Here is a 72,089-nt window from a genome sequence, read left to right on the forward strand (position 1 = left end):
TCAGGGCTGAGGGGTAGCTCAGGACTGAAGGGTAGCTCCTGGCTGGCTGACGGCTCTGGCAGCTCCTGGCTGGCTGACGGCTCTGGCAGATCCTGGCTGGCTGACAGCTCTGGCAGCTCCTAGCTGGCTGAGGGCTCTGGCAGCTCCTAGCTGGCTGATGGCTCTGGCAGGTCCTGGCTGACTGACGGCTCTGGCAGGTCCTGGCTAACTGACGGCGCTGGCAGGTCCTGGCTGACTGACTGCTCTGGCAGGTCCTGGCTGACTGACGGCTCTGGCAGCTCCTTGCTGGCTGACGGCTCTGGCAGGTCCTGGCTGACTGACGGCTCTGGCAGGTCCTGGCTGACTGGCGGCTCTGACGGCTCAGGATAGATAGGAGACTCTAGCAGCTCAGGACAGACGGGAGACTCTAGCAGCTCAGGACAGACGAGGCGCACTGTAGGCCTGGTGCGTGGTGCCGGCACTGGTGGTACTGGGCCGAGGAAACGCACCTCAGGGCGAGTGCGGAGAGGAGAAACAGGGAGAACTGGGCTCTGGCGATGAACAGGAAGCCCGGTGTGGGGGGCTGCCACCTCAGGGCTGGTGCGTGGAGATGGCACCGGATAGACCAGACCGAGAATGCGCACTGGAGATCTGGAGCATCGAGCCTGCCCAACCTTACCTGGTTGAATGCTCCCCGTAGCCAGGCCAGTGCGGCGTGGTGGAATAGCCCGCACTGGGCTGTGCAGGCGAACCGGGGACACCATGCGTAAGGCTGGTGCCATGTATGCCCGAGGAGACGCACTGGAGACCAGATGCGTAGAGCCGGCTTCATGGCACCTGGCTCAATGCCCACTCTAGCCCGGCCGATACGAGGAGCTGGAATGTACCGCACCAGGCTATGCACACGCACCGGGGACACCGTGCGCTCCACCGCATAACACGGTGCCTGCCCGGTACAACGCCCTCTCTCTCCACGGTAAGCACGGGGAGCTGGCGCAGGACTCCTACCTGACTTCGCCACACTCCCCGTGTGCCCTCCCCCAATACATTTTTGGGGCTGACCCTCGGGCTTCCAGCTGCGCCGCCATGCTGCCTCCTCATACCGGCGCCTCTCTGCTTTCGCTGCCTACAGCTCTGCTTTGGGACGGCGAAATTCCCCTGGCTGTGCCCAGGGTCCATTGCCGTCCAGAATCTCCTCCCAGAAATCCTTTGATTGCTGCTGCTGTCCGTTACCACACTGCTTGGTCCATTGTTGGTGGGTTATTCTGTCACGATCGTCGAATAGACTGGACCAATGCGCAGCGTGGTTATAATACATTCTTCTTATTTTAATGAAGAACATGAAGAACACGAAGAACAAAAACAACAAAACAAATAAGACAAACGTGACCGCTATCTAAACAATGCGCTAACGTATAACATAACATAGACAATAACCCACAAAATACCCAAAGAGGATGGCTGCCTAAATATGGTTCCCAATCAGAGACAACGATAGACACCTGCCTCTAATTGAGAACCAATCTAAGCAACCATAGACCAAAATAAACACTTAGATGAAAACAACCCCATAAATCTACAAAAAACCCTAGACAGTACAAACACCCTAGAATAGGACAAGAACACACATATCACCCATGTCACACCCTGACCTAACCAAAATAATAAAGAAAACAAAGAATACTCAGGTCAGGGTGTGACAGTATCTGAAAATCTACCCTTAAACTTTCTTTCAACATGTCAAAATACATATTATATATATTTCTATTTACTCCTCAGATACCCTAAAATGTAATCAAACTATAATATTTCTTACTGAAAGAAGAATGTTCAATAGGAAACCGATTTTAGCAGGTGCGTCCTGTCTTCATAGCGCCCAAAAACGATTTTCCAAGACTGTGTCCCTGTACTTAAACTGATATTTCATATTTGTTTTTGAGGGTACAAGCCTGAAACCTTGAACATAGACTGCTGGCACCCTGTGGAAGCCATGGGAATTGCATCCAGGGATCACATTTTCAATATGACCTTATTCTTACCATTCTAAGAGGATGGTCTCTCTCAAAAACAAAATTCTGTTTTGTTTTTCTTTGGATCTTCTCCTACCATATCTATTGTGTTATATATTCTCCTACATTATTTTAACATTTCTACAAACGTCAATGTGTTTTCTTTCCAATGGTACCAATTATATGCATATCCTGGCTTCAGGGCCTGAGCAACAGGCAGTTTACTTTGGGTACGTCATTCAGGCAGAAATTAAGAAAAAATGGGCCGTTAAAGGGTTAAGTAGAAAAACCTGTGTGAGTAGTTGCAAAGTTGCTAATTAGCATGAGGTATGAGGTATGAGGCATGTGGAATGTGTGTCTAAGGCTTGTGTGATTGCATGTGTTTGTAAGTGAATGTTTTGTTATTGCATGTCTATGTTTGTCTGTGTGTATGAATGTCCATTTGATTGCAGCGTGTGTGTGTGTGTGTGTGTGTGTGTGTGTGTGTGTGTGTGTGTGTGTGTGTGTGTATGTGTGTGTGTGTGTGTGTGTGTGTGTGTGTGTGTGTGTGTGTGTGTGTGTGTGTGTGAATGTCCGTGTGATTGCACCATGTGTGTGTCAGTGGCATGTATTCATGAGTGCCAAAGGAAGCCAGACTTCCCTCAAAATGTCCCAATAAAAAACACAATATATCTTTCCTCACTCTGTGTTTCATAATTTTCCTTCAATTCGCAAGAGGCTGAATGCATCTCACCGGAGAAAGCATCTGAGCGAGTGAAACAGCGCCCCTCTGTCTCTGTATGTGCAGGCCATCTACAGTATCTGATGCTGGACAAAAAGATGACATTTTTGCCACCTGAAGCATTGAATGCAAGGGAAGCCAGCAAGCATTTGGCCTCCCTTGATAAGAAAAAGTATAAAACATTTGCCAATCAGCGTTGAGCTAAACTGAGCGAGCTCTGTGAATAGTCCTGGTGCACCAAAAGTGTCAAGGGAAGCCAGCTTGGATTTGGCGTCAATCCTATCAAATCCCATTGAGAGCATACGTTATTGACAGAAACAACTTGAATTGTTGCATCTCGTTGTGTTGTCCTCCGGTGGCTAGCTAGCCAGCTAAAATTGTCCCTTTCCTAAATTAGCCATTGATAGAAGTAGGGATTTGGACTTGTGGTTTTACTTACTTCTCCGTACTGGCCAATGATTATAACGGTGATTCTGATCCAACCATAAATTCATACATTGTTGTTCCCCTGGCCTGAGAGGATGGAAGTTCAATATGTAGCTAGATGTAGAAGGCTAATGTTAACATTTTAGCCAGGTAGCCTAGGACAGCAAAAAAAATAAGAGTGTATTGTAGGACAGTCATAGACCGTTTTCGCCAACATGAAAGAGAGGAGGATGGCATTGGCGTTTGTCTACAATAGGGTGAGTCAACATGTTTTTTCTACTTGCATGAATGCATGCACGCACACACACGAACACACACACACAGAGAAATCAGAACCATAGACAGCCAAATTATATTTAGCTTACTTTGATTGGACAACATTTTTTGGTATCTTTTAGTTGTCACTGTGTTAGGCTAAGCAGAGGTGATTTAATGATGTTGAAATGTTGAAGTTGAAATGGTGCTGGAAAAAGTATCAGAATTGCGATGCCTGTGTAAACGCAGCCTTAGAGGCGCGAGCACACAATCATGCACACATACACCCACGCACACTGGTGAGTAGCCTAATTATAGAAGACTGGGCTGCAACGCCACTTCCAGCAGCCAGCATCCAGACACAGGTAAACACCTCCAGTAGCCCCATCCATCCCCAGCCCAGCTCCCTCTAGCCAGGGACCTGTGTCGGAGTCCATCTGTATGGATGGAAAAACAGGGCTGAAATAGGGGAGGATAGTAGAGGAGGAGGAGTCTGGAGAGAGACAGAAGGGTGGATGGGAGATGAGAGAGGGTGTGTAGGGGTGGGGGAGAGAGACGGGGATGGACACAGAGGTAGAGAAGGAGTACATACAAGAGAGGGGTAAAAAGGGGAGAGAAACAAACGAGGGTGAGATAGAGAAAGCAGGAGAGATACAGAGGGGATGATGAGTAGAGGAGAGATGGAAGGAGACAGGGGAAGGTCATAGGAGAATAAAGAGGGACAGAAGAGGACGATGGAGGGAGAAGAGTTTGTATTGGCCTGCAGCATATTCTGAAGCTCTGAAGGTAACAGCAAAACCACACTGCAAGCATCACATTGCGTTAGAAAAACTTCTCAACCACTTCAGAGACATGCGTTTCTCCACAGGAGCTAGACTTGTAACATACTATCTGTGTTCTAGGCACACTACTTTCCTACTCAACCTGGAGCACATGAACGCAGCATGTACCACAGGACTGCACACATGCCCGAGAAGTACATATACGGACACTCATGGTCATTCATAAATAAATGATGTTCATACTACTGATTCTCAGTGTACAACTTCTTAAGGGAGTGGGCTTGCTGTAGTGCTCTCACTCATGCATCAAGGGTCATATGTTGACCTTGTAAGAAAGTTGTGCCGCAGCAAACAGCAACCAACTTGTCACAGCATTTAATTCATAAACAAGTTCAGAACGCAATAGTTACGTGACTGAATCACACAATATATACATGACTATAACTATTGGTAGGTGCATTATAGTCTCGCTTGACACTAACAGTATTTATATACATACTCTACCAGTCAAAAGTTTGGACAGACCTACTCATTCAAGGGTTTTTCTTTATTTTTACTATTTTCTACATGGTAGAATAATAGTGAAGACATCAAAACTATGAATTAACACATATGGAATCATGTGTCAAAAAAAATATGCTTAAATGTAGTAACCAAAAAAGTGTTAAACAAATACAAGTATATTTTATATTTGAGATTCTTCAAAGTAGGACTCAACTTCAACTACTTTGAAGAATCTCAAATATAAAATATATTTGGATTTATTTAACACCTTTTGGATACTACATTTATTTATTTTATTTTTTTTTGACACATGATTCCATGTGTGTTATTTCATAGTTTTGATGTCTTCACTATTATTCTGGTGCATTATGGTGCATTATGGGTAGGTCATGTCGAGGTCAGTGCTCAAAATTCAATACCCAGTTGGAACAGGTATGAATGCCCGGCTGTGCCTCCACATCGAGTGAGATGGACAGTCTGAGAGTAACCTCTTCATAACCGTAAACCAACCAGACCCTACCCTGAATCCCGCACTGCGCTATCATCATGCCTATTCTTAGGTTTTAGGATGTCCTTATCTAGAGCAATGCACATGGGCTCGTAACTCCGTAGTATTAATGGGATACAGTGCATCACCAATTGTACACATCCACTGACATATCACTGTGACGGAGGTGAAGGAAGGAATTAATGGGTTCCCCCCAGCGACGGATACGTAAGGCATACAGGCACATGGAGAGACATACAGGCACGATTGGGAATAAACACTTGTACACATGCATGCACTTATGCTATGCACATGTAAGCATACACCCCCCCCCCCCCCCACACCACACACACACACACACTCTTCTATGTAACCCCCAGCTCCTCACTAAAACAATATGGCCTAGAGCCTTCATTTGTATGGATTAACATGAGATGCCATATCGGGTAATAATTATTTCAAAAATATATATATAAATTAAAATGTTTATTTATTATTTCAAATTCAGTATTTTAAATGTATTTAATTTATTTAATTTTTTATTATTTTCTATTTTTGGGGGGGATATTTTTTTCCTTGTTAACATTTTTTTTAATCCAAACATATTACTTATTCATGAGCCTTTTGCAACATTCAGATTTTGAGCAAAGCAAGGAGATCTGGGCATCACCTTCCATCACACGGACAGGGCCGGAATGCAGGAACGAGACAGGTGTCTCATACTTCAACATTGCGTGTGTTTTGAATCGGTACGTGAATAAAAAGGAGAATGTCTTCCACATGAGACTGCTGACAGTTAACCCTTTAACAAATCAAAAACATACATTGGCAATGAAGTCGAAAAAATAAAAAGAGGAGAGGAGAAGAGTGATAGATGGAGGGCAGGGCAGGGCAAAGAGGATGGGTATAAACAGTTTGAGACCCCCTCCATGGCATCCCCAAAACATGGACACGGGGTAATGGAGCGATTGATGGCTACAAAAGAGAAGGAGAAGAGGGGACATGCTTTGTGTTTTCTCTCCCATTGACCCAGGACACAGAAGAGTGGGGGCTCTATCTAATGGACAGTGTACCTGTCTGAGTGGTCACTGACTGTGAAAGTATGCCTTGAAATAAAATCCAAGCAATCCAGAATTCAAAATGGCTGCCTTCTAAACTAGAGTTCTAAATCAAATTTTCACCCGTATCTGTTCCACAACTTTCAGTGACATCTGATTAGTTTCGTCTTCTTAAAGTGTTCATATTTCTAGCATGAAGCTGCTTTAAATTGTCGTAATCTCTGATGTAATTTTATTCTGATGACTTACCAAGGTCATGGCACATGTCACTTTTTGACAATCACAGTGAACCTAAAATGGCTGCTAGCTAAGGACTTCCCAGTGCCTTTGGTGCTGGATCCAAACTGCCACGAATATGGCTGTTGATACTGCACCCTGGGTTGCAGTCTTGGGCCTTTCCTTATATGGGCAGTTTTGTGTAGTCAGAATGACTGCAAACACCAAAGAGGGTTGAGCAGAGGCCTTACCAGCACAGATGATGTACACACTGGATAAGGTCACAGTGGAAATATAAAGGGGAACACTGGAGTTGAAATCTTTCATCTTCATTGAAACCAAATCTGTTATGACTGGTTGTACTGGTGGAGGGTGCTAGACTCAGATATATGGAAATTGCAATGTTGCTCTTGCGTCAGTACACTCTACCTGATTTGGATGGGCCTTCAGAACATAAGCTGTCTGTGAAGCTCTGTTGTAACCTGCATCCAAGTTTGACACTAAGCAAGAGATGATACAACATATTTCCGTCACAAGGTAAATCAATGGCCTTAGACATGTTCACTAGTTGAACCACTTGAGGTACACATCAAACGACTCCTCAGTCTTCACAGAGCCATATGGAACAACAACTTCCAAGCGGTGATTCATTTCACTCATGACACCTGCTTACAAGCGTTTCAGTTCCCTAGAAGTTACAGTGGGGAGCAGCAATGAGCGGGAGTCATACAGATGATAGCACCTTCCCATTAATAAAACAGGATAAGAGGCAGATTGGAAGGAACCGAGGATCTTGGTTAAGAGAACAAAGAGGAATGAATTGCTGGATGGGAAGCGATGGAGGGAATATGATATCCAGGTAGTGATAGACAGACGGATGGATACGGAAAAGGGATTCCATGGCTCCTCAGAGAAGAGATGTCAAGGAACATGAGATGAGGGACGTAATCCAAAAATCACAGCGAAACGGGTAGAGGGAAAGAGATGAGGAGAGGCAAGTAGAGAAAGTGAGGCGGGATGGAGAGAGGAAGGGCTATAGTAAAAAGGAGATAATGGACAGTAAAAGAGAGAGAGAGAAAGAAAACATGAGCATAGGGAGGAAGGTGCGTAACAGTGTTCCTTGTGCTTTCATTGATATTCCGATATTCCATTGAGTTGACTTTCCTTATCTTCATGAAGGGTACCACACGCAGCCCTGGCATGGGCAAGCTGGTCTTCCTGTGCTTAGCCAAACTGCCAGTGGCTGAGTGGTGATAGTAGTGATGGTGGTGCCAGGGGGATGAGGGGTGGGCATCAGATTGCAAGGAATCAGGTGTCAGTGTGGGTGCCCAGCTGTGCTGAGCCCTGGGCCCAGTGAAGAGCTGCATTGGTTGGGGAGTGGGACTCAGCCAATGCCCCAGTACCTGGGAAAACAACAACATGAAAAGAGCTGCCAGTCTTCCAGGCACCGAGGGTACTTGGGAATTGTGCAATGTGATTCGCTCTCCAGTACTGATCTCAGAGCACAACGACTATGCAAATGAACTCAGATACACACAAACACATACACATGTGAGGCTACACACACTCACACACACACGCAGGTGCACATGCATTTGCACTTGCATGCCGTGCACACACATACACGCAATCATACACGTAAATACGAACACACACACAAGACCCGCACTACACTCCTTTTTAATAATATTTTACTGATTTCAATAGCCCATCACTTTGCCGAATCAAAAGGGAAAGAGAAAGAAACCCAACCTACTCTTCAGTGTCTGTCTATATATTTTAAATAAGTTTAACACATTTTTTATTTCTATATAAAAAAATGATATCAAATTTGTTAGATAGAGCTCCCCACTAGCCCCTGCATCCACCACCACCCCCATTCCTTTCAGCAACCCCCCCCTTTCCTCTCTCTCTCTACCTTCTCTGCATTTCTCTCTCGCCCTCTCTCTCTTTCCTGCATTTGCATAATTTCCTCCGCCGTATTCTGATGTATGCTTGTGAATAATAAAGCTCATGGGCGCGCCGTGCAAGCCTGCCACTGTTCATTACTGCCGTGCCGCGCAGACCCAGGCTCCGCAGGGCTCTCATTAGACATTCCACGCAGAAGAAAGGCCTCTCCCCTCTCTCTTGCTCTGTCTCTCTCCCTTGCATTCTGTTTCTCTCGCTTTATCTCTCCCCTCTGTCTCTCTCTTACTCACTGTTTCTCATACTACCTCACTCTCTATTCCTCTCACTCTCTCTGCCTAACATTCTGTTTCTCTCACTCCATCTCTCCTTTCTCTCTTTTGCTGTCCCTCTCTTACGTTCCGTTTCTCTCTCTCACTCTGTCTCTCTCCCTAACATTTCGATTCTCTTACTTTCTCACTGTCTCTCCTTTCCCACTTTCCTTCTCTTTAACTCTCTGTCTCTCTCGCTCTGCCTCTGTCGCTGTCTCTCTCCCTTACATTTGTTTCTTTCAATTGCTCTCTTTTCTGTCTCCCTCCTTTCTCTCTTGTTCTTTCTTTTCCCTTTAATTATGTTTCTCTCACATCTCCCCTTTCTCATTCTCTGCATTTTTCTTACTCTCTGTTTCTCTCACTCTCTCATTCTATCCCTCACCCTCGCGATCTGTCTCTCTCCCTTACATTTGATTTCTCTCGCTCCCCTCCCTTACTTTAGCTCCCCCGCCTCTTCTTTCGTCTATGGTTCTCTCTCTCACTCAATGTTTCTCCCCTCTCTGTCTTGTATTTTAATAGCACTTTCCCTAATTCTCTTATTTTATCTGCGTCTTCCCCACTGCCCTATCCCTTCCTTACTGGCTCTATAGCATGCTTTCTTTCAGTCTATTTTCTTCTCTCCCACTCCTCGTTCTCTCTCTCTCCAACAGAACACAGTGGCCTGCGTCATCCTCTCAGTGTCAGGCAGAGGGAGACAGGGAGACAAGCAGGTAGGAGGGAAACACACACACACATTGTTTTTGTGACAACACTCACCACACATGAACTGATTGTTGATAGTTCATTCCTTCGGACTAATTCCAATCGAATAATTTGCTCCTTTCCCTCTGCTTGACTCCCCCCTTTTAAAAGACATTTGTCATTATCAATTTGTTATTTAGCTTCCCCTGCAGTACTCTCACCCATCCGATCTCTTCAGACGTCTAAAGGAGAGTTGACAGTAACCCAGGGCTCCAGACTAACATTTTCCCCTGCTGGCACTGGTGCCACAAACCTTTTCAGTTGGTGGCACCCCCTCAAAAAATGTGCGTCACACAATAGATTACATTTGGCTCATCATCTTATTAACACAATGCTTTATTAATAACATACTACTTAGATAGTATATATAAGTCATTACATCTGACTAACATATCCAAGAAGGAATGTGTGATTTAAAATATTTTGGTATGCTACCTAATCCAGAGAATGTCATGAATTATGCTATTTTTATTGTATTTTACTGTCAGAATAGGGCTCCAGATTTTTTTATTCAATAGAGATGAATTTGCATTCATCTTTATGTGCACTAAAATTATATATTAGCCTAATTCAATTGGTTCTAATTCACCCCCTGAGGAAGTGGAAACTCAAAACACATTAGCTAGATTAACTCTAAATATAATACATACTACTAGTAGCCATGTATTAATCTAACAGTAAATACAATGTCCTAAGAATTTTTTTTTGCAATGAGGCTTGGTGCACTAGCGATGGCCGATGCGTAATTTTGCGTGGTTCGTATTTCAGAGCCATATCAGATATCTTGAGTGTAAAACAGTTGTGAGCTCAATAATGATAATTGAGAAATTATACCAACAGAAAGCTGATACCCTCCTCTCTTTATTTGGACAGCTAGTTGCTTCCAAAGTTGTGTTTTTTTCCCACAATTGCATTTTGAAGTGTCATGATGGGCACAAGAGGGAGGGGGGGGGGTGAAAGGGTCGCTCATTACAGCAACTTTCCACGGTGAAACAGGCAGGCATAGCAACAGAGCAGACACTTTTATTACAGGAATCATAAGGATAATAAACTTTCCTGTTTAAAAACTTCTTTGGGACTGGGGGGCAGTATTGAGTAGCTTGGATGAATAAGGTGCCCAGAGTAAACTGCCTGCTACTCAGTTTCTAAAACTTGTTTGAATGTTGTCTGTGAGTATAACATAACTCATATGACAGGCAAAAACCTGAGAAACCTGGGAAATCTGAGGTTTGTAGATTTTCAACTCATTGTCTATCGAATACACATATTGCACTTCCTAATGCTTCCACTAGATGTCAACAGTCTTTAGAACCTTGATTGAGGCTTCTACTGTGAGGTGGGGGCAAATGAGAGGGGATTGAGTCAGGGCTTTGGCAGAGTGCCATGAGCTGACCACGTGCGTTCACGTGAGAGTTAGCTTGCATTCCATTGCAATTCTACAGACAAAGGAATTCTCCAGTTGGAACATTATTGAAGATTTATGATAAAAACATCCTAAAGATTGATTCTATACATCGTTTGACATATTTCTACGAACTGTAATATAACTTTTCGTCTGAACTTTCGCTTGGAATTGCCTGCGCATCGTGAGTTTGGATTGTGTACTAAACGCGCAAACAAAAAGGAAGTATTTGGACATGAATTATCAACTTTGTGGAACAAATCAAACATTTCTTGTGGAACTTGGATTCCTGGGAGTGCATTCTGATGAAGATCATCAAAGGTATGTGAATATTTATAATGCTATTTCTGACTTTGTTGACAGCACAACATGGCAGATATCTTGTTGGCTGTTTTGTTGTCTGAGCACTGTACTCAGATTATTGAATGGTGTGCTTTTTCGGTAAAGCTTTTTTGAAATCTGACACAGTGGTTGCATTAAGGAGAAGTTTATCTAAACTTCCATGTATAACACTTGTATTTTCATCAACATTTATGATGAGTATTTCTGTAAATTGATGTGGCTCTCTCAAAATCACTGGATGTTTTGGAACTTCCTGAACATAACACGCCAATGTAAACTCAGATTTTTGGATATAAATTTGAACTTTATCGAACAAAACACACATGTATTATGTAACATGAAGTCCTATGAGTGTTATCTGATGAAGATCATCAAAGGTAAGTGATTCATTTTATCTCTATTTCTGCTTTTCGTGACTCAACTCTTTGGCTGGAAAAAGGACTGTGTTTTTCTGTGACTAGGTGCTTAACTAACATAATCGTTGTGCTTTCGCTTTAAAGCCTTTTTGAAATCGGACACTGTGGCTGGATTAACGAGAAGTTTATCTTTAAAATGGTGTAAAATACTTGTATACTTGAGGAATTTTAATTATGAGATTTCAGTTTTTTTTTTATTTGGCGCCCTTCACTTTCACTGGCTGTTGTTGAGGTGGGACGCTACCGTCCCGAATATCCCAGAGAGGTTAACAAATTCATGGTTTTATCCACCCAAACAATAGGACTTTTTAATTGAGGTGACCAGGTAGAATGTGTAACTCGCACCAGTGCGACCAATTAAAAATGTAACTCACACAACTAAGTCACAGGGTCTCAAAATGTGTTTGCATGTGCATCCCTGTATATGTATGTGCATAAGAGAGAGAGACAAGGTATTTTATGGTGGGGAACGGGGATGTATATTTTGGGGGGAAATATACGAAGAGGAGAGGTGCCAACTGTAAACTAAGGGCAAAGAAAAACATGGGACCCAGTGAGACAAACAGAATGTCAGAGGAAGATCACATACTGTATCTGTAAATGGAGTCTACTCGAAAATGCAATGCAATTATGATCACCCATTTCAACCTTCTAAACAGCCAAATACGAACCCCATCTTGAACCAATAACAACCTCTCAACACATCCTGTCAGCTATCATTCAGTCACCATTCACTCGTGAACAGTATTTATGTTTGACTTTTTAGTCAAATAGCAGACGCTCTTATCCAGAGCGACTTACAGGAGCAATAGAGGTTAAGTACCTTGTTCAAGGGCACATCGGCAGATATTTCCACTTGTCGGCTGAGGAATTTGAATCAGCCACCTTTCGGTTACTGGCCTAATGCTCTTAACCGCTAGGCTACCTGCCACCGTGACATTAACTCCTCAAAAGTTTTACTTCTAGGGTGCAATAACCTTTAGGGTTAAGTTTAGGTATGAATAATGAGTGGTTAAAGTTAGGGTTTGGGTGTTAAAACAGAACAACTAAAATCAATTGAACCTGTGATGTCCGGAGCCACAGCTCACGTTTTCACCTGTTCTCAACCCCATCCACAACACTCTTGCTCACCGCGAGCCCATTAGATGTTAACAGGCAATTACTAATTGCCGTGTAAAATGCATCTACTTCCCATAACGTAATTTCCCTATTATAGAAACGTGTTGGTAGCACATAACCCATTGGAGCTTGGGCTGCAATTTTTTGTTGTTGTAATGCAGGTTAGAATTCTGCAATGTTATTTGACCACGTGAAAAATGGTATGCTACGGTATGAATACTGTAGTGGAGGTTCGTTTTAATTGAGCCAACTGATGATTATTATAAAGTCTCACTGTAGAAGACACACATACGACACGCGCACACACACACCATGGAAAACTACAACTGAGTGACAGGAAGCAGTGGAGGACTACAACAGAATGACATGAAGACTCTGAACAGCTGACACCCCAAACACCCACTTCCTCACACACACTTGACTGCTCTACCACTTGCTTACGCCACACACCTAGACACGCATCCCCCCTCTACCCTTTTGTGTACTGGCACCCTCTCCATTGACAGATGGCATTGAAGGATCATGGCACCCCCATGGTCCTATGACAATAACGCTGTTGGAGCACAACACAGCCCAGAGGGAGAAAGAGGGAGACACACACACACAGACTAAAGTAGGCAAACATACACACAGAAACAGACAGACAGACACATATGCAGGGCCGTGCACAGGGCTTTCAGTGGGGCAGGTGCTCAAAATGAAAAAGTAGCCTCCGTCATTCTTGAAGGAAAGATGTTTGGAACCACCAAGACTCTTCCTAGAACTGGACGCCCGGCCAAACTGAGCAATTGGGGGTGAAGGGCCTTGGTCAGGGAGGTGAGCAAGAACCCGATGGTCACTCTGACAGAGCTCCAGAGTTCCTCTGTGGAGATGGGAGAACCTTCCAAAAGGACAAAAGTCTCTGCAGCACTCCACCAATCAGGCCTTTATGGTAGAGGGGCCAGACGGAAGCCACTCCTCAGAAAAAGGCACATGACAGCCCGCTTGGAGTTTGTCAAAAGGCACCTAAAGACTCTCAGACCATGAGAAACAAGATTTTCTGGTCTGATGAAATAGAGGTAAAACCTGAATGACAAAAGTCACGTCTGGAGGACACCTGGCACCATCCCTATGGTGAAGCGTGGTGGCAGCATCATGCTGTAGGGATGTTTTTCAGCAACAGGGACTGGGAGACTAGTCAGGATCGAGGGAAAGATGAACGGAGCAAAGTACAGAGAGATCCTTGATGAAAACCTACTCCAGAGCACTCAGGACCTCAGACTGGGGTAAAGGTTCACCTTCCAACTGGACAATGCCCCTAGGCACACAGCCAAGACAACGCAGTAGAGGGTTCGGGACAAGTCTCTGAATTTTCTTCACTCTGTGGTCCAACTCATCGCAAACTATCTCAATTGGCTACACACCTGGGGGTCCCTTGTATTAAAAGCCAGTCCAGGATCCAGTTACAAAGGGCGATGTCCAGACCAAGGGCTCTGAGCTTGGTGCAGAGCTTGGAGGAAACAATAGTGTTGAATGTTAAACTGTAGTCAATGAACAGCATTCTCACATAGGTGATCCTCTTGTCCATATGTGTTATGGCGGTGTGAATAGTGATGGAAATGGCATCTTCCGTGGATCTGCTGGATATGTTGCAGAATCAGAAAGAACAGTCTGTGGCGTGATTTTCCAGGCCTTACTTTTCACACCATATAGACGTCCTGGATGTCAGGGATCTCGGGCCCCAGTGATGTACTGGGCTGTCCACACAAACCTCTTTAGTGCCATGTGCTCAAGGTGGGTGCTGTTGCCATACCAAGCATTGATGCAACCAGTCAAGATGCTCTCATTGGTGCAGCTGTAGAACTTCTTGAGGATTTGAGGGGACATGACAAACCTTTTCTCCCTCCGGAGGGGAAGAGGCACTGTCGTGGCATAGATAGTTACATTTCCAGCTCTCAACAGGTCCAGGCTGAGGAGGACAGAGTCACCTCCTATTCAAAGCTCCTGGTGCCGATATGGAATGTAACTTTTGATCCATCCATTACAGTCATGTCTTTCCCCAACTCAGCATTCCGAAATCATGTCTTCTTGAAGTTTTCTCACTCACAGGGAGCTGCTCGTAAAGGCTCTCAGAGATGATTGTCATTTCAGCTCCAGTGTCTTCCACAGCCTGGACTGGGAGGCCGTCGACTGTCAGAGCTATCTGCAAGCTACAGCTACTCTATACACTGCTGCTACTCTGTTTATCATATATCCTAATGCCTAGTCACGTTACCCCTATACATACACTATATATACAAAAGCATGTGGACAACGCTTCAAATGAGTGGATTCGGCTATTTCAGCCACACCCGTTGCTGACAGGTGATAGAATTGAGCACACAGCCATGCAAACTCCATAGACAAACATTGGCAGTAGAATGACCTTACTGAGGAGCTCAGGGACTTGTGCACGTGACAATAAAACTTGAAATCACCATTAGAAAATGCTTTGTGTGGTAATACTTTATTTACTGTTTTATTCAATTTTTCAAGTTTTATTGACAAATCCTACATTCTGATTATTGCATAGATTGTATTGGACACATATGACGTGTGTAAAAAACGTTTTTATAGTTCCTCGGTGTCCACATCACTAAGGGCCTATCATGGTCCAAACACACCAACACAGTCGTGAAGAGGGCACGACAAAGCCTCTTCCCCCTCTGGAGGCTGAAAGGTTTTGGCATCCTCAAAACGTTCTACAGCTGCACCATTGAGAGCATCTTGGCTGCATCACTGCTTAGTATGGCAACTGCGTGTATTCTGACCTCAAGGCACTACAGAGGGTAGAGTGTGTGGCCCGATACATCCCTGAGGCCGAGCTCCCTGCCATGCAGGCCCTCTATACCAGAGGAAGGCCCTAAAAATTGTCAAAGACTCCAGCCGTCCAAGTCATAGACTATTCTCTCTGCTACCTACGGCAAGTGGTACCGGAGTGCCAAGTCTGGGACAAAAAGGCTCCTTAACAGCTTCTACCCCAAAGCCATAAGACTGATGAACAGTTAATCAAATCGCTACCAGGACTATTTGCATTGACCACCTTTTTTTTGGAACTGACGTTCTTGCACTGACTCCATGCACACACAGACACATCTTACACTGACACTCAAAAATAAACACACACACACACAAACACTGACACACTAAATAGACACAATACATCATAGAAGGTTGGTGGCACCTTAATTGAGGAGGACAGGTGCGGAATAAGTAGAATGGTATCAAATATAGTGCATTCGGAAAGTATTCAGACCCCTTGACTTTTTCCACATTTTCTTACCTTACAGCCTTATTCTAAAATGTATTAAATTGTTATCACTAGGGTTGCACATTTTTGGGGAATATTCAGAGGTGGAAACTTTCTGTGGGAATTAACGGGAAAATATGGGAATTAACAGAAATACATTAAAATGAATATTAATACCATTTAAATGTAGATGTTTTTTGCATTGGATATATTTACCATATCATATGGAGACAGAAACATTTGACCTTATCATAAGTAGACATAATTCGCAAATGATTAAATCCTTCCAATAGAAATAAAAAAAACTATTTATTTACAAATGGAACTTTAATTAAATGAGTTGACTCTTCACATGGGATGATTTCACTGAACATCAAAAGAAAGGAAATATTGAATGATCCCCAATGATCCATCGCATCTCCCAAAAACATTTTCAACATACATCTGTAAAATGATAGTCTAGAAACTAAAGCTTTGGTTGTCTTCCTATCAAGCTTACATGTCTTCTCCATGGACCTCCTCAATGTCCACCTCTACTTCAGACTCTGAGGCCTCATCTTCACTGTCACTGTCCAACCTTGTTGAGGATGGCTCATTGTCCGGATGGCCACCAATTTTTCAACCCTTGTATTGGTCAGCCTGTTGAGTGATTCGGTATTCCCAAGCAAGGACCAGTTGAGCTCTGAGGCGGCTGATGTTGGTGGAATTTGGAGGATGATGGAGGCAACAGGGGAAAGAGCCTCAGATCCACAAAGTCCCTTCCACCAGGTGGCTGATGAGATATGTTGTCACAACTTCCATATTGCATCTCCATCCCAAAGCCCTCGCTTGGAAGTGTACTTCGCCACACTGCCAAGAACCTTGCCCTCATCCAGGCCAAGGTGGTGAGACACGGTAGTGATGACACCATAAGCCTGGTTTACCTCTGCACCAGACAGGATGCTCTTGCCAGCATACTTGGGGTCCAACATGTACGGTGCGGCGTGTGTGGGCTTCAGGCAAGAAGTATTCACGCGTTTTGATGTATTTCAGAACAGCAGTTTCCTCTGCTTGGAGCAACAGTGAAGTGGGCAGGGCAGTACAGATTTATTCTCTTACATCTGCAAGATGTCTGGACATCAGAGAGGATGGCATTGTCTCCCTCAATCCGTGCATTGGCTACTGCTATAGGTTTCAGGAGTTTCAGGCTGCTTACCACTCTCTCCCAAAATACATCATCCAGGAGGATCCACTTGATGGGGCTATCCATTTCATCGGACCATTTCTTGGAGAGACTTTTTTGGAGAGACTCTTTCCCATCTAGGAGACTGTCAAACACTATGGCAACATCACCCCAACGGGTGTTGTTGAGCAGCTTCAATGTGGGGCTCTTATTCTTCTCACTTTGCTTGGTGAGGTAGATTGATGCCATAACTTGATGATCCTTCACATACCTAACCATTTCATTGGCTCTCTTGTAGAGTGTGTCCATTGTTTTCAGTACCATGATGTCATTGAGGAGCAGATTCAATGCATGAGCAGCACAGCCAATGGGTATGATGGGAGGGTAGGACTCCTCCACTTCAACCAAGCAGCCTACATGTTCGCAGCATTGTCTGTCACCAGTGCAAATACCTTCTGTGGTCCAAGGTCATTGATGACTGCCTTCAGCTCATCAGCAATGTAGAGACCGGTGTGTCTGTTGTCCCTTGTGTCTGTGCTATTGTAGAATACTGGTTGAGGGGTGGAGGTGATGTCGTTAATTATTCCTTGCCCACGAACATTCGACCACCCATCAGAGATGATTGCAATACAGTCAATACAGGCTTTCTCTATGATTTCCTTGACCTTCACCAGCAAATGAGTAGAAAAAGCATGTCTGGTTGGAGGGGTGTATGCTGGGCAAAGAACATTCAGAAATATCTTCCAATACACATTGCCTGTGAGCATCAGAGGTGAACCAGTTGCGTACACAGCTTGAGCAAGACATTCATCAGCGTTTATCTGACTACGTTCCTCCATAGAGTAAAAAAAAACTTCTGATTCCAGGAGGACCATGAGCTGTTGCTATTTGATAAGGTGTCTGATTCATAATTTTCACATTGAAAATAAGTATAGGGACTTCTGTCAGAGGTTGCTTGTTATGAGCGCTGAGGGAACTTTATTCACTTGGCATCTTTGTTGCATTCTTCAAATATGATTTGGCACAGTATTTGCAAATGTACACAGCTTTTCCTTCTACATTAGCTGCAGTGAAATGTCTCCACACATCAGATAGTGCCTGTGGCATTTTCCTGTAAAGATTTTTTTTTTTTTTGTAAAAACAAAACTAATACAATTCCATTTACAGATAAATAGTTAAGCAGTTAGGTTAAACAGCTCCTTTGTGAAGTAAATGTTTTCAAATTAAACAAGTATGGGAGACAGGTGAAGTAACACTTCTTAGTTAGCAGGCTCAAGCAAGCTAAAACCCACATGGTCGCACAAACTAACGAGCAGAAATTGTTAACACTTTGCTGTAGGCTACTATTTACTAGTTAACAAAAAATCATGCACGTCATATAAAATATATTCACCCCACCCAGTACTGTAATCAAAACTTACAAGAAAGCATGTAGTCCTTGGCTCAGACAGTGTAGTAGTGTGGGCTCAATAGCATCTCATTATTGTGCAAGATCTGGAGAGTCCGCTGTACATATGATGGAAGAGTGCACTATGCATGCAGAGGGTTGCAATTCCATTTACTTGGGGACAGTTTAACCAAAACAAGACCTAGAGTTACCTTATGTGTATCCCACAAAAAAGGTTCACTCTTATAAGCTAACAGTTTTTTTTATGAATTTAAACAAAATTCCCCAAGACCCTTTACAACCCTATGTCACGTTCTGACCTTTATTTCCTTTGTTTTGTCTTTATTTAGTATGGTCAGGGCATGAGTTGGGGTGGGCAGTCTGTTTGTGTTTCTATGTTTTTTCTATTTCTGTGTTTGGCCTGATATGGTTCTCAATCAGAGGCAGCTGTTTATCGTTGTCCCTGATTGAGAACCATATTTAGGTAGCCTGGGTTTCACTGTTGGATTGTGGGTGTTTGTCTCCGTATCTGTGTTTGTCGCCACATGGTACTGTTTCGGTTTGGTTATTTCACCTATCCGTTTATTGTTTTTGTATTTCATAGTGTTCAGTGCTTTTCTTATTAAAATCGTCATGAACACTTACCACGCCGCATCTTGGTCCGATCCTTACTCTTCTTCAGACGAAGAGGAGGAAATCTGCCGTTACACCCTATTTATCACTCATCAATATAGACACAATTCCCCATAATGACAAAGCATTTAGACATTTTTACATAAGTATTCAGACCCTTTACTCAGTACTTTGTTGAAGCACCTTTAGCAGTGAACACAGCATCAAATCTTCTTGGGTATGATGCTACAAGCTTGGCACACCTGTATTTGGGGAGTTATCCCATTCTTCTCTGCAGATCCTCTCAAGCTCTGTCAGGTTGGAAGGGGAGCATCGCTGCACAGCTATTTTCAGGTCTCTCCGGAGATGTTCGATCTAAGTTCAAGTCCGGGCTCTGGCTGGGCCACACAGGGACATTCAGAGACTTGTCCTAAAGCCACGCCTGCGTTTTCTTGGCTGTGTGCTTAGGGTTGTTGTCCTGTTGGAAGGTGAACCTTCGCCCCAGTCTGAGGTCCTGAGCACTCTGGAGCATGTTTTCATCAAGGATCTCGCTGTACTTTGCTCCGTTCATCTTTCCGTTGATCCTGATTAGTCTCCCAGTCCTTGCAGCTGAATCACATCCCCACAGCATTTTACTGCAACCACCATACTTCACCGTAGGGATGACACCAGGTATCATCCTGACGTGACGCTTCACATTCAGGCCAAGTGGGCTGTTATGTGCCTTTTACTGATGAGTGGCTTCCATCTGCCATAAAGGGCTGATTGGTGGAGTGCTGCAGAGAGGGTTATCCTTCTGAAAGGTTCAGCCGTCTCCACAGAGGAACTCTGGAGCTCTGTCCAAGTGAACATCTGGTTCTTGGTCACCTCCCTGACCAAGGCCCTTCACCCCTGACTGCTCAGTTTGGCTGGGCGGCCAGCTCTAGTAAGGGTCTTGGTGGTTCCAAAATTTGTCCAATTAAGAATGATGGAGGCCACTGTGTTCTTGGGGACCTTAAATGCTGCAGAAATGTTTTGGTACCTTGTCCAGATCTGTGCATCGACACCATTCTGTTTTGTTATATTTAATCCATTTTAGAATAAGGCTGTAACGCAACAAAATGTGGAGAAAGTCAGGGGGTCTGAATGCTTTCCGAATGCACTGTATATTAAACATAGTTTCCATGTGTTTGTTGCCATTCCATTTGCTCCGTTCCAGCCATTATGATAAGCAGTCTTCCCCTCAGCATCCTTACTTACACAAACAAAACACACTTACACACATGCATACATTCAGAAAGTATTCAGACCCCTTCACTTTTTCCACATTTTGTTACAGAAAATTGTTTTCCCCTCATCAAACTACACTCAATATAACATAATGGCAAACATGTTGTTGTTTTTTTACCTAAATATAACATTTACATAAGTATTCAGAGCCTTCACTCGGTACATGGTTGAAGCTCTTTCAGCCGCAATTATAGCCATGAGTCTTCTTGGGTATGATGCTACAGGCTTGACACACCTGTATTTGGGGAGTTTATCCCATTCTTCTCTGCAGATCCTCTCAAGCTCTGTCAGGCTGGATGGGGAGCGTCGCTGCACAGCTCCGGGCTCCTGCTGGGCCACTCAAGGACATTCAGAGACTTGTCACGAAGCCACTCCTGCATTGCCTTGGCTGTGTGCTTAGGTTCACCCCAGTCTGAGGTCCTGAGCACTCTGGAGCAGGTTTTCATCAAGAATCTCTCTGTACTTTGCTCCGTTCGTCTTTCCGTTGATCTTGATTAGTCTCCCAGTTTAAGGAATGACACCGGACAGGAGAAGAAGGTACGTGGAGTCAAACATTTAATCAGGAAAGGACATAGAACACGACAGGAATAGCGTCAGCACAAGGGTACACAAGGACATATGACAAACATCAATCCTGAAGCAGGGAACAGAGCTAGGGAACGGACAGATATAGGGAAGGCAGTAACACAAGTAATAGATTTCAGCTGAGTCCAATGAGCGCAGATGTGAGTGACGGGGAAAGGCAGATGTGCGTACTGATGGTGGCTTAATTGCGTAATCCAGGAGAGCCTGGCGCCCTCGAGCACCAGGGGGAGGAAGAGCGGGAACAGGCATGACACCCAGTCCCTGCAGCTGAAAAACATCCTCACAGCATTATGCTGCCACCACCATACTTTACCTTAGGGATGACGCCAGGTATCATCCTGATGTGACGCTTTGCATTCAGGCCAAGCGGGCTGTTATGTGCCTTTTACTGAGGAGTGGCTTCCATCTGGTCAATCTACCATAAAGGGCTGGAGTGCTGCAGAGTGAGTCATCCTTCTGAAAGGTTCACCTATCTCCACAGAGGAAATCTGGAGCTCTGTCTGAGTGAACATCGGGTTCTTGGTCACCGCCCTAACCAAGGCCCGCAAAACACCAGTCTCAACTTCAACAGTGAAGAGGCGACTCCAGGATGCTGGCCTTCTAGTCAGAGTTCTTCTGTCCAGTGTCTGTTTTCCTTTGCCCATCTTAAACTTTTCTTTTTTTTGGCCAGTCTGAGAAAAACTTTTTCTTTGCAACTCTGCCTAGAAGGCCAGCATCCTGGAGTCGCCTCTTCACTGTTGAAGTTGAGACTGGTGTTTTGCGGGTACTATTTAATGAAGCTGCTAGTTGAGGACTTGTGAGGCGTTCGTTTCTCAAACGAGACACTGTAATGTACTTGTCCTCTTGCTCAGTTATGCGGGTCCTCCCACTCCTCTTTCTATTCTGATAAGTGCCAGTTTGTGCTGTTCTGTGAAGGGAGTAGTACACCGCATTGTATGAGATCTTCAGTTTCTTGGCAATTTCTCTCATGGAATAGCCTTTCTCAGAACAAGAATTGACTGACGAGTTTCAGAAGAAAGGTCTTTGTTTCTGGCCATTTTGAGCCTGTAATCGAACCCACAAATGCTGATGCTCCAGATTACTCAACTAGTCTAAAGATGGCCAGTTTTATTGCTTATTGAATTAGGACAACAGTTTTCAGCTGTGCTTACATAATTACAAAAGGGTTTCTAATGATCAATTAGCCTTTTAAAATGATCAACTTGGATTAGCTAACACAACGTGTCATTGGAACATAGGAGTGATGGCTGCTGATAATTGGCCTCTGTACGCCTATGTAGATATTCCATAAAAAATCTGACGTTTCCAGCTACAAAAGTAATTTGCAACATTAACATGTCTACACTGTATTTCTGATGAATTTGACGTTACTTTAATGGACAAAAACATGTAATTTTCTTTCCAAATAGGTACATTTCTAAGTGACCACAAACTTTTGAACGGTATTGTATATTGGGGAGTATATTTTTGAATGCATTGATGGGCATTTCACTGTAAAGTCTACAATCGGCGCATGTAACAAATACAGTTAGATATCTCCATTCTAATAAGGAGCAAATCCACACAGTTTACAACCAGAGGAGTTTTGCTGCTCATTTTCTGGCCCTTAAAGAGTAGCCAATCATATTTCATATTAGCATACATATTGCATCGTACACAAGTTTATGTATGTTGTGTCTAGTTGTGATTTTAGCATGTAAATCTTGGTGGGACAAAATCACCCTATTTTTTGGGGAATGCATGCCAGCAAAGAATCTGCAAAATACAACATTAAACAATACATTAAATGCACTATAAAGTTGACAAACGGTGCCCACAAACTGTTCGGGCCTACATAAAGCTGTCCCAACAGCACAGCATTCTTTCAGCACAGTGCCTAGTTAAAAACGTATTATGGCTTAGATCCCGCTAACGGGATCAATATGACAACAGCCAGTGAAAGTGCAGGGCGCCAAATTCAAACAACAGAAATCTCATATTTAAAATTCATCAAACATACAAGAATTATACACCATTTTAAAGATAAACGTGTTGTTAATCCCACCACAGTGTCCGATTTCAAAAAGGCTTTACGACTAAAGCACACCAAACGAGTATGTTAGGTCAGTACCTAGTCACAGAAAAACAGCCATTTTTCCAGCCAAAGAGAGGGGTCACAAAAAGCAGAAATAGAGATAAAATGAATCACTAACCTTTGATGATCTTCATCAGATGACATTCATAGGACTTCATGTTAAAAAATACATGTATGTTTTGTTCGATAAAGTTCAGTAATGTTTTGCTTCCAAAACATCCGGTGATTTGGCAGAGTGCCACATCAATTTGCAGAAATACTCATCATAAATGTTGACGAAAATACGAGTGTTATGCATGGAACTTTAAATAAACTTCTCCTTAATGCAACCACTGTGTCAGATTTTTAAAAAAAACTTTACCGAAAAAGCACACCATTCAATAATCTGAGTTCGGCGCTCAGACACAAAAACAAGCCATACAGATATCTGCCATGTTGTGGAGTCAACAGAAGTCAGAAATAGCATTATAATAATTCACTTACCTTTGATGATCTTCATCAGAATGCACTCCCAGGAATCCAAGTTCCACAATAAATGTTTGTTTTGTTCGATAAAGTCCATCATTTATGTCCAAATACCTACTTTTTGTTCGCTCCTTGAGTTCACAAATCCAAATTCACAACGCTCAGGCCAGACGAAAAGTCAAAAAATGCCATTGCAGTTCGTAGAAACATGTCAAACGATGTATAGAATCAATCTTTAGGGTGTTTTAACATAAATCTCCAATAATGTTTCAACTGAGAATTCCTTTTTCTTTAGAAAAGCGATGGAACGCAACTACCTCTCACGGCTGCGCGCCTAAATGAGCTCATGGCACTCTACCAGCTCTCATTCTCTCCTCCTTCACAGTAGAAGGCTCAAACAAGGTTCTAACGACTGTTGACATCTAGTGGAAGCCTTAGGAAGTGCACCCGGACCAAATTTACACTGTATCTTGGATAGGCAAAGAGTTGAAAAACTACAAACGTCAGATTTCCCAATTCCTGGTTGGATTTTTTCTCAGATTTTTGTCTGCCATATGAGTTCTGTTATACTCACAGACACCATTCAAACCGTTTTAGAAACTTCAGAGTGTTTTCTATCCAAATAATAATATGCATATCTTAGCTTCTGGGCATGAGTAGCAGGCAGTTTACTTATCATTGAAGCGTATTCATTCAAGGTACTCAATACTGCCACCCAGCCATAAGAAGTTAACTTCTTAAGGTATAGGGGACGCTTGCGTCCCACTTGGCCAAAAGCCAGGGAAAATGCAGCGCGGCAAGTTCAAATAAAATTATATAAAAATCTAACTTTCATTAAATCACACATGTAAGATACTAAATTAAAGCTACACTCATTGTGAATCCAGCCAACATGTCATTTTTTTAAAAAGCTTTTCGGCGAAAGCATAAGAAGCTATTATCTGATGATAACACAACAGTAAACAAAGAGAGTAGCATATTTCAACCCTGCAGGCGCTTCACAAAACGCAGAAATAAAATATAAAACATGCCTTATCTTTGACGAGCTTCTTTTGTTGGCACTCCAATATGTCCCATAAACATCACAATTGGTCCTTTTGTTCGATTAATTCCGTCCATATATATCCAAAGAGTCCATTTATTTGGCGCGTTTGATCCAGAAAAAAACAGCCTTCAATTTGCGCAGCGTCACTACAAAATATCTCAAAAGTTGCCTGTAAACTTTGCCAAAACATTTCAAACTACTTTTGTAATACAACTTTAGGTATTTTTAAACGTTAAATATCCATAATTTTTATGATTTTTATTTGAATTGCGCACCCTCCAGTGTCACCGGAAGTTGGGAGGCCTCCAACAACTTTCTCTGTAGATAACCACATTACCTTATTATATAAAACCCTCTTAGGGCTGAGTGAGGCCTATCTGAGATACCTACTGCAACCATCAACCTCCACATACAACACCCATTCTGCCAGTCACATTCAGTTAAAGGTCTCCAAAGCACACATGTCCATGAGTCGATCCTCTTTTCAGTTTTCTGCAGCTAGCGACTGGAACGAGCAGCAAAAACATTCATACTGGACAGTTTTATCTCCATCTCTACATTCAAACTCAATCATGTACACTCACGGTTACTTGTGGCTGCTTCGCGTGATGCATTGTTATCTCTATCTTTTTACTCTTTGTGCTGTTGTCTGTGCCTTACAATGTGCTGCTGTCATGTTGCAATGCTACCGTGTTGTTGCCATGTTGTGTCACTACCATGTATTGTTGTCATGTGTTACTACCATGTAGTGTTGTCATGTTGTGTTGCTGCCATGTCACATCAACACCATCATCCCAGAAACCCGTGAGGAAGACAAAAGAGCTGATTGTGGACTACAGGAAAAGGGGGGCCAAACATGCGCCATTCACATTGACGTGGCTGTAGAGGAGCGGGTCTAGAGCTTCGAGTTCCTTGGAGTTCACATCACTAAAAACTATCATGGTCCAAAAACACCAAGACAGTTATGAAGAGGGCACGACAACACCTACTCCCACTCAGGAGACAGAAAAGATTTGGCATGGGTCCTCCAATTCTCAAAGTTGTACAGCAACGCCATCAAGACAATCCTGTCTGGTTGCATCCCTGTTTGGTATGGCAACTTCTCGGCATCTGACCACAAGGGGCTACAGAGGGTAGTGCCAACAGCCCAGTGCATCACAGGGGCAAAGCTTTCTGCCATCCAGGGTTCTATGCAAGGCGGTGGCAGAGACACACCTACTCATAATAGTTAAGACATCAAAAATAATATCACATATGGACTCATTTTTAGTAACCAAAAAAGTGTTAAACAAATCAAAATATATTTTAGATTTTAGACACCCTTTGCCTTGATGACAGCCTTGATGACAGCTTTGCACACTCTTGGCATTTTCTCAACCAGCTTCATGAAGAATGCTTTTCCAAAAGTCTTGAAGGATTTCCCACATATGCTGAGACTTTTTGGCTGCCTTTCCTTCACTCTGTGGACCAACTCATCCCAAACCATCAATTGGGCTCCTGAATGGTGCAGCGGTCTAAGGCACTGCATCTCAGTGCAAGAGGCGTCACTAAAGTCCCTGTTTCAAATCCAGGCTGTATCATATCTAGCCGTGATTTGGAGTCCTTTAGGGTGGCGCACAATTGGCCCAGCGTTGTCCCGGTTTGGTGGGAGTAGGCTGTCATTGTAATTAAGAATTTGTTCTTAACTGAATTGTCTAGTTTAATAAAGGTAAATAAAAATATTTACTATTATTATTATTATTATTATTATTAATAAATAAAAAATAATAATAACAGTAAATAAAAAATGGAATAATAATTGGGTTGAGGTCAGGTGATTGTGGAGGCCAGGTCATCAAATGCAGCAGTCCATCCCTCTCCTTCTTGGTCAAATAGCACTTACACAGCCTGGAGGTGTGTTGGGTTATTGTCCTGTTGAAAAACAAATGATAGTCCCACTAAGTGCAAATCAGAATTATGTGGTAGCCATGCTGGTTAAGTGTGCCATGAATTCTAAATAAATCATAGACAGTGTCACCAGCAAATTTGTACTCATCAGACCAAAGGACAGATTTCCACTGCTCTAATGTCCATTGCTTGCGTTTCTTGGACCAAGCAAGTCTCTTATTATTATTGGTGTCCTTTAGTAGTGGTTTCTTTGCAGCAATACGACCATGAAGGCCTGATTCACGTAGTCTCCTCTGAACAGTTGATGTTGAGATTTGTCTGTTACTTGAACTCTGTAAAGTATTTATTTGGGCTGAAATTTGAGGCAGGTAACTCTAATGAACGTATCCTCTGCATCAGAGGTAACTCAGGGTCTTCCTTTCCTGTGGCCGTCCTCATGAGAGCCAGTTTCATCATTGCGCTTGATGATTTTTGCTACTGCATTTGAAGAAACTTTCAAAGTTCTTGAAATTTTCCAGATTGACTGACCATGTCTTAAAGTAATGATGGACTGCCATTTCTCTTTGCTTATTTGAGCTGTTCTTGCCATAATATGGCTATCTTCTGTATACATTTGGATTTGATTAACACTTTTTTGGTTACTACATGATTCCATGTGTGTTATTTAATAGTTTTGATGTCTTTACCATTATTATACAATATAGAAAATAGTTAAAATAAAGAAAAACCCTTGTATGAGTCGGTGGCCAAACTTTTGACTGTACTGTATGTTACCGACCGGCTCAATTCGGGCTTATGTAACAACATTTGAAATTGTGTTTTTTTAGATTGAATAAAAGTAGAGACTCAGAGTTAGAACATTTTATATCATACACTACAGTTGAGGAACTATGGGAAAGTAATTCTGCTTTGAAAATTGATAAACTTGTAATCTCACTTTTGAGAAAATGGCCCTTGAATGTTCTGTTACCTACTGGAGAGCTCTTCTTTGTCTACACCCATTCAGCATTGTTCACACCCTCTTTAAGCTTTTGCCCCACCCATCTCTTTAAGGATTCACATGTGTGGCTATGTACTAAACAACCAAATATTTCAAGACTAAAGGCTGGCTTCTACTACGGGTGTGTTCGTAAATTTAAGCTGGAGTGCCAGAGTGAGTTCTGGGCATTTGTAAATTCAGAGTGTGAATGCTCCGAGAGCACACTGGACGCTTTGGCCAAAAAGTATGGTTGATCCAAGCGTTCTGACCTCACAAAGGCAGTCAAGCACCCAAGATAATTGGCTAATGTTAGCTGGCTTACTAGCTACTTCCAGAACAGCTCACTCTGACCATTTTACTCACCCTAGCAGAGCTGGTTAGGCTGTTTTTATGTTATCCAAAGCGTTGGTGACTGCAACTGTGCTGCTGACAAAAATATAATTACGCTTTTTTGCCAACGTTTACTGACACATATTCTGGCCATATTCAAAGGGGGGTTGAGCGTTTGTAAATGTGTCAGTTATTCTGCAATCTGGCACACTCCAGACAACAGTGCTCTGAAATCGGAGTAGATTTACCAGCTACATCTATCGACAGTTGTTGCAGTGACATCATAAATATTCTATTGAAATAGTTACTTGCATAGTGGAGTCTTTTGCTTAGACATGTAACTATCCAGCTAAACAAGGACCAATAATCCCAACTCATAACGTTACTACCCTGCATGAATCTGCAGGTATCTAACCAACCAGGTTCAATGTTAGCTAGTTAAAATTAGGCTATAACTAGCAATACAAATGGCCCTGAGATACGAATAATATTACTAAACAAATATTACACGTAACACTTGAAATGAAAATTACTTTCTGACAAAACTAGAAATGTGTAATTTCTGAAAATGTAGCTAACTAGACTCTCTTACCTGTATACATGGATGGACGCTTCTCCCTCTCTGTCACGGATACCAGGTTGCCCTTAGTTTGAAGATGTAATCCGGAGACAGGTGTTTTATACAACTCTTTTCATATTTGCTATCAAACTGCAGAATTTTCTCCATCTCCTTAGCTATCATACTCTAATTCCACTGATTTCAAAACTCGGTCCTACAGAAAGTGGAGAGCAACACTTATGCAGATCTACTACGAGATATATTTCAAAAAAGCAGTGTTGTAATGGATTACCTACACATACTGACTAACTCATATTATAGACAGAAGCATGCTACATGGCGGACCAATCTGGACTCATCTATCGGCGTGTCCAGACCACTCATTATCTTAGCCAATCATGGCTAGCGGGAAGGTTGTCTTTTTCCATGGCTAAACCAACTAGCCTTGTATTTTAACAATTTTATTCATATTTAGAGGTTGTATACACGTTTATTATTAAAGCATATGATAGTTCACATGTTCCAGAAGGCATTTCTGAAGAAAAAAAAAAGTTTATATTTTTTGGTATATTTGGTTTCTATGTGGTATGACAATTGAAATGAGCAAATTAGGCATGCATATATTATATTCTTCAAACGATCTATGTGTGTCGGTCCTACATTTACAATTTACAAAAAGTGGAGAATGAAGATTTCAGCTTCATAAGGGTTAAGTCAAATATTAGACTTTAAATAATTCAATGACATTTCATTTGTGTAATAAAACAATCACAAAATCTTCACTCACCACCCAGTCACTCAATTTCTGATGCAAAATGTCTGCCTGTATTGGGATTTTTTTTGCGAATTTACAAAAAATGTATATATTAAGTATTCAGACCATTTACTCAGTACTTTGTTGAAGCACCCTTGGCAGCGATTACAGCTTCGAGTCTTCTTGGGTATGAGCTTGGCACACCTGTATTTGGGAAGTTTATCCCATTCTTCTCTGCAGATCCTTTCAAGCTCTGTCAGGTTGAATGGGGAGTGTCGGTACACAGCTATTTTCAGGTCTCTCCAGAGATGTTTGATCTGGGTTCAAGCTCTGGCTGAGCCACTCAAGGACATTCATTGACTTGTCCCGAAGCCACTCCTGCATTGTATTGGCTGTGTGCTTAGGGTCGTTGTACTGTTGGAAGGTGAACCTTCGTCCCAGTCTGAGGTCCTGAGCGTTCTGAAGCAGGCTTTCATCAAGGATCTCTCTGTACTTTGCTCCATTCACCTTTCCCTCAATCATGACTAGTCTCCCAGTCCCTGACATTGAAAAACATCCCCACAGCATGACGCCACCACTACTACGCTTCACCGTAGGGATGGTGCCAGGTTTCCTCCAGACGTGTCGCTTGGGATTCCGGCCAAATAGTTCAATCTTGGTTTTATCAGACCGGAGAATCTTGTTTTTCATGGTCTGATAGTCCTTTAGTAGCATTTTGGCAAGCTCCAAGCGGGCTGTCATGTACCTTTTACTGACGAGTGGCTTTCGTCTGGCCACTCTAACATAAATGTCTGATTGTTGGAGTGCTGCAGTGATGGTTGTCCTTCTGGAAGGTTCTCCAATCTCCACAGAGGAACTCTGGAGCTCTCTTCTTGGTCACCTCCCTGACCAAGGCCCTTCTCCCCCGATTGCTCAGTTTGGCCGGGCGTCCAGCTCTAGGAAGAGTCTTCCATTTAGGATTGATGGAAGCCACTATGTTCTTGGGGACCTTCAATGATGCAGACATTTTTTGGTACCGTTCCCTAGTACTGTGCCTCGACACAATCCTGTCTCGGAGCACTACGGATAATTCCTTCAACCTCATGGCTTGGTTTTTACTCTGACATGCACTGTCGACTGTGGGACCTTATATAGACAGGTGTATGGGTTTCCAAATCATGTTCAAATTAATTTACCAATGGTGGGCTCCAATGAAGTTGTAGAAACAGGATACACCTGAGCACAATGTTGTGTCTCATAGCAAAGTGTGTGAATAAGGTATTTCTGTTTATTATTTTTAAAACATTTCCAAAAACGTGTTTTCATTTTATCATTATGGGGTATTGTGTGTAGATTGATGAGGAACATTTTAAATGTAATCAATTTTAGAATAAGGCTGTAACGTAACAAAATGTGAAAAAAGTGAAGGGGTCTCAATACTTTCCGAATGCACTATTTGATGATGGAGTCTTATCAGTGTGTAAAGAGTCATTCCCGGTAGAGTCAGTGAGATTTTACCGTGGGTGTAGGTGGTTAGCCACTGAGTAGCTCTTCACCAGTGTAATTGCTTGGAGGTAGAAGCTATCTTGGAGCATGTTGTTAATGCCTGATGCTCAGGTTCAGCTTGCCAGAGGGTATCAATCAATCAATCAATCAAATGTATTCATAAGCCCTTCTTACATCAGCTGATGTCAAAAAAGTGTTGTACAGAACACAGCCTAAAACCCCAAACAGCAAGCAATGCAGGTGCAGAAGCACAGTGGCTAGGAAAAACTCCCTAGAAAGGCCAGAACCTAGGAAGATACCTAGATCAGCCAGAACAGTCCATTTGGGAAGAGGGAGAAAAGGTGCTGATGGGCCTTCTTTACAACTGTCGCAGTGTGATGGGTCCTTGCTAAGTGCTTGGTGATGTGTACACTAAGGAACTTCGAAGTTCATGACCCTATCCACTGCAGCCATGTTGATATGGATGGGGAATTGCTCCCCCCTTTGCTTCCTGTAGTAAACAATCACCTCTTTGGTTAGATCTTAAAGCACGCCCAACACCCTGCACACATCACGAAATACTTGGTGTAAAACAGATCATGAATACCAGAAGGGCTGGATTCCCAGACAAAATAGCCGATAAGGTTTAGGTAAATGAAACTGGCATCGTAACCTTTAACATACAGATGGTTGAAAATGTTGTCTTCTGATCCCTGATCCCTGCTCCACTGTGCCACTGTGTCTAGGTGCAGCCATCTGGGTCAAGATTAGGCAGACAGAAGGTCACACTCTTTCTGGGTGGAACTGCTATCTCTCTGGGCAGGTTTGCCCTGTGTGGTGCACACAATGCCCGCTATTTCCATCACATGGCACTACGCAGCACCACCCTCTGGAGACGACGTGAACTCTGTAGAGTACAGACATAAGGTTACACACAGACACACGTAGATACAAGGACAGGAAGATAAACAGACACAGACAAACATATTGATAGACATACACACAGAGACAATACACATACTCAAAATCTCAATCAGAAAAAGGAAACACTGCATGCACACACACCTGCTCCTTGCTACTGAAGCTGCCCTCAATAGCTGATGCCTGCTGAACTGGGTAGCTATGTGCACCCTCTACTGCTTCCCATGATGCTCTACAAACCTCCAGCACCTGGAATGGAACACACCAGGTTTTTACATTTTAGTAATTGAACAGACACACTTATCCAGAGTGACTTAAAGTAGTGAGTGAATAGATTTTCATATTTTTTGTATTGATTACCAGTGGGAATTGAACCCACAACCCTGGCATTTAAAGCAGCATTCTCTACCAACTGAGCCACATGTGACCAAACTTCTCCTTCATTCTGTTTAGCTATCTACCAAGTAGTTCCACTCAATTAATCAGGAAACATCTTATTTTATCGTATGAGTGTTATGTATGTACTGTATGTACAGTATTAACTATTCAATCAATTTCAGCTGTGGAATAGATATAATCAATGAGGAAAAGAATGTGTCTGACTGTACATCATCCAGCCCGGCTGCTGATCTATATATTGTGTATTAGTGAATCCTAAAGTCAGGACTTGACAAGACAGCACAAAAACATCTGGGACCAGGATGTAAATGGGCGGCAGGGTAGCCTAGTGGTTAGAGCTTTGGACTAGTACCCGGAAGGTTGCAAGTTCAAACCCCCGAGCTGACAAGGTACAAATCTATCGTTCTGCCCCTGAACAGGCAGTTAACCCACTAGGCCATCATTGAAAATAAGAATTTGTTCTTAATTAACTGACTTGCCTAAATAAAACATCTACATGGTCAACTGCAGAAAGCACTACAGACAAAGAGACTGATAATATCTATTGAAACATGTGTCCAGATATTACATTTGCCTGTAGACTGAGGGTCTGGGGCAAACATCTGACAGGAACTAACCCCAACAGTCAGAGGCTCCCAAAATTACCATGGAAAATGTACAAAGTCTAATAATGTTGACTTTCAGAAAAGACACATTAGGAAATACTATTTTTCTATTGTAGATGTTCATCATTGTAAAGTTTATTGAACAAATGTCCTTGAATGCTGAGCTGCATTCTCACATCGATGTTCCTTTTGTCCAGGTCGGGGAGGGCAGTGTGGAGTGTGATGTTCCATGCTCTTAATCAATCAATCAATCACATTTATTTATAAAGCCCTATTTACATCAGCCGATGTAATAAAGTGCAGAACAGAAACCCAGCCTAAAACCCCAAACAGCAAGCAATGCAGATGTAGAAGCACGGTGGCTTGGAAAAACTCCCTAGAAAGGCCAGAACCTTGGAAGAAACCTAGAGAGGAACCAGGCTCTGAGAGGTGGCCAGTGCTCTTCTTAATGTGCATATAAAAGAATGTTGCAGTGATGGTGCCTTCTGGTTGTTTCCATGTATGTCCTCTTCCAGATTCTATGTGCATCACTCCCTTCATCTCCTGATAGACGCCTGCTGTCGCACTGAGAGACATTTGACAACAATGGCTTCAGGATTAACATTGGAGGCTTCATTCAGTGTTTTATAAATCAAGCTAAAAAGGTCCCCTAGTCAAAACTTTGTCTTTCTCCATCTGATTTAATAAGAATTGCAGCATAAAAAAAACCTAAGCAGTAGTAACTACAGTGTTAAGAGGACTGATAAAAAAAATATATAATTAGAGAAAGTATTAATAGCAGCTCAGTATCAGTGGGGCTACCTTACACTGAAAACCGTGTTGGAAGTGGCTATCTGTCTTTCTCTATTAGCCTCTCCTGCTGCGAACAAGGTTGTGGCAATCCCACACACACAATATCCTCATGGGAAGGCATAATAAAGTGTCAAGTAGAAGGAATTAATTGTAGTGGAAATTCAGGGGTCTCAAAATGGTATGTCATCTTTAATTGTCGGTAAGAGACCCGGCAACACACAAACAATCCTTTTCTTTCGGTCCTGCATGCACAATTCGGCTTAGCATAAGCTCTTTTCAATATAGTCCATTATACACTGCCAAATTGATGAGCCAACATTGCGTTGCAATTTTACAGGCTACAGGGTATGAGACACTGGAGCAATGCTGGACAAAAAGCAACATGGAGACAACATTAAATAAGAAGCATGGACTGAGATCTCCTCCACCAAGACAGCAGCTGAACCCGTGTGTTTCATGCACTTGTGTTTGTTCACTTGTGTTTTTTGTTATAATCGTTCCAAGACTATGCAATTGTATGTGTGTTTACATCTAAATTCTGTTCATGGTGTGTCTATCTCTGTAAGTTATGTCTGAAACAATTTGTCTGAAACAATGTCCCCCCCTGTTGCTGTCATTGTTGGACCAGGTCTCTCTTGAAAAATATAAATTATCTCAGTGAGACCTGGATAAATAAAGGTGAAATAAAAATATATATTTCAAACTAAGTTTGCACGTGTATTTATCACATAGCTTATCGTTTGTTGACTGCTAAAGCAGCACTGAAATTGACCATCTAAAAACAGGACTCTGTTAAGTTCTGCAAGTACACTTTTTTTATGCCAGGCAAACTGGCATTGCAGACACAACATTACAAATACATTTATCAAACTTTCAATATCATTATTATCTGGTACCTAGATAAAAAATGACATTCAAATAGACAGCCAGATAGTTAAACATGCAAAAAAAACACAAGAAGAAATTGCAGTCAAATGCAACAGTAGCTAGCGATAACTAATTAGAAGCAAGCTAGCTATCTAGTATCTACTTTAGCCATCCCATCCCACTCAGGGCTCATCTCAAACAATGCAAATCACCATGGTTTTCGTATCATCATAAATATCTCACCCACCTGTCCTGAAAGATTTTTCTGAGTTTAGCAATCAGATCGTCCAGCCTGAATACGTCATCAATAAACCATCTACAGTGCCTTCATACTCATACCCCTTGACTTAGTGCACATGTTGTTGCATTACAACCTGAATTTTAATATATATATAAAATAAAAAAATCCTCGCCCATAACGACAAAGTGAAAACATGTTTTTCGAAAATGTATTGAAATGTACTGAAAATGAAATACAGAAAAATCGAAATTACAAAAGTATTCACACCTTTGGCAGAGATTCCAGTTGTGAGTTTTTAAGAGCTTTGCACACCTGGATTGTACAATATTTGCACATGTTTCTTTTTACAATTATTCAAGCTCTATCAACTGGTTGTTGATAGATAGTCTTGCAATATATTTTACAAGCCGATTTATGTCAAACTGTAACTAGGCCAATCAGGAACATTCAATGTCGTCTTTGTGTTTTAGGTTATTGTCCTGCTGAAAGGAGAATTCGTCTCCAGTGTCTGTTGGAAAGCAGACTGAACCAGGATCCATCTAGGTTTTTGCCTGCGCTTAGCTCTATTCCATTTATTTTATCATGAACAAACTCCCTAGTCCTTGCCGATGACAAGCATATCCATAACATGATGCAGCCGCCACCATGTTTAAAAATATGAAGAGTGGTACTCAGTGATGTGTTGTGTTGGATTTGCCCCAAACAAAACACTTTGTACTCAGGACATAAAGTACATTTCTTTGCCACATATTTTGCAGTTTTACTTTAGTACCTTATTGCAAACATGATGCATGTTTAGGAATATTTTTATTCTGTACAGGCTTCCTTCTGTTCACTCTGTCAATTAGGTTTGTATTATGGAGTAACTACAATGTTGTTGATCCATCCACAATTTTCTCCTATCACAGCCATTAAACTCTGTAACTGTTTTAAATTCATCATTGGCATGGTGAAATCCGTGAGCGGTTTCCTTTCTTTCCAGCGACTAAGTTAGGAAGGATGCATCTATCTTTGTATTGACTGGGTGTATTGATACACCATCCAAAGTTTAATTAATAACTTCACCATGCTCAAAGGGATATTCAATGTCTGCTTATTTTTTTACCCATCTACCAATAGGTGCCCTTCTTTACAAGGCATTGGAAAGGCTCCCTGGTATTTGTGGTTAAATATGTGTTTGAAATTAACTGCTCGACTGAGGGACATTACAGAGATTAGGTACTCATAAAAAAATTCAGTTGAAGGAAAATGTCAATTATTTTCAACTTCATATTCAATAATGCAAAAACAAAGTGTTGGAGAAGAAAGTAAAAGTGCAATATGTGCCATGTAAGAAAGCTAACGTTTACAGTTTTTTCCGATTGCTAAACGACAGTAGGCACAACTGGAGTCACATGTGCAAAACTACAGTCTGCACTACCAACAGTCACCTGAGCTAAACAGTTCACATCACCTGCAAAACTCATTCCAAGCAACACAACTCTTAACACATGGCTCAAAACACGCTCAGTGCAGCCAAACACTATGCACAACCCTCACTGAGATAACACACACTGTCACTCAGAACACACTGAGAGTAAAAACACTAGCATCAAACACCAATACAGAAAATACCAACTTTTCATCTTTACAGTTTGAACAATTTCAGTGACTTCATACAAAATAATATTTTCTTCAAAGAAAAGAGTGACATTCTTTCACATGATTTATTAACATTTGTAGAACATAACAATTCTTTAAGGTAAATGAAAATTAGCAGTTTGCTTCAATAGTCTGTAGTAATTTACGGAATTACAGTAATGAGAAAAAAAAGGTAGAAACTAAAAGTACATACTGTAATTCAAACAAATAATTGAGGGGCTAATCCTGCCTCTCTCTAGCATCAGGCTAGCATTTTCTTCAACATCACATCTAATGTTTTCTCTTGCCATGCACCTGGGGAAGAACCTTCTGGAGTGCCTTATCCATCCCTGGCAGTCCTCTGGACTCGTGTCCTCACATCCGGCACGCATGGCTTCCAAAAGAGACATTTGGTCATGTGGGTGGTGACCAAACACTTTCCACCTCCAGGCAGAGAAAAACTCCTCTATTGGGTTAAGGAAGGGTGAATATGCAGGCAGGTACAAAACCATAAATCTGTGATGTGCTGCAAACCAATCTGTGACAGCTGCAGAGTGGTGAAAAGCAACGTTATCGCAAACTATGACAAAAACTTGGGGGTTTCTTACTGGCTCCCCCTGTTCTGCTGGCACTAGCTGAGCATAGAGCTGTTCTAGGGAAGCTATAAGCCTTTCTGTGTTGTATGGGCCAATGAGTGGTGTGTTGAGAAGCAAACCATCATTAGCCATCGCAGCACACATGGTGATATTTCCCCCCCTTTGGCCTGGAACCTCCAGAGTGGCCCTTTGACCTATAACATTCCTTCCTCTGCGCCGTGTTTTGGCAAGGTTAAATCCAGCTTCATCGATAAATACAAATGAATGTGGTCTTTCCAGTGCTTCCACCTCCATTACTCTCTGAAAAACAGTAAGTGCACAGTTTTACTGTAGAAATGCTTTCTACTGTAAATATTTTGTATAGCTGTGTACGTAACCTCAGACGTCTTACCTGGACATTACCAGGAACACAACGACAACAGCCACCCTCGAAGCAGCGTTACCCATGCAGAGCAAGGGGAACAACCACTCCAAGTCTCAGAGTGAGTGACGTTTGAAAAGCTATTAGTGCGCACCCCGCTAACTAGATAGCCATTTCACATCGGTTACACCAGCCTAATCTCGGGAGTTGATAGGCTTGAAGTCATAGCTGCTGGCAAACGCACAAAAGTGCTGTTTGAATGAATGCTTATGAGCCTGCTGGTGCCTAGCATCGCTCAGTCAGACTACTCTATCAAATCACAGACTTAATTATAACATAATAACACACAGAAATACGAGCCTTAAGTCATTAATATGGTAGAATCCGGAAACTATCATCTCGAAAACAAGACGTTTATTCTTTCAGTGAAATACGGAACCGTTCCGTATTTTATCTAACGGGTGACATCCATAAGTCTAAATATTCCTGTTACATTGCACAACCTTCAATGTTATGTCATAATTACGTAAAATTCGGGCAAATTAGGTGGCCCAAACTGTTGCATGTACACTGACTCTGCGTGCAATGAACGCAAGAGAAGTGACACAATTTCACCTGGTTAATGTTGCCTGCTAACCTGGATTTCTTTTAGCTAAACATGCAGTTTTAAAAATATATATTTCCGTGTATTGATTTTAAGAAATGCATTGATGTTTATGGTTAGGCGCACATTGGAGCAATGATACGCACCGCGTATCATCAACCATGTGTAGTTAACTAGTGATTATGATTGATTGTTTTTTCTAAGATAAGTTTAATGCTAGCTAGCAACTTACCTTGGCTTACTGCATTCGCGTAACATGCAGGCTCCTCGTGGAGTGCAGTGAGAGGCAGGTGGTTAGAGCTTTGGACTAGTTAACTGTAAGGTTGCAAGATTGAATCCCCTGAGGTGGCAAGGTAAAAATCTGTCGTTCTGCCCCTGAACGAGGCAGTTAACCCACCGTTCCTATGCCGTCATTGAAAATAAGAATGTGTTCTTAACTGACTTGCCTAGTTAAATAATGATTAAATAATGGTCCAAAAAATACCGATTTCCGATTGTATTGAAAACTTGAAATCAGCCCTAATTAATCGGCCATTCTGATTAATCGGTCGACCTCTTTTCTAGATACAATAGCATTGCTAACTAGCTAAATAGCTAGCTAGATAGCTATCTTGTAGCTGCCGTTCATGCATAAAGATTTTCATGCACTACTTTAGACATTTATATTACATTAACATACCATTTTCTAAAGATAATTCACGCTAACCTGTCACTTACATGTATTGACATCAAATTAAATGACTACCTTGGCTTTAAATAAAACATATCTATTTTTGCCCTGTCTCTTCCATTTAGCTCTAAAACAACGATCCCTTCCAGAGCAAAAACAATTGACCATTTTCTTTGGCTTCTTCTTCTTCTTCCTGTTGTTTTTCTTTTCTTCCATGGTATAAGTAGGTGCTCAAAAGCAACTGGCTACTCACGAGTGCCCAACTGTGTTCAATTGAATAACTACACGTCAGTGAGAATCCTCAAGGGTGCCACCCTGTCAACTGATAGCAAGGTAGCCAGCTCTCTAGCGACCCTCTGACAGAAAAAATGTCAGGAAGAATAACACGTCAACCAGGTAGCCAGCTCACTAGGCAGTAGGAATGGAATGATCTCATCCAAACTGCATTTAATAGTACTTCAGTGCTCTGTTGGCCTTAGTCAGAGAGAGCAGGTTAGGTGGAGCATTTGGATTGGGCTTCCAGAAGCCTTAAAATGAGGGCCAGGTTGTAAGGATGGGTAATGTACTATATAAATACACATTAATTACAAGTAAGTACCCCTCAAAATCAACTTTATTTTAACTAGCTAAATCCTGTAGTAATTACATTGTACTTATGCCGATATTACAGGTACTCTGGGTTTATCCTCTCACTTGGATGGCGAGGAGGTACAGGTTGTCATAATGGGCAACGTACAAATTTTTGTACATTTCTTTTAAAAATTATAATCTGGGATGACACTCGTATGGTAGATCTCAGTTAGTGAGGTTGGCCTATAACTGATCTGTTAACACAGAACGTATTCTTTAGTGTGGCAAGAGCTACCAACAACATTAAGTGGAGATTTGGAGGAGTGCGCATTCACAGGTGGTAATTAGAGCCCATTCAGCCTCCAACCTTTGTAATCTCGGACACACAGTGAATGTTCACAAGAGATTACAACCTTGTGACAGTTATTACTGAATCGGTTGCAGCTGAGAAGAAACTAAAATTTAAATGTGTGAATTTAATGGAAACTTCCTCATTTGTAACTAGCATTGTAACAAGCATTTGTTATTACACCTCTGCAATTACAGACCGCAATTACCACCAGTTACCTTACAGTGTAACTATGAGTTATTAAAATGAACTACAATACTTGTTATAGTGAAATTACACAAAGTGTTACCTATGACTGATGACACTGACGAGGATGGCTGTGATGATGTTGATTTTGATGATGACAGACAAACACAGAGGAGGAATGACCCACCATTGGTGTGAGCTCCATGTTCATGTAATCAGGCCACAGCACCGCCTGGACTTTATTAAACGGCATTGGCACTTGGATTGGAACCAGTGCTATGGTCATGGGACATGGAAATAGAGGTCATTGGCACTTAGATTGGAACCGGTGCTATGGTCATAGGACATTGAAATAGAGGTCATTGGCACTTGGATTGGAACCAGTGCTATGGTCATAGGACATGGAAATAGAGGTCATTGGCACTTGGATTGGAACCAGTGCTATGGTCATAGGACATGGAAATAGAGGTCATTGGCACTTGGATTGGACCCAGTGCTATGGTCATAGGACATGGAAATAGAGGTCATTGGCACTTGGATTGGAACCAGTGCTATGGTCATAGGACATGGAAATAGAGGTAATTGGCACTTGGATTGGACCCAGTGCTATGGTCATAGGACATGGAAATAGAGGTCATTGACACTTGGATTGGAACCAGTGCTATGGTCATAGGACATGGAAATAGAGGTCATTGGCACTTGGATTGGAACCAGTGCTATGGTCATAGGACATGGAAATAGAGGTCATTGGCACTTGGATTGGAACCAGTGCTATGGTCATAGGACATGGAAATAGAGGTCATTGGCACTTGGATTGGAACCAGTGCTATGGTCATAGGACATGGAAATGGAGGTCTTCGGACAAAATTGACATTTTGCAATGGCCATCACAGACACTTTCAAACCCTTCATTCTGAATTGTACAATTCAACATCGAATCCACAAATAAATGGGTACTTGACCACAAAATATACATTTAGCAACAGCCATCTCAGTCTCCAGACTTGAAACCCATTGTGAAAACCTGTCGTCTGAAATGAAGAGGGCAGTCCACAAGTACAGACGAAGGATATCAAGGATCTGTAATTACGCAAAGTGTTACCTATGACTCTGATGACACTGATGATGATGGCTGTGTTGATAATGATGATGACAGGCACGCACATTCACACATGCATGCACGTCAAATACACACCACAACGCTACACACACATACACATTCACACAAACAAACACACAGAGTGTATATATATGGTAAGGCATGAAGGCTGTGGTCTGTATGCTGCTTCCTACTCTGAGTCCTCAGCTCTGTGTAATTGTCCATTATTAAGTCACTCCTACAGCGCCAGCCCCGTGATGCATGATGATAAAACATTGAAGGCATCGCAGTGCACTGCTTCTCTTTTTGTGTTTCTGTCTCTTCATCTCCTACCCTCTCTCTCTCTCTCTCTCTCCCTTTTTTTGCACGTGCATGTACGCACTCACACACACACACACACACACACACATTATTGTACAACTAACTTTGTGGAGACACAATTCAGTCCCATTCAAAATCACATTTTCCCTAACACCTAACCCTAACCCTAAACCTAACCTGTACCCTAACTTTAACCTTGTACCGAAAAATAAACCTTAACCCTAACCATAGACCTAACTCTAGCTCCTAACCCTAAAATGAATCCTAGTTCCTAACCCTAACCTAAACCTTATTCTAACCCAAACACTAATTCTAACCTTAACCCTAAACCCCCTAGAAATAGTATTTGACGTTGTGGGGACTAACAACATTTTTTGTTTGTTTACTATTCTTGTGGGGATTTCTGGTCCCCACAAGTATAGTTAAACATGTCCACACACACACACACACACACACACACACACACACACACAATCTCATTCTGTCTCATCCATGTACTTTTCCTCTCTGTGTTTCTCTCTATCTCACTCGATCTCTCTTTTCTTCATCCATCTCCCTTCCTGTCTCCCTTACAACCTCCACCCTCCCTAGCTCCTTATTTCCTTCACTATATTGCTTGCTCTCTCCGCTGCTGTCAGCAAGTGCAGAGTGCTTGGAGACCTGTGGGAATGTCTCCATGGCAACGCCTGCCAGTCAATCCCAATCCCAATTCCCCCTACACTTTATTTTTCTTCCTCTCTCTCTCTCTCTCTATCACTTTCTCTACTTTCTGTATTTCTATCCTCTTCATAATATCCACCATTATGATTATGTTCCTATATGGAGATGTGGAATTTATTTTCAAATAAGTGCAATATCACACAATCTACATGTTTTTACGTATTCATTTATTTTCTTGATCGGAAAAGAGCTGCATGGTGATCTGAGTAATATTGATGACGTATGACTTTTGCATATAAAAAGGTTAATGATTGTGAGTATGTGTAAACATATACAGTGGGTTCTGGAAACTTTGGTGTGTAGGGGTGACCCACCATTGGTGTGAGCTCTATGTTCATGTAATCAGGCTATAGCACAGCCTGGACTTTAATAAACGGCCATTGCACTTGGATTAGAACCAGTGCTATGGTCATAGGACATGAAAATAGAGGTCTTTGAGCACGCACACCAACAGTGGGTTTGGCCTTCGAAAGAACAATGCATATGCATAAAATACCTCATCTCTATCTACTTTTAAATATGGTGGTGGAACTTTGATGTTATGGGGCTATTTTGCTTCCTCTGGTCCTAGGTCCCTTGTTAAGGTCAACGACATCATGAACGTTACCATGTACGTGGAAATTCACCACCAGGGACTCAAAGTCAAACTTAAATGAATAATTCTTTGTTATTAGCAAGTTGGAGAGGTTCCAACAACCTTAATGCACCATAGTGCACATCGGTCAGGAGCTCTGCCGTGACAGTCCCCGTTTGTTCTCATATGCAGCTATACAAAAAAAGCTTGATAGTGTCACGATTCTTCAAAATCGAACCCAGAAGCAGACCAGGACAAGTAGAGTAGGAAGAAGGTGAGTATTTATTTACAAGTGAATGTGAATGGGTAGATATATCCAGGTGGCGTAGCGGGTAGCGGTGGTGAGTTGATGGGAGTAAATAGGTGGATCCAATGGGGAAGCGGAATCCTCCGACGACCAGGCGGGAATGGGGTAAATGATCCGGGTGAGTAACTGAAGACAGAACAAACGGAGGTAAGTTCAAGGCAAGCAATACGTAACAAACAAAACAAATTATATCCAACTTGAGGCTGATACTCTGGCACAACATACTGTTCATGGCTAACGATCCGGCAGGGAATGGATGTCAGGTCCGGGCTTATGAAGAGGAGAGATGATGATCAGGACCAGGTGTGCAGACAGCTGATGGGATACAGGTGCGGGTAATCAGAAACCCCAACTGGCTACATTGCCCGGCAACCAGACAGGGTGCGTTCCAGGACGCCGGAAAAAAACTCTCCAGGACAGAACATAGGCAAAAAACAGACTCAGGAAATGGGATTCGTGACAGTACCCCCCCTCCGACGAACGCCACCGGGCGGACTACCCGGAGCGCCAGGGTGGAGGCGGTAAAAGTCACAAAGCAGGTCATCGTCAAGGATCTGACGCCGAGGAATCCAACTCCTCTCCTCAGGACCATATCCTTCCCAATCCACTAAATACTGGAACCCTCGACCCCGCCGTCTGGAGTCCATGATGCGGCGCACCGTGTAGACAGGACCACCTCCGATCATCCGAGGAGGAGGAGGACGAGGGGGTAACCGAGGACTGAGGTGAACAGGCTTAAGGCAGGAGACATGAAAGGTGGGGTGTACTCGAAGCGTTGCCGGCAATTTGAGTCGGACCACAACAGGGTTAATGATTCTCTCCACCACGAACGGACCAATGAACTTTGGTGACAGTTTCCTCGACTCAGTCCGTAGAGGAAGATCCCGTGTAGCCAACCACACCTTATCTCCGATGGTATAAGAGGGAGCAGGAATACGGCGACGATTCGCCTGGATCTGATACCGGTCAGAAACTCTAAGGAGGACCTTCCTGGCCCGATGCCAGGTCCGGTGGCAACGACGAATGTGGGCCTGGACAGAAGGGACCGAAAGATCCCTCTCCTGAGAAGGTATTGGAAGGGATCCCTCTCCAGGCATTGGAAGGGGGACATCCCAGTGGCAGATGAAGGAAGGGTATTATGGGCATACTCGACCCAGGGTAATTGAGATGACCAAGAGGTGGGATCAGAGGAGACAAGACAACACAGCGTGGACTCCATCTTCTGGTTGGCTCTCTCCGCCTGACCATTAGATTGGGGGTGAAATCCAGATGTGAGACTGACTGTAGCTCCAATGGCCAAACATAAGGATTTCCAGACAGCAGAGGTAAACTGAGGACCACGGTCAAAAACAATGTCACAGGGCAACCCGTGGACCCTGAACACCTCCCTAACCAGGATCTCGGACGTCTCAGTGGCAGAAGGCAGCTTGGAGAGGGGAACAAAGTGGGCAAACTTGCTGAATCTATCCACAATGGTCAGAATAACCGTGTTACCAACAGAAGAGGGCAACCCCGTGACAAAATCCAGGGCCAGATGCGACCAAGGTCGCCGGGGAATAGGTAGGGGGTGAAGAAGCCCAGAGCTGGCCCGATTGGTACTCTTATTCTGCGCACAAACAGGACAAGCGGCAATAAACCTCCGGGTATCTTCTCCCATGGCAGGCCACCAAAATCGTCTGCGCAGTAACGCCATAGTCCGAGCAACACCAGGGTGACAAGCTATCTTGCCTGCGTGGGACCACTGAAGGACAGCAGAACGAACCGACTCAGGCACGAACAACCGACCGGGTGGACCGTTATCGGGCCCGGGCTGTGTTCGAAGAGCCGCCATCACCTCCTCCTCAATCCTCCATGTAACGGCTCCCACGACAACGTTCTGGGGAAGAATCGTCTCAGTCTTGGCCCCACTCTCCATCTTGGAGAACATCCGAGACAGGGCGTCCGCCTTCCCGTTCTTCGACCCAGGTCGGAACGTCAGGGAAAAATTTAAGCGTCCAAAAAACAAAGCCCACCGGGCCTGACGGGAGTTGAGACGTTTAGCCGATTGCACGTAAGCCAGATTCTTGTGGTCAGTCCAGACCACAAACGGTTGCTCCGCTCCCTCCAACCAGTGACGCCACTCCTCCAAGGCAAGCTTCACAGCGAGAAGCTCCCGGTTACCCACATCGTAGTTTCTTTCAGCTGGAGAAAGACGACAAGAGTAGAAGGCGCAGGGATGGAGTTTACCGTCAGTGGAGCTACGCTGGGACAGGATGGCGCCCACCCCCACATCAGACGCATCCACCTCCACAACGAACTGACGGGAAGTGTCAGGTTGAGAGAGAAATCGGCTCTTCAAATCTAGAAATGCTCGGTCTGCCTCAGGAGACCAACAGAACTTTCTGGTGCAAGACGTCAGTACAGTTAAAGGGGCGGCCACCCGGCTGTAATCACGGATAAACCTCTGATAAAAATGTGCAAACCCCAGGAATCTCTGGAGCTGCAATCTCGTACCGGGCTGGACCCAATCCCGAACCGCCCGAACCTTCTCTTGGTCCCTCTTGATCTCTCCCCTGGAGATGATGTACCCGAGGAAGGACGTCGTGTGGGCGTGAAAATCGCACTTCTCAGCCTTCACGAACAGACGGTTCTCCAATAACCGCTGCAGGACCTGCTTGACATGCTGAACGTGGCTAGAAAGCTCCTTCGAGAAGATGAGGATATCATCCAGGTAAACGAACACAAAAATACCAATCATATCTCTCAGAACGTCATTCACCATACTTTGGAACATAGCAGGAGCGTTGGTCAGTCCAAACGGCATCACCTGGTACTCGAAATGTCCCATCGGAGTATTGAACCCAGTAAACCACTCGTCCCCCTCTTTGATCCGAACCAAATGATAAGCATTACGTAAATCAAGCTTCGTAAAAACCGTAGCACCCTGTAAAGAATCGAAAGCCGAGCTCATCAAGGGCAGGGGATACTTGTTCTTGACCGTAATATCATTCAAACCCCGATAATCAATACACGGTCGAAGAGAGCCATCCTTCTTGCTCACAAAAAAAAATCCTGCCCCCAGAGGTGATGACGAGGGCCGAATGAGACTTGCAGCTAGAGACTCCTTGATGTAGGTCTCCAAGGCCTCACGTTCAGGTCGAGAGATACTGTATAACCGTCCCTTGGGAAAGGCGGCTCCAGGAAACAGATTAATCGCACAGTCATAAGGTTGGTGGGGAGGAAGGGACTGAGCCTTCTGTTTACTGAATACTTCACCCAACTCGTGATATGTTTCTGGAACCAGGGACAAATCAGGAGGAGCAGAGTCACTGACCTGACTGGAAACGGCAGGAGAACAGGCAGTCCTAAGACAGTTAGCATGACGATCAATGCTCCAACTAGTTACCTTACCCGTCACCCAATCAAACGAGGGATTGTGTTCCTTCAGCCAGGGGTAACCAAGAACCAGAGGAACATGGGGCGAGGACAGAATGAAGAAGGAGATAAACTCTGAATGATTCCCCGACAACAACATCTTAACCGGTTCTGTCCTCATAGTGATCCGTGCCAGACTACTGCCGTTCAGAGTGGTTGCTTCAATGGCTTCCGGCAATTGCTCCTTGGAAAGCCCCAGCTGTTTCACCAAGTCGGCATCAATAAAGCTGCCATCGGCACCTGAATCGATAAAAGCGTTCATCTCTAAGCTCTGATCCTTATTCATAAGGGTCGCAGGAAAACAGGGTCTGACAGGATTCTTGAGAGGTTGAATCTGGCTCGCTAAAATTCCTCCCAAAACCAGCGAGCCGGGCAGTTTAACGAGCGCTGTGGACAAGCGGAGATGTAATGTCCTGAGCGACCACAGTAGAGACAGCTGTTGGTCTCACGTCTACGTTGGCGCTCCTCCTTAGTTAGCCCGTGTCGCCCCACTTGCATTGGTTCAGGATCTGTTGGCAAGACCCCTCCACTAATCCCGTGTGGGGAATAACGATCAATATGTTCTGGTTCACTTCCTGAACCGAATGGTAACCGAGTTGCTGATTGATTGGATGGGCCCCACTGCTTCTCCCGCCTTCTCTCTCGGACTATATTATCTACCCGAATAGATAAAGTGACCAAGCTGTCTAGGTCACTAGGCTCTGGATAGGATATCAGCTCGTCCTTGAGTTGCTCCGACAACCCCTGGTAAAAAGCCGCTTGTAGTGACTCCTCATTCCAACCACTCTCCACAGACAATGTCCTGAACTCGATCATAAAGTCTGCCACACTGCGAGATCCTTGGCGAAGAGTGAACAAACGTTTAGCTGCGTCCTTACCTCGGAATGTATGGTCAAAAAGCCTTCTCATCTCTCCCGTGAATTCCTGGTATGAAGCCATGCAGGTCCCCTGTCGTTCCCAAACGGCTAAAGCCCATTCCAGAGCTCTTCCACGCAGCAGTTCAGTGGCGTAAGAATGGGGCTGCAGATCAAACACTAACCCACACTGCATAAGAAACGAACGGCATCTTCCCAAATCCCCTTCATATTTATCAGGCGTCGGTACCTTGGGATCACGGAAGGAAACCGCATCAGACACGGCAGGTGAGATGGGTGAAACAGGTGGTGAATGAATCGCCAGCAAACTGAGCTGATCCTGGATTTGTGTCAAGCTAGCAGATAAGTTCTGGATTGCAACCGCTATCTCCTGTAGCACCGTCTTGTGTTGTCCCAATGTCTTCCCCTGCTGGGTAATGGCATGGCAAACGGAATCCAGGTCCGCTGGGTTCATTCTTGGCCGGATCGTTCTGTCACAATTCTTCAAAATCGAACCCAGAAGCAGACCAGGACAAGGAGAGTAGGAAGAAGGTGAGTATTTATTTACAAGTGAATGTGAATGGGTAGATATATCCAGGTGGCGTAGCGGGTAGCGGTGGTGAGTTGCTGGGAGTAAATAGGTGGATCCAATGGGGAAGCGGAATCCTCCGACGACCAGGCGGGAATGGGGTAAATGATCCGGGTGAGTAACTGAAGACAGAACAAACGGAGGTAAGTTCAAGGCAAGCAATACGTAACAAACAACAAAACAAATTATATCCAACTTGAGGCTGATACTCTGGCACAACATACTGTTCATGGCTAACGATCCGGCAGGGAATGGATGTCAGGTCCGGGCTTATGAAGAGGAGAGATGATGATCAGGACCAGGTGTGCAGATAGCTGATGGGATACAGGTGCGGGTAATCAGAAACCCCAACTGGCTACATTGCCCGGCAACCAGACAGGGTGCGTTCCAGGACGCCGGAAAAAACTCTCCAGGACAGAACATAGGCAAAAAAACAGACTCAGGAAACGGGATTCGTGACAGATAGGGTTGGTTCCTGCATGTGACTGGCACCATCTCCTATCTTAACTTATAGAACATATTCTGGGCGTTCTGCCAAGGTCTGAGGAGGGGGTCAAGACTGTCTCTCCATCATATCTCTACCCAGCTGTACAATTCAAGCCTATCTCTTCAGACAATATTTCCGGTATACTCCCTCCTCGTATCACTCTGTGATAATTATTATTACAATTTATTCATTTGGTTATTGCTTAAACTGTCAAAGGAGGTTCTATCAAAAGACATCATTATAAATAACCAAAGTCAATGCATAAAAACACAGACACTTTCAAACCCTTTATTCTGAATTGTGCAATCCAACATCGAATCCACAAATAAATGGGTACTTGACCAGAAAATGTACCAATGGCCATCTCAGTCTCCAGACTTGAAACCCATTGTGAAAACTTGTGGTTTGAAATTAAGAGGGCTGTTCACAAGCGCAGGCAAAGGATATCAAGGATCTGGAAAGATTCTGTATGAAGGAATGGTCTAAGAACCTTCCCAACATGTTCTCCAACCCCTTAAAACATTTTAAAAAATGTGCTGGAGGGGGCTGGAGTACTGAAAATTTGGGGATCCAATCATTTTCGTCCTTGTCTTTTTTCAACGTTTTTTTTGTTACTTACTAAACAAAACATCTTCCTCTGAGAAATGTTATCGGTAGTTTAAAATACTATATATACTGTATATATATACAAACCTGGTCAAAGATTTTAGAACACTACTCATTCAAGGGTTTTCTTAATGTTTTAGTATTTTCTACATTGAAGAATAGTAGTAACCAAAACAAATCTAAATATATTTTACATTTGAGATTCTTCAAATAGCCACCCTTTGCCTTGATAACAGCTTTATACCCTATTGGCATTCTCTCAACCAGATTCATGAGGTAGCCACCTGGAATGCATTTCAATTCACAGGTGTGCCTTCTTAAAAGTTCATTTGTGTCATTGCTTTCCTTTTTAATGCATTTGAGCCAATCAGTTGGGTTATGACAAGGTAAGGGGGTATACAGAAGATAGCCCTATTAGGTAAAAGACCAAGTCCATATTATGGCAAGAACAGCTCACATAAGCAAAGAGAAAAGAAAGTCCATCATTACTTTAAGACATGAAGGTCAGTCAATACGAAACGTTTTAAGAACTTTGAAAGTTTCTTCAAGTGCAGTCACAAAAACCATCAAGCGCTATAATGAAACTGGCTCTCATTTGAGGACCGCCACAGGAATGGAAGACCAAGAGTTACCCCTGCTGCAGAGGAAAAGTTCATTAGATGTACCAGCCTCAAAAATTGCTTCACAGAGTTCAAATAACAGACACATCTCAACATCAACTGTTCAGAGGAGACTGTGTGAATCAGGCCTTCATGGTCGTATTGCTGCGAAGAATCCACGACTAAAGGAGACTAATAAGAAGAAGGGACTTGCTTGGGCCAAGAAACATGAGCAATGGACATTAGACAGGTAGAAATGTGTCCTTTGATCTGGAGTCCAAATTGGAGATCTTTGGTTCCAACGGATGATTTCTGCATGTGTATATACCAACGTGAAACATGGAGGAGGAGGTGTTATGGTGTGGGGATGCCTGGCTGGTGACACTGTTTATTTAGAATTCAAGACACAGTTAACCAGCATGGCTACCACAGCATTCTGCAGCAATACGCCATCCCATCTGGTTTGTGCTTAGTGGGACAATCATTAGTTTTTTCAACAGGACAATGACCCAACACACCTCCAGGCTGTGAAGGGCTATTTGACCAAGAAGGAGAGTGATGGAGTGCTGCGTCAGATGACCTGGCCTCCACAATCACCCGACCTCAACCAAATTGTGATGGTTTGCGATGAGTCTGACCGCAGAGTGAAGGAAAAGCAGCCAACAAGTGTTCAGCATATGTGGGAACTCCTTCAAGACTGTTGGAAAAGCATTCCTGGTGAAGCTGGTTGAGAGAGTGCCAAGAGTGTGCAAAGCTGTCATCAAGGCAAAGGGTGGCTACTTTAAAGCATCTCAAATCTAAAATATATTTAGATTTATTTAACACTTTGTTGGTTACTACATGATTCCATATGTGTTATTTCATAGCTTTGATGTCTTCACTATTATCCTACAATGTAAAAAAATTATAAAAATAAATTAAAACCCTTGAATGAGTCCAAACTTTTGACTGGTACTGTGTATATAGTGTATTCGGAAAGGACTCGGACCCCTTGACTTTTTCCACATTTTGTTACATTACAACATTCTAAAATGGATTTGAAAAAAATGTCATCATCAATCTACACACAATAACCCATAATGACAAAGCAAAAACAGGTTTTTGGGAATTACATAAGTGTTCAGACCCTCAGTACACTTTTGGCAGCAAATAAAGCCTTGATTCTTCTTGGGTATGACGCTACATGCTTGAGAGTTCAATCTTGGTTTCATCAGACCAAAGAACCTTGTTTCTCATGGTCAGAGTTCTTTAGGTGCCTCTTGGCAAACTCCAAGTGGGCTTTTACTGAGGAGTGGCTTCCATCTTTCCACTCTACCATAAAAGCTTTATTGGTTGAGTGTGAAGAAATGGGGAAACCTTCCAGAAGGACAATCATCTCCACAGATGAACTGAAGCTCTGTCTGAGTGACCATCGGGTTCTCAGTCAACTACCTGACCAAGGCCCTTCTCTCCCGATTGCTCAGTTTGGCTGGACGGTGAGCTCTATGAAGAGTGTTGGTGGTTCCAAACTTCTTCCATTTAAAAATGATGGAGGCCACTGTGATCTTGGGGACCTTCAATGCTGCAGATATTTTTTGGTACCCCTCCCCAGATCTGTGCCTCTACACAATCCTTTCTCGGAGCTCTACGGACAATTCCTTCCTGTGTGCCTTTCCAAATCATGTCCAATCAATTGAATTTACCACAGGTGGACTCCAATCAAGTTGTAGAAACATCTTAAGGATGATCAATGGAAACAGGATGCACCTGAGCTCAATTTCGAGTCTTATAGAAAAGGTATGAATACTTATGTAAATAAGGTATTTCTGTTTTTCATTTTTTATACATTTCCAAACATAACCTGTTTTCACTTACATATGTACTATTTACATTTTTTTATTGTATTATTTATATTATACATTCTTTGTTGCTCATTTTTATCAAGGAATCCAATAATTCTGGACCTAAATTCTGGCAAGAAAATGTATGTTACACTTTTGGAATTACCTGGATTTCTGCATAAACTGGTCATAAAATTCTATCTGATCTAAGTCACAACAACAGATAAACACAATGTGCTTAAACTAATAACACACGCATTATTGTATTTGTATTGTCTGTATTGAATATATAATTTAAACATTCACAGTGTATGTTTGGGAAAAGTATGTGAACCCCTAGGCTAATGACTTCTCCTGGAGTCAGGAATCAGCTAACCTGGAGTGTCAGCTAAAGACATACAGAAATCTCTGGAACATGCTAACATCTCTGTTGACGAGTCTACGACACGTAAAACACTAAACAAGAATGGTGTTCATGGGAAGACACCACGGAAGAAGCCACTGCTGTCCATCAAAAACATTGCTGCACATCTGATGTTTGCAAAAGTGCACCTGGATGTACCACAGTGCTACTGGCAAAATATTCTGTGGACATATTAAACTACAGTTGAGTTGTTTGGAAGGAACACAACACTATGTGTGGAGAAAAAAAGGTACAGCACACATCAAAACCTCATCCCAACTGTAAAGTATGGTGGAGGGAGGATCTTGGTTTGGGGCTGCTTTGCTGCCCCAGGGCCTGGACAGCTTGCTATCATCGACGGAAAAATGAATTTTCAAGGTTATCAAGACATTGTGCAGGATAATGTAAGGATATCTGTCCGCCAATTGTAGCTCAACAGAAGTTGGTAGATGTAACAGGACAATGACCCAAAACACAGAAGTACAGTGCCTTGCCAAAGTATTCGGCCCCCTTGAACTTTGCGACCTTTTGCCACATTTCAGGCTTCAAACATAAAGATATAAAACTGTATTTTTTTGTGAAGAATCAACAACAAGTGGGACACAATCATGAAGTGGAACAACATTTATTGGATATTTCAAACTTTTTTAACAAATCAAAAACTGAAAAATTGGGCGTGCAAAATTATTCAGCCCCTTTACATTCAGTGCAGCAAACTCTCTCCAGAAGTTCAGTGAGGATCTCTGAATGATCCAATGTTGACCTAAATGACTAATGATGATAAATACAATCCACCTGTGTGTAATCAAGTCTCCGTATAAATGCACCTGCACTGTGATAGTCTCAGAGGTCCGTTAAAAGCGCAGAGAGCATCATGAAGAACAAGGAACACACCAGGCAGGTCCGAGATACTGTTGTGAAGAAGTTTAAAGCCGGATTTGGATACAAAAAGATTTCCCAAGCTTTAAATCTCCCAAGGAGCACTGTGCAAGTGATAATATTGAAATGGAAGGAGTATCAGACCACTGCAAATCTACCAAGACCTGGCCATCCCTCTAAACTTTCAGCTCATACAAGGAGAAGACTGATCAGAGATGCAGCCAAGAGGCCCATGATCACTCTGGATGAACTGCAGAGATCTACAGCTGAGGTGGGAGACTCTGTCCATAGGACAACAATCAGTCGTATATTGCACAAATCTGGCCTTTATGGAAGAGTGGCAAGAAGAAAGCCATTTCTTGAAGATATCCATAAAAAGTGTTGTTTAAAGTTTGCCACAAGACACCTGGGAGACACACCAAACATGTGGAAGAAGGTGCTCTGGTCAGATGAAACCAAAATTGAACTTTTTGGCAACAATGCAAAACGTTATGTTTGGCGTAAAAGCAACACAGCTGAACACACCATCCCCACTGTCAAACATGGTGGTGGCAGCATCATGGTTTGGGCCTGCTTTTCTTCAGCAGGGACAGGGAAGATGGTTAAAATTGATGGGAAGATGGATGGAGCCAAATACAGGACCATTCTGGAAGAAAACCTGATGGAGTCTGCAAAAGACCTGAGACTGGGACGGAGATTTGTCTTCCAACAAGACAATGATCCAAAACATAAAGCAAAATCTACAATGGAATGGTTCAAAAATAAACATATCCAGGTGTTAGAATGGCCAAGTCAAAGTCCAGACCTGAATCCAATCGAGAATCTATGGAAAGAACTGAAAACTGCTGTTCACAAATGCTCTCCATCCAACCTCACTGAGCTCGAGCTGTTTTGCAAGGAGGAATGGGAAAAAATGTCAGTCTCTCGATGTGCAAAACTGATAGAGACATACTCCAAGCGACTTACAGCTGTAATCGCAGCAAAAGGTGGCGCTACAAAGTATTAACTTAAAGGGGCTGAATAATTTTGCACTACCAATTTTTCAGTTTTTGATTTGTTAAAAAAGTTTGAAATATCCAATAAATGTCGTTCCACTTCATGATTGTGTCCCACTTGTTGTTGATTCTTCACAAAAAAATACAGTTTTATATCTTTATGTTTGAAGCCTGAAATGTGGCAAAAGGTCGCAAAGTTCAAGGGGGCCGAATACTTTCGCAAGGCACTGTAAATCAACAACAGAATGGCTTCAACAGTAAAAAAAATACACCTTCTGGAATGGCCCAGTCAGAGTCCTGACCTCAACCCGAATGAGATGCTGTGGCATGACCTCAAGAGAACAGTTCACACCAGACATCCCAAATAATATTGCTGAACTGAAATTGTTTTGTATAAAGAAATGGTTAAACATTCCTACTGACAGTTGTGCAGGTCTGATCCGCAACTACTGGAAACATTTGATTGAGGTTATTTCTGCCAAAGTAGGGTCAACCAGTTATTAAATCTAAGGATTCACATACTTTTCCCACCCTGCACTGTGAATGTTTACACGGTGTGTTCAGTAAAGACATGACAACGTATAATTGTTTGTGTGTTATTAGTTTAAAGCAGACTGTGTTTGTCTATTGTTGTGACCTAGATGAAGGTCAGATCAAATTTTATGACCAATTTATGCAGAAATCCAGGTATTTCCAAAGGGTTCACATACTTTTTCTAGCCACTGTACAGTACATCCAAAATCTCCCACTTCAATACTGAATGAGGTTAGCGGTGATAGGGTGCATCCAAAAACCACATCATAGACAACGCCTACTGCTGTGCCCTTGAATTGATGCATTGACATGTGTCCCTGACATATTCGATGGTGCCCAAACGTAAGTGGACAATTATTGTTGTGAGTGTAGAGGCTGATTGGGTCCTTGAATTCCCACTCTGGTCAAGTCACAGATGACGAGGAACAGAAAGCAAGGTTCTCTACCACAGCTATGTGCATCGACATGTCAGCGTAGTAAGTCATAGCAACTGAGGCTATGTGACTTTTGGGGGGAATTACAGTATGTGACCAGATTTGCTATTTCACGAAATATAGCCAATAATATGTATATCAACAATATTTTTAAATTAGAGATATTGTAACGTATATTAGAAAAATATGTTTGTGATAATGTTTTCCATTTTCTTAGCGTCTTAAAATAAACAAATGGTATGTTGTCCATATTAGGACATCGTCAAGTGAGGAGTGCTCGTAATGCATTATAAACTGGCTCACACCCATTCGCTCTGTACTGGCTAAAATCAGTAACTGAAGTCTCCTACTGTAGCCTAGCATGTACATTTCCACAGTTCCCAGTCCTAACATGCACCCTTACTCCCCACACTATGCACCACAGATGACTCTGCTGTCTAACCTGGTTACAGAATGTTTTTTCCTCTGTTTTCTTTTATGTGGAGATCAGTGACACTCACAGCCATGTACAGTTTCCATCGAGATTGAGTCCACCTTTTCCACTCACAGGACTGTGTGGATATCTTGTCCAAATGGACAATTAAATGGTCCTGTGTGTGTGTGTGTGTGTGTGTGTGTGTGTGTGTGTGTGTGTGTGTGTGTGTGTGTGTGTGTGTGTGTGTGTGTGTGTGTGTGTGTGTGTGTGTGTGGTGGAGGGAGGGTCTTATCAGTAACCAATTAGTAAACATTTCCTGGAAGTTTAGGAGTGATAGTAGCACACAGGAATGCCACCACAGTGGGTGACACACACAGTTTACACACACACACACACACACACACACACACACACACAATGCCTCGTACAGGATTGTGCAACAGTCACATGGTACAGGCCTTAGTCACATCCACTTCATCCACATCCTCATTGTGACTCCACCTTCTTGCCTTGTGCTCAACTTCTCTGGAAATCTCATGACAATCAGGTTTACATAGAGGGCATATGGTGCTCTGTGTACATGAACACAACGCATGACCAATGTTGGAGACATTATACCCACCCAGGAAAACCATAACATATGTATTCTGCTCTGTGAATTGATGCCAAATCTAGTGAAAAATTGTGATATGAATCACTGGGTAGCCTATAGACTGATTAGTTATGCATTATCCTTACTAATGGTTATGGTTAGGACTGGGGGAGGGGAAGCTGATCCTAAATCTGTACTTAGGGGAAACTTTACCCCAGAGCATACTGTAGATAGACCATCCGTGAACAGATATACAAATTGGCTGCATTCACGCTTCATATTCAAAGCAGCCGAGAAGAAGCAATAGTGTACTCATTAATTAATTATGAGTGAGATGTTTACTTGTTTTTTCAACCCTCCAACAGTTAAGGGAAAAAAAGGCTTATCCCACATCATAAATTATTAAGCTAACTTCACTCCTACTGATCTTCTTTCTGTTCATGACTGATAACACATCCTGTCTGCATCCCAAATGTCACCCTATTCCCAGGGTCCATAGGGCTCTGGTCAAAAGTAGGGCACTATGTACAGATGTAGTATCGTAATTTGATCACTCTGTTACAGGAAAACTTTCCTGCAATACAGGAAATGTAACACTTGTAGTGTATTTGAGGTTTAACTTAAGATTCATCCGTGCGTCAATCTAATTAACACAATTCAAACATCTCCATAAAAATCTGTCTGTTTATTAATCAATCCACCGCATCCGCCTATGTCGGCCTTCCTCACCTGCGGTGGAAAGTGGCAGAGCTACAGCGCTGTGTATCAGACCAGGAGACATCCCGAAAATTGGTCTTCTCGACCTCCACTAGTGTCACAGGACTCGTCTGAAGGTACTGTCGATGTGCCAACTTCTGTCTGTAGCGTCTGAACAAATTAACAGGACGAATACAAACTAATATGAAAAGGGGAGACTCTCACGAACACAATGGTGTTCTCTGTTTTTCTCTACGACTCCCACACGAGTCACAGCCTCATAACCTGCAACACGGTACCGGATCCAAAAACGAAAGGAAGTATGGAAGTAGTTTTGTGCCCGCAAAAAAGAGAGGTAAATATGTGTATAACAAAACATATATTTCCTGAGCTTTCTTATATCTCCTAGATATAGAACAGACACTTCAAAACGTTATTCCTTATGATTTATTGTTTGTTTTGTTCTGCTGCTCTCCCAGACCATTAGGGAATGTGCTATGCTGACAGTCTAGCCGATATACTGTAAATATATCCACAAGTGCACCAATGGCGTTGCGCAGTTTCTCTGGACCCCCTGCAAAGTTGGAGTTTTCACCACCACACCAATTTGTTTTAAATGTGTCAGCTACTCACAAAGTATAGACATGGTTCTGAAATTGCAACGTTTACGTGGCTGTGTCACGCCCTGACCTTAGAGACGTTTTATTTCTCTATTTGGTTAGGTCAGTGTGTGATGTGGGGTGGGCATTCTATTTTTTTGTTTTCTAGGTTTCTTTATTTCTATGTTTTGCCCGGTTATTGTTCTCAATCAGGGACAGCTGTCTATCATTGTCTCTGATTGGGAATCATACTTAGGTAGCCCTTTATCCCTCCTTTCAGTGTGGGTAGTTATCTTTGTTAGTAGCACAATCGCCTTGTAAGCTTCACGGTTGTTGCTTTCGTTTGTTGGCGACATTTTAAAATAAAGGAAAATGTACGCTCCCCACGCTGCACTTTGGTCCACTTCCAACAACACCCGTGACAGGCAGCCAGATTATGTGGTGCTAGTGCTTGTAGTATCGTATAGCTTCAATTTAATGGATAGATGTTTATTTTTATTTGGTCATAATTTTCTCATGTAAATTAAGCCTAACGTTTATGTTTCACGAAGCTATCGGCCTATGGTGCCTCAATGCTGGTTGGTTTACCTCCCTGTTAGCGAGCGTTTCTCCTTTGCCAAGATAATCCATCCACCTGACCGGTGTGGCATATCAAGAAGCTGATTAAACAGTATGATCATTACAGAGGTGCACCTTGTACTAGGAACAATAAAAGTCCACTCTAAAATGTGCAGTTTTGTCACACAACACAATGCCATAGATTTCTCAAGTTTTGAGCGAGCGTGCAATTGGTATGCTGACTGCAAGAATGTCCACCAGAGCTGTTGCCAGGTAATTTAATGTCTATTTTTTTACCATAAGCCCACTCCAACATTGTTTTTGGGAATTTGTCGGTACGTCCAACCGGCCTAACAACCTCTGACCACATGTAACCACGCTAGCCAAGGACCTCCACATCCAGCTTCTTCACCTGCAAGTTAGTCTGAGACCAGCCACTCGGACAGCTGATGAAACTCTGGGTTGGCACAACCAAAGAATTTCTGCACAAACTGTCAGAAACCATTTGAGGTAAGCTCATCTGCGTGCACGTCGTTCTCACCAGGGTCTTGACCTGACTTAAATTCGGAGCCTACGTCAGTGTTAAATGCTCACCTTCGATGGCCACTGGCATGCTGGAGTGTGCCCTTCATGGATAAATCCCGGTTTCATCTGTACCGGGTAGATGGCAGTTCTTCCATGACCTGCATACTCACAAGACATGCCACCCATTGAGCTTGTTTGGTATGCTCTGGATCGACATGTACGACAGCGTGATCCAGGTCCTGCCAATATCCAGCAACTTCGCACAGCCATTCAAGAGGAGTGGGAAAACATTCCACAAGCCACAATCAACAGCCTGATAAACTCTATGTGAAGGAGATGTGTCACGCTGCATGATGCAAATTGTGGTCACACCAGATGCTGACTGGTTTTCTTATCCATGCCATTTTTTTAAAGGTATCTGTGACCAACATATGTATATCTGTATTCCCAGTCATGTGAAATCCATCGATGGGGCCTAATTTATTTATTTAAATTGACTATTGTACTTCCGACGCCGACAGAGGAAACTAGGAAACTATGCAGTATTTTGTTTTTTATGTGTTATTTCTTACATTGTTACCCCAGGAAATCTTAGGTTTTATTACATACAGTTGGGAGGAACTATTGGATATAAGAGCACCGTCAACTCACTAACATTACGGCCAGGAATATGACTTTCCCGAAGCTGTTTGGTCCACCACCCAGGACAATGGATCGGATCCAAGCCGGCGACCCAAAACAACGGCGCCGCAGAAGGGGCAGACGGAGAGGTATTCTGGTCAGGCTCCGTAGACGGGCACATTGAGCACCGCAACCGAGCAAACTACTCGCCAATGTCTAGTCTCTTGACAACAAGGTAGACGAAATCTGAGCATTTGATTTTTATTTGATTTTTTTGATATTACATAACTTTGTAAAATCTTTTATTTCCTTCTCAGTTCTCTCAATTTGTTTCCACTAAAGGAAGAATCTATTAGTCAAAATAAATTATATAATGTTATAGTGTTAAAAGTTTTCAACATATCATTCATTATCACTGCACTAGGACATTTTTTGCAACATACAGTGGCAAGAAAAAGTATGTGAACCCTTTGGAAATACCTGGATTTCTGCATAAGCTGGTCATGAAATCTGATCTGATCTTCATCTTGGTCACAGCAATAGGCAAACACAGTCTGCTTAAACTAATAACACACAAACAATTATATGTTTTCAGGTGTTTATTGAACAAACCGTGTAAACATACACAGCGCAGGGTGGAAAAAGTATGTGAACCCTTGAAATTAATAACTGGTTGAACCTGCTTTCAAATCAAATGTATTTATATAGCCCTTATTACATTAGCTTATATATCAAAGTGCTGTACAGAAACCCAGCCTAAACCCCAAACAGCAAGCAATGCAGGTGTAGATGTAGCGGCTGTCGTGGTTTGAAGAAGGTGAGGACCAAGGTGCAGCGTGGTAAGTATTCAACATTTTAATAAACTGAACTGAACACAAAGTAACAACATTTTCTAAACAGAAAATAACCACCCACAAACAAAAGTGGGAAAACAGGCTACCTAAGTATCGTTCTCAATCAGAGACAACAATTGACAGCTGCCTCTGATTGGGAACCATACCAGGCCAAACACATAGATATATAACACACAGAACAAAACAGAGTGCCCACCCCAACTCACACCCTGACCAAACTAAAATAGAGACATAAAAAAGGAACTAAGGTCAGGACGTGAAAGTAGAAGCACGGTGGCTAGGAAAACCTCCCTAGAAAGGCCAAAATCTAGGAAGAAACATAGAGAGAAACCAGGCTATGAGGGGTGGCCAGTCCTCTTCTGGCTGTGCCGGGTGGATATTATAACAGAACATGGCCAAGATGTTCAAATGTTCATAAAAGACCAGCATGGTCAAATAATAATAATCACAGTAGTTGTCGAGGGTGCAACAAGTCAGCACCTCAGGAATAAATGTCAGTTGCTTTTCATAGCTGACCATTGAGAGTATCTCTACCACTCCTGCTGTCTCTAGAGAGTTGAAAACAGCAGGTCTGGGACAGGTAGCACGTTCGTGAACAGGTCAGGGTTCCATAGCCGCAGGCAGAACAGCTAAAACTGGAGCAGCAGCACGGCCAGGTGGACTGGGGACGACAAGGGGTAATCATGCCAGGTAGTCCTGAGGCATGGTCCTATGGCTCAGGTCCTCAGAGAGAGAGAAAAAAAGAAAGAGAGAATGAGAGAGAGCATACTTAAATTCACACATGACACCGGATAAGACAGGAGAAATACTCCTAGCAGGAGACAGGAGAAATACTACCCTAGCCCCCCGACACATAAACTACTGCAGCATACTGGAGGCTGAGACAGGAAGGGTCAGGAGACACTGTGGCCCCATCCGATGATACCCCCGGACAGGGCCAAACAGTCAGGATATAACCGCACCCACTTTGCTAAAGCACAGCCCCCACACCACTAGAGGGATATATTCAACCACCAATTTACCATCCTGAGACAAGATTATAGCCCACAAAGATCTCCGCCACGGCACAATCCAAAGGGGGCGCCAATCCAGACAGGAAGACCACGTCAGCGACTCAAACGACGCACCCCTCCTAGGGACAGCATGGAAGAGCACCAGTAAGCCCGTGACTCAGACCCTGTAATAGGGTTAGAGGCAGAGAATCCCAGTGGAGAGAGAGGAACCGGCCAGGCAGAGACAGCAAGGGTGGTTCGTTGCTCCAGAGCCTTTCCGTTCACCTTCACACTCCTGGGCCAGACTACACTCAATCATATGACCTACTGAAGAGATGAGTCTTCAATAAAGACTTAAAGGTTGAGACCAAGTCCGCGTCTCTCACATGGGTAGGCAGATCATTCCATAAAAATTGAGCTCTATAGGAGAAAGCCATGCCTCCAGCTGTTTGCTTAGCAATTCTAGGGACAATTAGGAGGCCTGTGTCTTGTGACCGTAGCGTACATGTAGGTATGTACGGCAGGACCAAATTGGAAAAATAGGTAGGAGCAAGCCCATGTCATGCTTTGAAGGTTAGCAGTAAAATCTTGAAATCAGCCTTTGCCTTAACTTGTTATGGCTGCAATCCCGCTAACGGGATCGATATGACAACTACCAGTGAAAATAGAGGGTGCCAAATTCAAACCACAGAAATCTCATAATTTCAATTCCTGAAACATATCTTATATCATTTTAAAGTTAATCTTGTTGTTTATCCCACCAAAGTGTCCGATTTCAAATAGGCTTTTTAGCGATAGCACTACAAATGATTGTTAGGGCTCCACCAAACCACAATAAGCACAGCCATTTTCCAGCAAAATATAGCATTCACAAAAAGCAGAAATAGAGATAAAGTTAATCACTAACTTTGAATTTTCTTCATCAGATAACACTCATAGGACTTCATGTTACACAATACATGCATGTTTTGTTTGATGAAGTTCATATTCATATAAAAAAATCTGAGTTTACATTGGCTTATTAGATTCACTAGTTCCAAAAACATCAAGTGATTTTGCATAGCCACATAGTTTCAACAGAAATACTCTTCATAAATCTAGATGATAATGCAAGTTATACACATGGATTTATAGATATACCTCTCCTTCATACAACCACTGTGTCAGATTTCAAAAAAAGTTTACAGAAAAAGCAACCCATGCAATAATCTGAGACGGAGCAGAGAACAGTAGCCAAATTAGCCACCGTGTTGGAGTCAACAGAAACCAGAAAATACATGATAAATGTTTCCTTACCTTTGATGAACTTCATCAGAATGCAGTCCTATGAATCCCAGGTCCACAATAAATGCTTGATTTGTTGGAAAATGTCCGTTATTTATGTCCAATTAGCTGCTTTGGTTAGCGAGTTTGGTAAACAATTCCAAAGTCACAAAGCGCATCCAATATCACGTGACGAAATGTCCAAAAGTTCCGTAACAGTCAGTAGAAACATGTCAAACGATGTACTGAATCAATCTTTAGAATGTTGTTTAGATATATCTTGAATAACGTTCCAACCGGAGAATTAGAATGACTTCAGATGACCGGTGGAACGCCGGTCCTTCCCGTGTGAACGGACATAGTGAAAGCATGGTCAACTCGTGGCAGTGGTGACTATTTCCTGTCTCATTCGACCCCCCTTCACATTAGAGTCATCAGACAAAGTTATATTGACTGTTGACATCTAGTGGAAGGCGTAGGAAGTGAAAACTCATCCATATCTCGCTGTAATTTCAATGAGAGCTTGGTTGAAAATCTGCCACCCCCAGAAAAAATACAAACAGGAAATGGAATTTCTCAGGTTTTTGCCTGCAATATGAGTTCTGTTATACTCACAGACATAATTCAAACAGTTTTAGAAACTTTAGAGTGTTTTCTATCCAATAATATTATGCATATATTAGCAACTGAGACTGAGGAGCTGGCCGTTTACAATGGGCACCTTTTCATCCAAGCTACTCAATACTGCCCCTGCAGCCATAAAGAGTTAATAGGAAGTCAGTGTAGGGAGGCTAGAACTGGACTTTGGCAACAATAACCTCAACCAAAGGTTTTCTGTAGTTGTGGATCCGAAAATGTGTGTGTTTAAGCACACCATGTTTGTCTATTGTTCTGGCTTGGATGAAGATCAGTTTGACCAGCTTATGCAGAAATCCAGGTAATTCCAAAGGGTTCACATACTTTTTCTTGCCACTGTATATTGCAAAAAATGTCCTATTGCAGTGATAATGAATACGTTGAAAACGTTTAACTCTATAAGCCATCGGTGTGTAATGCATTATTAATTATTGTGTAATGCCCCATTGTCTCATAGTCCATCTTAAGACATTGTAAAGTGTTCACAGCCAATCATGAATAAAGCCTACAAATGCTTTCATAATGGTTAAAAGGTGCAGTAAAAAATAGGTCTTCTTTAATTTAATATTGCTTTCTTACCTTGACAGGAGTTTATAGGAAATGTGTCACAGGAATCCACCGTCTCTGTATCCTTGTTCCCTAATGTTCGCCTTTGGGCTAATCTTAGCACTCCACAGGTGTGTTAACATTCCCTACAGTACTCCAAAACATCTTTATAAAGTCTGGACTTGCTTGATATCGTTGGCTACATTTAACCTGTATTTACCTAGTCAAGTCAGTTTTAAGAACAAATTCTTATACATGACGGCCTACACCGGCCAAACCTGGACGTCGCTGGGCCAATTGTGCGCCGCCCTATGGGATGATGTTTCTTACTAAATCATTGAAGATAATTGTTCATCATTTATAAATCATTATACATGCATAAATGTTAGTAAGCTAATTAGTTACTAAGGTATTTATGAACAGGTTTTTTGCAACCCCTCATCTAAAGTGAGGACATGACTCATCTGGGCACTTCAACAACAACAATCACAGATGTGAGGTAAAGGGACTCGCTTCGAAATGTGTTAGTAGTAAATGTATTTCAAACATTTGCTTGTGTTATGATCGGATTGTTACTCCCGTCATTTAACGCTCGTTGTTTTCAAGTCATTGTCACCAGTCAACTGTATTGAACTCAAAAGGGATTCCAACTTCAACCAGTGAAAGCTAGATGAAGGGAAAGGGGGATACCTAGTCAGTTGTACATCTGAATGCATTCAACTGAAATGTGTCTTCCACATTTAACCCAACCCCTCTGAATCAGAGAGGTGCGGGGGGCTGTCTTTACCGACATCCAAGTCTTCGGTGCCCGGGGAACAGCGGGTTAACTGCCTTGCTCAGGGGCAGATTACATATTTTTACATTGTCAGCTCAGGGATTCAATCCAGCAACCTTTCGGTTACTGGCACAAAGCTCTATCCACTGTGCTACCTGATAGTAGGCTAGCAGTGCTACTAGCTGTCTATTTGAATGGCCTTAAGCATGTAGTAGTAGGTTGATAACGATATCAGCCAAATATGCTGTATGTCTGACATTTCAAACAACATTGCCAGCTGATTAAAACACAGTAACAGTCAGGGTTGGGTAGGTTACTTTCTAAATGTAAATGTTACATTTACTAGTTATCTGCCCACAATTGTAATCATTAATGTAACTTTTGGATTAACGAAACTCAGTAACATATTCTGATTACATTCCGTTACTTTTAGATGACCTCCCCTTTAAGAGGCATTAGAAAAAGACAAAAAAACATCTTACCTATTGAACAACATTTATTGCAGAATAAATCAATGTTAAAGTTTTCATAGCTGGCCATATGTTGTTACATTTTACTTTATGAGTTGTTATGTCGGCTTCTTCTAACCAATAACTTTCTACTAAATATAATATGATTAAATTATATATTTACATTAAAAACCAAAGTCTATCAGAATTACAGTCACTCCAATAAATGTTATAGCCCTTGATCTTCAAGAATAGGAAATATGGAAATATAGATTAGCCAAATTGTTTTACCTGAGCATAACCCCAAATCCACAGATGAAACAATAACATAACAGCCACCCCGACTATGTTTTGGTTTTGGATGGGCCTGTAGAAATGTAGCCACTCTCAGATTAATAGACAGACCTATGGATGCAAGGACTGACCATCCATGATATCAAAATGATTGTTTTAACCATGTTATGAGGCTATAAATTGTGTATTTACATTTACAATGTTTACAAACATTGGAGAAAAACAAGCTTATATTTTGGGTTCTAATGGAATGTTGCAGTTGAACTAACTCATTTCTAAGTTATATTCTTCAAGAATTAATGGATGTACACTACCGTTCAAAAGTTTGGGGTCACTTAGAAATGTCACATTGTTTTCCATGAAAACATACATTAAATTAGTTGCAAAATGAATAGGAAATATAGTCAAGATGTTGACAAGGTTATAAATAATGATTTTTAATTTAAATAATAATTGTGTCCTTCAAACTTTGCTTTCGTCAAAGAATCCTCATTTGCAGCAATTACAGCCTTGCAGACCTTTGTCATTGTAGTTGTCAATTTGTTGAGGTAATCTGAAGAGATTTCACCCCATGCTTCCCGAAGCACCTCCCACATATTGGATTGGCTTGATGGGTACTTCTTACGTGCTAACTTCTGACCCACTGGAATTGTGATACAGTGAATTATAAGTGAAATAATCTGTCAATGAACAATAGTTTAAAAAATTACTTGTGTCATGCACAAAGTAGATGTCCTAACCGACATGCCAAAACTATAGTTTGTTAACAAGAAATTTGTGGAGTGGTTGAAAAATGAGTTTCAACCTCTTGGAACCACCCATCCTGGATCCGGGATAATTGTCATCAACTACGCTAAATAGCATAGCGCAACGGTCAAATAATCTTACTAGAAAATATTCATATTCATGAAATCACAAGTGAAATGTAATGAAACACAGCTTAGCCTTTTGTTAATCCACCTGTCATGTCAGATTTTGAAATGATGCTTTACAGCGAAAGCAATCCAAGCGTTTGTGTAAGTTTATCGATATACTAACAAAACATTATGTACACCTAGCGGCAGGTAACTTCGTCACGAATATCAGAAAAGCAATCAAATGATTTGTTTACCTTTGATGGGCTTCGGATGTTTTCACTCACGAGACTCCCAGTTAGACAGCAAATGTTCCTTTTGTTCCATAGAGATATTTTATATCCAAATACCGCCGTTAGTTTGATGCGTTTATGCCTAGGAATCCACCGGAAATAGCGGTCACGACAACGCAGACAAAAATTCAAAATTATATCCATAATATCGACAGAAACATGGCAAAAGTTTTTTATAATCAATCCTCAAGGTGTTTTTCAAATATCTTTTTAATAATATATCAACCGGGACAGTTGGCTTTTCACTAGGACCGGGAGGAAAAATGGCTACCTCTCTGTTTTGCGCAAAAATCACTCTGAGAGCCAACAACTGACCACTTCCGCAATATGGACGTTTACGCTCATTATTCAAAATAAAGGCCTGAAACTACGTCTAAAGGCTGTAGACACCTTAGGGAAATATATATACATATATATATATATATTTCCCTATCAGCAAAAAAATAAATGTCCTCTCACTGACAACTGAGTTTATTTCAGCAAACTTAACATGTGTACATATGTGTGTGAACAAAGCATGATTCAACAACTAAGACAAACTGAACAAGTTTTATAGACATGTGACTTACAGAAATTGAATAATGTGAATCCCTGAACAAAGGAGGGGTCAAAATCAAAAGTATCAGTCAGTATCTGATGTGGCCACCAGCTGCATTAAGTACTGCAGTGCATCTCCTACTCATGGACTGCACCAGATTTACCAGTTCTTACTGTGAGATGTTACCCCTCTCTTCCACCCAGGCACCTGCAAGTTCCTGGACATTTCTGGGGTTGAATGGCCCTAGCCCTCACCTTCCGATCCAACCGGTCCCAGACGTGCTCAATGGGATTGAGATCCGGGCTCTACGCTGGCTATGGCAGAACACTGACATTCATGTTTTGCAGGAATTCACGCACAGAACGAGCAGTATGGCTGGTGGCATTGTCATGCTGGAGGGTCATGTCAGGATGAGCCTGCAGGAAGGGTACCACATGAGGAAGTAGGATGTCTTCCCTGTAACACACACCGTTGAGATTGCCTGCAATGACACACTGCCTCAGACCATGACGGACCCTCCACCTCGATCCTGCTCCAGAGACCAGGCCTCGGTTTAACGCTCATTCCTTAGACGAAAAACGTGATTCCGACCATCACCACTGGTGAGACAAAACCTTGACTCATCAGTGAAAAAGCACTTTTTGCCAGTCCTGTCTGGTCCAGCGACGGTGGGTTTGTTCTCATAGGCGACGTTGTTGCCGGTGATGTCTGTTGAGGACCTGCCTTACAACAGGCCTACAAGCCCTCAGTCTAGCCTCTCTCAGCCTATTGTGTACAGTCTGAGCACTGATGGAGGGATTGTGCGTTCCTGGTGTAACTCCGGCAGTTGTTGTTGCCATCCTGTACCTGCCCCGCAGGTTCGATGATGTACCGATACTGTGCAGGTGTTGTTACACGTGGTCTGCCACTGCGAGGACGATCAGCTGTCTGTCCTGTCTCCCTGTAGCTCTGTCTTAGGCGTCTCGCAGTACGGACATTGCAATTTATTGCCTTGGCCACATCTGCAGTCCTCATGCCTCCTTGCAGCATGCCTAAGGCATGTTCACGCAGATGAGCAGGGACCCTGGGCATCTTTATTTAGGTGTTTTTCAGAGTCAGTAGAAAGGCCTCTTTAGTGTCCTACGTTTTCATAACTGTGACCTTAATTGCCTACCGTCTGTAAGCTGTTAGTGTCTTAACGACTGTTCCACAGGTGCATGTTCATTAATTGTTTATGGTTCATTGAACAAGCATGGTAAACAGTGTTTAAACCCTTTACAATGAAGATCTGTTATTTGGATTTTTACAAATTATCTTTGAAAGACAGGGTCTTGAAAAAGCGACGTTTATTTTTTTGCTGAGTTTATATATATGCAAATTTGAGTGTGTCCAATAGGCCTATGATATTTTTTTTATCAGCTTGAATTAGATTGAGCAGTAAAAGCCCCACTTGTATTCGGTAGGCTGGGATCCACTCGATGCAGCTATTGCAAGAGCACATTTATCAGTTGCTGTCCACTGGTTTCAAAAACAATGATTGATAGGCAGCTTAAACGTCTTGAATTCAAACATTATTGGGTTCAAATACACATTCAGATTTGTGAACAGCCATCCACAACAACCACAATCCATAAGGCGCAAACAGGTAAGAGAGCAGCAGTGTGATTCACATCAATGCGCTATGTAGATATCAATAATAAGTCATCTCTACATCGCCGTAGACTACAACAATGCTGTCATCCTTACCTCCAAGCGTTTATTCAAGTTGGATAATCTTTGGATGCTGACAGTAGTCGCACCATTGGAAGACATAACTTGGACTGTAGCCTACAAAAACCTATTCCTGCTCTTTTCCCACGATCCATCAAACACATTTGGTATGTCATCATAGTGGTCTCTGACTTGTGGTCAGACTCACTCAGTTGGAACAAACTTAAACTTGCGCCTTTATGAGTGCTGATTTGAATGTCATTGAGAAAACAGACAGGTGTAAAGTATTTATTTTTGCAAACATTCTAACGTAACGGATTACAGTTACATTTTTTTTGTAATCCCTTACATTTATAACATTTACAGACATGTAATCCGTTACTCCCTAACCCTGGTAATAGTACAGTTTAAAATAATGAAATGTTGGCTAATTTAAAAGGGTGCCAATGGCAGACAACGCAAACCTTGCTGACATCTTGGTGATTTTTTGACTGACTCTAACAGCCATGAGTTATCGAGTTGATGGTGTACATCGAAATTGTACTAGTGTCCAAAATGTTGAGAAACTAGCAGATACAGAACCGCAAGTAGAGTAACCTTAACTAGCCCACATTTAAGAGTGTGAAGAAAGCTGGCTCAACAATAAACACAGAAAACCGTCAATGTGTTGTGTGAAAGGAAGAATAAGATAAAGAGAGAGAAAGACTGCGCGAGGAGAAATAACGAGGTGATCTCTGTGTAAGAACAACATTAGTAGAAAGCAGCACAGAGGCCTAAAAAAGGATCAAAACACCAGATACGTTCCACGCATTCAAGAAAATAATCTAAAACATTATATTGTAAATCGACAGTAAATATATAAATGACACCCGGTATTATGCTATTACATAGGTGGTAGTGATACAAACGCTTGCTTATTCTAATGTAACTATCCTCTTAGTATGTTGTGAGGATGTTAGTGGGGTACGGAGCTAAATCTGAGTCTGTATGTTTATGTGTCAGTAGTCCCATGTAGGTTGTGAGTCAATTGTATTAATAGGTATGTAGCTGTGTTCATGTCCCCCAAACCCTTTGGAGCTAAACTAGTAACTGACCATGTTACTGGTTTAGGAAAAGGGTGTGGGGATCTTGAACGTAGGAAAGTGTAGCCTGTAAAATTGAACACTCTGAACACACTGTTGTTTTATTCATTGTCTTGAATGAATGGCCATGACAAAACTATCTAAGACATTATGATGACTACTACAATCCATGGATTGATGTGGTTGATGACTGTCCCTTCATACCAAGCCACTTTCAGGGTAACTACTGTATGAGAGATGGAAGGTGTTTGGTACAGGCACCCCTATTTTACCACCCTCAGCAACATGAACCTGTCACGTCAGTTCCCCTTTTAAGGAAGGCAACAGATCTTCGTTTCCCAGGAGACGCTGGCGGCTAGATCAATACTCACAGCAATTTTTTTTACACGGGCCAGTCACCAAGGAGACCAATCCAGACATCGCAGCCCCGCGCAACACACCCACACACAGACTCTCTCTCTCTCTCTCTCTCTCCCTCACACAGACACACACAGACACAGACACAACCCTTCATCCATAGCCCTTGAGGGTGGATGTTTCAACCAAACCGATCAATGTGCTTTTTTCTTAGTCTTTCTTCTTGGCATTCTTTGGTCACACGGTGACAGGTCAACAACCTCTAACAGTCTCACTGCAGAAGTTGTAAAAACTAGTGCCTATCACTGGGATTAAACATGCGACCCTCAGAGAACGAGCTTGCGGATTACGCTCATCTCCCACCCTAGCAAAACCCAAGCCTACTTAGTAGTAATAGCGCTCATCATTGCCCCTAGTGGCGACATCCTGTATGTAGGCCCACAGCTCCCTTGATGAGTTTTAGGCACACAAAAACCACTACAGTTAAGTTAAGGCATTCATTCTGACTGGGTTAAATTAAGGGTTAAGGTTCGGGATACAGAAACAACTCAGGCATTTAACTTCAGGCATTCATTCCGATTGGTTAAGTTAAGGATTACATTTTGGGATAAGGTTTGATAAGAAAAACTCCACATCTCAACTTGTTAACTCATTGTGGAAGGATGGTGCAGTGATCTAAGCAATGAGTTCCTGCTTGTGGGTTCAATCCCAGCTCTGGGCATTGAGTTTTCTATTTTTGCCCATACTGGGCGGTTTTGACGGTGTCTCCTGACGTCCTGGTGACCTGCAAAAATGTCAAATCGTCAAATTTCGCCTTGAATCTAGAGTGATCTCTGTGGACAGGTTGCCTATGGGACTTCACTGATAGTGTTGTGCACCAAGAAATGTCCCCCTAAGAGACTTTAGTTGGCTTTGTTTTAGAAACGGTCTTCTCCAAGGCAATTTGAAAGGCAGAGATATGAGAAGCATTGGGTCGCTTTCAACACTATTTATAAATGTCATAAAGAATATGTACGCATGTCAGTATGTATGGCACATGTTAGTAGGGGAGAGTGGCGTAAGTTGAGCCAAAGGGGTAAGTTGAGCCACCCTTATTGCTAGAAAACCATACACAAAATTAATAATTTGACCAAATATTTAGGAAGAGGTTATCATTTCATGAGGTCAGTGAAGGAAGAAACCACATGGAAAAGGTGGTAAGCAAGTTAGGTCCAAAAACCAGATTTTGACCAAATCAACTGAATGTATTGTGTTAGAGGTTTCGTGGTGCTTGCTTCAAAAGCAAAAGTAGATACTTTTTTAGATTGTTCTATATATCAGTTGGGGTCACTATAAGCTTCAATATGAGGTCCTAAGTGCATCCTTGTAGCTGTGTGGGCTAACATGGTCAAAATGTTTGACTTGGGGTAAGTTGAGTCAATGGCCATGGGGTAAGTTGAGCCAATGGTTGAGCTACTGGCAAGTTAAGCTAATTGAAGTGTTTTCTTTCCAGGCATAATGCAAGGCATTATCGCTAGGATATCACATCAAATCAAATTGTATTGGTCACATACACATAACTAGCAGATGTTTGTTATTGCGGGTGTAGCAAAATGCTTGTGTTCCTACCTCCAACAGTGCAGTAGTATCTAACAATTCACAACAATATCTAAAAATAACATCTAAAAGTAAAAGAATGGAATTAAGAAATATATAAATACTAGGACGAGCAATGTCGGAGTGGCATTGACTAAAATACAGTAGAATAGAATACAGTATATACATATGAGATGAGTAAAGTGGTGTGTAAACATTATATATGAGGTAACAACAGGGCCTGGTCTATGTTAAAAGTATAAAAAAAGTGTTAGGGCTAGAAGGCAGTGTTAAGAAGTTCGGATGACTGACGTGCCCAAAGTAAACTGCCTGTTACTCAGCCCCAGAAACTAGGATATGCATAGAATTGTTAGCATTGGATATAAAACATTCTGAAGTTTCACAAACTGCTAACATAATATCTGTGAGTATAACAGAACTGATATGGCAGGAAAAAACCAGAGGAAAATTTGAGGCCCCCAAAACAATTTGAGGTCACAGGCCATTTTAACCTCTTGAAGCTAAGGGGCCCTATTTTTATTTTTGGAAAAATAACGTCCCCAAAGTAAACTGCCTATTTCTCAGTATCAGATGCTAGAATATGCATATAATTGACAGCTTGGGATAGACAACACTCTAAAGTTTCCAAAATTGTAACGATATTTTCTGTGAGTATAACAGAACTGATATTGCAGGCGAAATCCTGAGAAAAATCCAATCAGGAAGTGACTCTTATTTTGAAACCCCTGTCTTTCTATGCATCCCTATTGCCCAGTGAAAATGGATATCAACCAGATTCCTTTTTCTGTGGCTTCCTTAAGGTGTCTACAGCCTTTAGACGTAGTTTCAGGCCTTTATTTTGAAGAATGAGCGTGAGCGTCCACATTGCGTAGGTGGTCTGTTGTTGGCTCTTTAGCTCAAAACAGAGAGGTAGCCATTTTTCCCCCCGGTCCAGGTGAAAAGCCAACTGTCCCGGTTGATATATTATCGAATAGATATTTGAAAAACACCTTAAGGATTGAATTTAAAAAACGTTTGCCATGTTTCTGTCGATATTATGGATATAATTTGGAATTTTTGTCTGCGTTGTTCCCCCTAGTTTCAAGAGAAGCGACCCAGTCGTTGGTTCTATTCGGTTGCCAGAGAAGCAACCCAGTCGTTGGTTCTATTCGGTTGCCAGAGAAGCGACCCAGTTGTTCAGTCTTTTTGACGCGACCCAGTCATTGGTTCTATTCGGTTGCCAGAGAAGCGACCCAGTTGTTCAGTCTTTTTGACGCGACCCAGTCGTTGGTTGTATTCGGTTGCCAGAGAAGCGACCCAGTTGTTCAGTCTTTTTGACGCGACCCAGTCGTTGGTTCAATTCGGTTGCCAGAGAAGCGACCCAGTCGTTGGTTCTATTCGGTTGCCAGAGAAGCGACCCAGTCGTTGGTTCTATTCGGTTGCCAGAGAAGCGACCCAGTCGTTGGTTCTATTCGGTTGCCAGAGAAGCGACCCAGTCGTTGGTTCTATTCGGTTGCCAGAGAAGCGGCCCAGTTGTTCGTTCTATTCGGTTGCCAGAGAAGCGACCCAGTTGTTCAGTCTTTTTGACGCGTTGGTTCTATTCGGTTGCCAGAGAGGCGACCCAGTTGTTAAGTCTTTTTGACGCGACCCAGTCGTTGGTTCTATTCGGTTGCCAGAGAAGCGTTCCAGTTGTTCAGTCTTTTTGACGCGACCCAGTCGTTGGTTCTATTCGGTTGCCAGAGAAGCGACCCAGTTGTTCGTTCTATTTGGTTGCCAGAAAAGCGACCCAGTCGTTGGTTCTATTCGGTTGCCAGAGAAGCGACCAAGTCGTTGGTTCTATTCGGTTGCCAGAGAGGCGACCCAGTTGTTCGTTCTATTCGGTTGCCAGAGAAGCGACCCAGTTGTTCAGTCTTTTGACGCGTTGGTTCTATTCGGTTGCCAGAGAGGCGACCCAGTT

General features: G+C 42.6%; 2 long non-coding RNA genes across 3 annotated transcripts; one reads left to right on the forward strand and one right to left on the reverse strand.

The window, feature by feature from the left end:
• Positions 1 to 8,526: 8,526 nt before the first annotated feature.
• Positions 8,527 to 33,933, forward strand: LOC110509527 (uncharacterized). 2 transcript variants are annotated; one of them, XR_002471440.3, is made up of 3 exons: positions 8,527 to 9,363; positions 31,260 to 31,702; positions 32,954 to 33,933. It is a non-coding gene; the product is annotated as an uncharacterized LOC110509527 (long non-coding RNA). The 2 variants fall into 2 exon arrangements; XR_016493444.1 differs by having other exon boundaries at positions 33,568 to 33,933.
• On the reverse strand, positions 28,766 to 31,685 carry LOC149970618 (uncharacterized). Its single transcript, XR_016493445.1, has 2 exons — positions 31,579 to 31,685; positions 28,766 to 31,420 (listed from the first exon to the last, which is right to left on the reverse strand). It is a non-coding gene; the product is annotated as an uncharacterized LOC149970618 (long non-coding RNA).
• Positions 33,934 to 72,089: the final 38,156 nt, after the last annotated feature.

This window comes from Oncorhynchus mykiss, chromosome 29, assembly GCF_057628025.1.
Source record: "Oncorhynchus mykiss isolate SJ-2025 chromosome 29, ASM5762802v1, whole genome shotgun sequence".
Lineage (NCBI taxonomy): Eukaryota > Metazoa > Chordata > Actinopteri > Salmoniformes > Salmonidae > Oncorhynchus > Oncorhynchus mykiss.